Below are 72,089 nucleotides of genomic sequence, written 5' to 3' on the forward strand. Positions count from 1 at the left end.
AATTCTAGTATGAAATTTAGAGACTAAGTAACAGTTATATCTTGCTTTGTATGAGCTGATTCTTGATCATTTTTACTTGTGCATGGGTTATCTCTGTTATCCTCCCTCAAATTGCATTTTCAAATGTAGCAAGTAGAAATTTATCTAACTCATTTAGTTGGAATAACCTTTTTTTTTTCTACTATCTTTGTATCAAGGTTTAGGAGTTTGGTTACCCAATAGGCCTTGTGTTCCAGTTTCACTGGCTGGTGGCATGCCTTCCCATACACCAATTGATATGGTGATGTTCCTATAAGGGTTTTGAAAGCTGTTCTGTATGCCCAGAGAGCATCATCAAGCTTTCTTGCCAATCCTTTCTAGAGATATTTACCGTTCTTTCTAGGATTCTCTTTAGTTCTCTATTTGAGACTTCAACTTGCCCATTTATCTGTAAATGATATGGGGTGGCCACTTTATGGCGAACTCCATATCGTCTCAGCACATAGTCAAGCTGTTTGTTGCAGAAATGAGTTCCTCCATCACTGATCAGTGTCCGAGGAACACCAAAACTGCTGAAGATGTTCCTCTAGAGGAACTTCATTAATACTCTAGTGACATTTGTAGGTGATGCAACCGCCTCAACCCATTTAGACACATAATCTACTGCCACAAGAATATAGGTGTTTGAGTATAAAGGTGGGAAAGGACCCATGAAGTCTATACCCCAGACATCAAACAACTCAATCTATAGGATCCCTTGCTGAGGCATGTTGTGGCCATGAGGGAGATTCCCAATCCTTTGGCAACTGTCACGGCGACGGACGAACTCTCAAGAATCCTTAAAGAGTGTGGGCCAATAGAAACCACTTTGGAGAACCTTCGTGGCTGTCCGCTCTCTTCCAAAGTGCCCTCCATAATCGGAGCAATGGCAATGCCATAGGATTTTCTGTGCCTCCTCTTTAGACATACAGCGGCGGATTATCCCATCCGAGCATCTCTTAAAGAGATACGGTTCATCCCACAAGTGGTGTCTAGCATCATAAATGAGCTTTCGAGCTTGCTTCCTATTGTACTCCTTGGGGATGAATCTTATAGCCTTGTAATTTGTAATGTCTGCAAACCAAGGTGTCGTCCGGAAGGCAAAGAGTTGATCATCCGGAAAGGTTTCAGACACCTCAGTAGAGGGAGGAGATGTCCTTTCTACTGGTTCAATCCAAGATAAGTGGTCAGCCACTTGATTTTCTGACCCCTTTTCTGTCTCTAATTTCTACATCAAACTCTTACAGGAGTAATACCCATCTTATCAGCCTGGGTTTAGAATCCTGCTTGGTGAGTAGATATTTAAGAGCAGCATGGTCAGTATAAATAATGACCTTAGATCCTATTAGATAGGATCTGAACTTGTCAATGGCATAAACCACTGCAAGTAATTCCTTCTCTATTGTAGTGTAGTTATTCTGCTTGTCATTTAGAATGTGACTGGCATAATAAATGACATGCAGAAGCTTGTTATGCCTCTGCCCTATAATCGCGCCAATGGCATAGTCACTAGTGTAACAGCCCAGACCACCTGCTAGCACGATATTTTCTGCTTTGGCACACAAGGCCTCACGGTTTTGCCTATGACGATAAGGATGATAGCCGAAGCCCCCCACACTCACTCGTCAAAATGCGTCATGCTAGGGAGAGGTATGCACACCCTTATAAGGCATGATTCATTCCCCTCCCCAACCAATGTGGGACCTTACAATCCACCCCTCTAAGGGAGTCCAGCACCCTCGCTGGCACATCGATCTGGGCTCTGGCTCTGATACCATCTGTAACAGCCCAGACCACCCGCTAGCACGATATTGTCCGCTTTGGCACACAAGGCCTCACGGTTTTGCCTTTGACGATAGGGATGATAGCCGAAGTCCCCCCACACTCACTCGTCAAAATGCATCATGCTAGGGAGAGGTATCCACACCCTTATAAGGCATGCTTCGTTCCCCTCCCCAACCAATGTGGGACCTTACAACTAGTGTCACACATCAGTTCGAATGGTAAGTCCCAGTTGGGTGCAGAGATGACAGGCGCAGTGATAAGCTTAGCTTTCAGAGTCTCAAAGGCCTGCAAACACTCTTGGTTAAAGACAAATCGAGTGTCAGTAGCTAGTAGGTTGCACAGAGATTTTGCGATTTTAGAAAAATCCTTTATAAACCTCCTATAGAATCCTACATGTCCCAGGAAAATTCTGATTCCCTTGACATTATTGGGTGGTGATAATCGCTCAATTACCTCCACCTTAGCTTGATCCACCTCTATTCCTTTGTTCAAAATCCGATGCCCAAGAATAATTCATTCAGTCACCATAAAGTGACATTTTTTCCAGTTTAAAACCAGGTTTGTCTCTTGGCATCGTTTGAGAACTAAGGCCAGATGGTTAAGGCAGGAGTCAAATGAGTCTCCAAAGATGGAGAAGTCATCCTTGAACACTTTAAGAAACTTCTCCACCATATCATAGAAGATGGAAAGCATACACCTCTGAAAGGTGGCAGGTGCATTGCACAGGCTAAATGGCATCCGCCTATAAGCAAACACACCATATGAGCATGTAAATGCTGTCTTTTCTTGATCCTGTGGATCTACAGCAATTTGATTATAACCGAAATAACCATCCAGGAAATAATAAAATGCATGTCCTGCTAGTCTCTCTAGCATTTAATCTATGGCATCTTGGCCCTATACTCATCAACCTTAGTTGATGTAGGTTGAATTCCTACAGAATTGGAAGGGGGGTCAGTAGCTTGCTTAGGAAGGGTCTTATCAGAACTTGTATATGTCTGATCATTCCTAGTTGGGTGTTCAATATCCTTGCTGCCCCCTTCCTGGCGTTCAACGCCAAGGGTGGGTATCCCTTCTTGGCGTTGAACACCAAGAATGTTTCTCCCTTTTGGGCGTTCAACGCCAGGAGTGAGTACCCCTTCTTGGCATTGAACGCCAATGACATTCCTCTTTGGGCGTGCAACGTCCTCAGAGGTGTCTTGGACTGCAGTCTGGTTATCCTCTATCAGCTATTCTTTCCCTAGTTTCCCATTGTTCTGAAGTTGGGTGTTCAATATTTTTCCACTCCTCAGTTGGATTTTCTGACACTCATCTTTCATCTGCTTAGATAATTGCTGCCTTGTTTGACTCAGTTGGGCTTCTACATTCCTGTTGGAAGCCTGAGTTTCTCGCAAAGCCTCTTGCAGCTCCAGCAACTGCTATGTAAAGGCGTGCAGCTACTAAGTCAATGGGTCATCTTGTTCTAGAGGGTTAGACTCAGCAGATATTGCCTTAACCTCTCCTTTTATGGAAGTCTCATCAATCGAGTATAGATGTTGGTTCATGGCAACTATCTCAATAAGTTTGTGAGCCTCTTCAATTATCTTCCTCATATGTATAGAACCACCAGCAGAGTGGTCTAGAGACATCCTAGCCATGTCCATGAGGCCATAATAAAAGATGTCTAATTGCACCCATTCTGAAAATATTTCAGTGGGGCATTCCATAGCATTCTTCTATACCTCCCCCAGGCATCATGGAAAGATTCATTATTCTCTTGTTTGAAGCCTTGGATGTCTAGCCTTAACTGGGTCAATTTCCTTGGGAGAAAGTATTGATTCAGAAACTTTTCTACTAGCTGCTTCCATGTTTTCAAGCTAGATTTGGGTTGGTTATCTAACCACCTCTTTGCGTGATCTCTTACAGCAAAGAGAAACAGTAGCAGTCTGTAGACATCCTGGTTTACTACCTCAGTGCATATTGTATCAGCAATTTGTAAAAAGTTTGCCAGAAACTCAGTAGATTCTTCCTGTGGAAGTCTAGAGTACTGGCAGTTTTGCTGCACCAGAATAATGAGCTGAGAATTTAGCTCAAAATTACTTGCTCCAATGGGGATATATTGATACTTCTCCCATAGAAGTCAGAAGTGGGGGCCATGTAGGAACCCAAAGTTCTTCTGAACTGTTTATTCCCATTCGGGTTCATGGTGAAGAAAGGTAGGAGAGATTGGATATTACGAAGTAAAAAGGGAAACTAGAATTAAAATATTTTTGTTTTTATTTTATTTATTTATTTAACTTCGAAAATAGGAAAGAAATTAAAAGCTAATTAACTAAAAGGATTTGAAATTTGAAGGATGATTTTCGAAAAAGAAGAGAGAGAAATTAGTTAGAAAATTTTGAAAAAGAAGAAAGAGAAAACAAGTAACTAATTAAGAAATATTTGAAATTAAGTTAAGATAGAATATTAGAAAAAGATTTGAATTTAAAATTTAAAATTAGAAAAGATAAGATGAAAAATAAAAAGATTTGAAAAAGATTTGATTTTGAATTTTGAAATTGAAACAAGATGAGATAAAGATTTGAAAATAAGTTTGAAAAGATAAGATATGGTGAAGACTTGAAAAAGATTTGAAAAAATAAGATTTGAAATTAGATTTTTGAAACAGATTTAAATTTGAAATTCGAATTTTGAATTTTTAAATTTTAAATTTTGAAATTGAGTTTTAAAATTTGAATTTGAAATAAGATAAGATAAGATTTTTTGAAATTAAAGGAAAGATAAAAAGATAAAATGCAGATTTGAAAAAGATACGAAAAGATAAGAATTAAAATTTAAAATTTGACTTTAAGATAAGATAAGATAGTGATTTGAAATTAAAATTTGAAAATCTTTTTGGAATTTTCAAAAATTTGATTAAAGATAGAAAATATATTTTTTATTTTTTGAATTAATAAAGAGAGAGAAAAACAACCAAAAGACACCAAACTTAAAATTTTTAGATCAAGAGACACTAATTTTCGAAAATTGAAAGAACAAACACTAAAAGACACTAAACTTAAATACCAAGAAAGAACACGAAGAACAATTCAAAAATTTAGAGAAAACAAAGAACACACAAAGGACACCAAACTTAAGAATTGACACTAGACTCAAACAAAAGACTCTATTTTTGAAAATTTTTGTAAAAAGAAACAAGAAAGTTTGAAACTTTAACAAGAACAAGAACAAAAGAGTCAAACAAAAGATAAAGATTAATCAAGAAAAGCAAAATTTTTGAAAATTTTTTTGATTTTTTCAAAAAAGAAAATAAAAGACTCAAACAAAATGATAAAAAGTACCTAATCTAAGCAATAAGATAATCCGATAGTTTGTCAAATCCAAACAATCCAGGGCAACAGCGCCAAAAACTTGGTGTACGAAATTGGCTCCGCACGTTTCGCATAGATAGACCGGCAAGTATACTGGGTCGTTGACGATTAGGTTTTCTGCCGGTAAAGAATTTTTATAAGAATATAATCGCGTTGTAAGTATAGTTTCTAAACCAACAGAGAATCCTTTCGTACAAAAGTTTGGTTGTCACAAGTAACAAAACCCAATAAAATTTATAACCGAAGTATTTAAACCTCGGGTCATCTTCTCAAGGAATTGCAGGGAAGTATGATTTATTATTGGTTAGGGAAATTGTTTATTTTTGGGTTTTTGAAATAAGGAATAAGTAATTTAAATGGCAAGAAAAATAACTTAATAATTATAAAGAAAACTCTTGGTAAGGTATGAGAACTGGAAATCCTATCCTAGTTATCCTTATCAGGTGTGATGAGAATTGGATTTTGCTCCCACTTAGTGAACCCTTACTAAATAAAGGAAAGTCAAGTGGACCAATCAATTTGATCCTCAAGTCCTAGTCAACTCCTGTGGAAAGACTAGCTTTAGAGCGATTGAAATCAATCAGCAATTCCCAATTTTCAATCAACTGCTGAGTCTGATAACTCAAGTGTTACCAATTACTTAACCCAAGCAAAAAGGGAATAAATCTAAATTAAATTGAAAGCATCAATAACTGAATAAAACAATTATAAATCTAAAATACCTCAAATTATATTAAATAGAATATTCAAATCTAACATGGAAAAATTCATAAGCCAACTTGGCAACGTAAGTAATTAACAAGTAAAAGCATTAGAGTATCTAAAAGTAAAAGAGAAACATAAATTAAAGGAATATTGAACCTGGAATGGAGTAATAACCATAAAGTAAAAGAAATCCTAATTTTAAAACCTAAGAGAGAGGAGAGAACCTCTCTTTCTCTCTAAAAACTACATCTAAAACCTAAAATTATGTATATTATGAATGTTGTATGAGTTGTTGAATGAATGGATGGATTACCCCATTTTATAGCCTCTAATCTGTGTTTTCTGGGCCGAAAACTGGGTAAAAAATAGCCCAGAAATCGCCGGGCCCCCAGTGATTTCTGTAGATTCCTGTACGTGGCGTCTGTCACGCGAGCGCGTGGGTCACGCGTTCGCGTGATCTGGAGTTTTTCCTTGTCATGCGTACGCATCAGTCACGCGTACGCGTCATTTGCATTTTGCTCAAGGCACGCATCCGTGTCGTCCACGCGTACGCGTCGCTGCCATTTCGCGCTAGGCACGCGCTCACGTCGTCCATGCGTTTGTGTCGCTACCCTTTTCTTCAAAACTCCATTTTTGTGTTTTCCTTCCATTTTTGTATGTTTCCTTTCTGTCCTCTAAGCCATTCTTGCCCTATGAAGCCTGAAAATACTTAACAAACAAATCACGGTATCGACTGGTAATGAAGGATAATTAAATTTAATATTTTTAAAGCATAGGAAACGTATTTTTCACACTTATCACATAATAAGGAAGGAAAAGTAAAACCATGCAATTCATATGAATAAGTGGGTGAAGAATTGATAAAAACATTCAATTTGAGCACAAGATGAATCATAAAATATGGGTTTATCAACCTCCCCACACTTAAACAATAGCATGTCCTCATGCTAAATCCAAGAGAAAGAGTAAAGGTAAAATGGTGGAATTTTATGCAATGCAATCTATTCTAAATGCAACTAAATGTGAAATGCTTCTACCTACTTGGTTAAAAGTAAAAAAATTCTCCAAGACAAACATAAGTTAGATTCCACTAATTTAAATCATACAATAAAAGACATGTAAACTTGTAAGAAGATAGCTCATGAAAGCAGAGAACATAGAATCAAGCGTTGAACCCTTACTGGTAGTGTATATGCACTCTAATCTCTCAAGTGTCTAGGGTTAATTCACTCTACTCTTCTCTAGTCATGCTTTCTAAACTTTGTTCTTCATCTAACCAATCAACGAATATTTAATGTACCAATGCAAACATCATGAGGTCTTTTCAAGGTTGTAATGGGGCTAAGGTAAGGGTGAGGATATATGTATGGCCAAGTTAGCTATAATATGAATCTTTAATTAACCTAAGCTCTTCACCTATACACACACTCTATGTACTTCTAAAATCATGCTTAGCTACCCAAGGTTCCCATTTTTGCATATCATACTCATGTATTAATTTTTCTTTTAATTTTTATCACATATGCATTGATCTTTTCCTTAACTTAACTTAGCATTGGGGTAATTTTGTCCCCTTATTTATTTACTTATTTATTGAATATTTTTTTAGATTTTTTTTAAATAGAAAAATAAACATAACTTATCAATGCACATGGATTTTTAATTTTTCTGGTCTCACATGAGTAAGTACCCAAATTCCCAATATTTTATCAAAGTAAAAACATAACACATTCCCTTATTAACCCATGTTCCCACAGTTCCCCACACTTGATTGACACACAATCTCTATCTTAAGCTAACCAAAGATTCAATTGGGGTAATTAATTATTTTTCCGTTTAAGGCTAGTGATGTGATAAAATATAGAATAAATGGGGATTAAAAGGCTCAAAGTGGCTGACAAAGGTAAATGGAAGGGTAGGCTATTTGGGATAAGTGAGCAAAAATAAATGATGACCTCAATCATATGCAAGCATGTAAATACACTAAATAATGAACATATAGAATGGAACAAAGTAAAGTCTGTAATTATAGAGAAGGAAACACACAAGAAAAAATATTATGGTTAAATAATGTAACCATGTAATTAAGCTCAAATCTCACAGGTTGTGTGTTCTAGCTTTAAAAACCATGTTTCAAATACAACTTCAAACAAATTTAACACAATTTTTTCAATTTAAATTAGTAATATACTATAAAAAGGGTCTTGAAAAGAAACTCATTACTTTAACCAAGCGGTGGTAAAATATGCACAAAATCAAGAAAATATGCAATCAAACATGTAAATGCAATAATAAACTAATAAAGAAAATAAGACATTGGTGTTGGGAAGAAAATAACTAACCCATGGAGATCGGTATCGACCTCCCCACACTTAAAGATTGCACCGTCCTCAGTGCATGCTAAGATGTGCGAGTGGACGGGTTATTCCAACTGATGCTTTTTCTTTAGAGTTTGTGCAGATGGACTTGTCTGTCGCCCCATGTAAACGTTTTCTGTTTCCCTTCCTCGGTGGCCATCCTGAAAGAAGAGGAAAAAGAAGAAAAGTAACCCAAAAATAAAGATAGGAGACAATTTAAAATATGGTTGGGTTAATGCCAAATAATGAGGGTCTCAATTACATGGTAGCTACAACATGCAAGTGAGAAAATAATAGAAGAACATGGCATACCAGTAGTGTAAAATTTGCAACAAAGGGGAGGAGTGTGGGTAATTTAAGACACTATAAGTTCATATCAATGCAAAAGGAGTACAAGTATCATAAAAGATTAGCATTGATTTAAATAATATTATCCAACAGTGGAAAACAAGTCACTAAGCACCAAAATAATACCAGAAAAGATACAACAATTGAATAAGAAAATTTAACACCATTAGAAAAATAATAGACTTAGAAAAGAAAATAAAAATATGCACAAAATTAAAATGCAATGAATGAAAGTATGCAAATAAATTAAGTAAAAATAGAATGAAAGTGAAGAAAGATGAGAAGTTAAAGAGATGAAGAAGAAGAAAGTAAGAAAGGATGAAGAAAGAAGTATAAAGGAGAGAAAAAAAAATAGGATTGGGGAAGAAAAGATAAGATATCTGGCGCTGACATAGTAAAACTGTGCGTTACATGTGACGCGGACGCGTGGGTCACGCGATCGCGTGGTGTGTGATAATTTTCAGGTGACGCGGACGCGGGGTCACGCGATCGCGTGGCTTGATTTGTGCGGTTGGCGCGAGTGCAGCCTCGCGTACGCGCAACTCTCTGTTTAAAATGCGTTTTGCCAAAAATCTGGGTGATGCGTTTGCGTGGTTGACTCAATCGCGTGAATGGCCATATTTTGAAAAATGACGCGGATGCGTGGGGAACGTGTTCGCGTGATAGGGCTTGTGCTTCTAGCATTATTCCAGCCCAGCTCCATCATAACTCTTTGCCATACACCTCTTTACGTTGATTTTACAGGGCCACGCGTTCGCGTGGGTGACGCGGACGCGTGAGGAGGCTATTTCGCAAACGACACGAACGCGTCAATGATGCGGTCGCGTGGGCATATTTGTGCCTAAGGCACACCTCCAGCCACGCTTTCGCGTGACTTTCTGTTCAATTATCTTTTCTTTCGAATGCACCTTATGACGCGGACGCGTCAGTGATGCTTGCGCGTCGCGTGCTATTTTTTTTTATTATGCAGAATGCAGATGACTTTGCAGAAATTATGAATGAACATGAATAAAATAAAATAAAATAAAACTAAGAACAAAAAGGAAAGAATATACCATAGTGGGTTGTCTCCCACCTAGCACTTTTAGTTAAAGTCCTTAAGTTAGACATTTGGTGAGTCCCTTGTTATGGTGGCTTGTGCTTGAACTCATCCAGGAATCTCCACCAATGTTTGTGATTCCAATGGCCTCCGGGATCCCAAACTAGGCGTATAAAGCCTTCAAGCAAGTCAAAGCAAGTGACAAGGCCCCAAGAGTGTTGATTGCCAGAATGAATTCCAGGGTCCCAAACCTTGCTTTTGCACCCGTCTTCTTGTTGATCATTATTGTTCCAACCGGGTGGCAGGCAATCTGAATTCTCACTAAAGCGGCCAAAAAACTTCCTAGACCCATTCAATTGAGCTTTACACCAACCTTTGCATTTAAACTTTGAGCTTTCCACCATATTGAATCTTGCATGACGACTCCTACCACTAACCATCTCCCTCTTACTCTTAAAGCCACAAAGAACTCTAAGTTGCCCATCCGTCTCAAGCAAAGCATATTCAAGTGAGCTAATTAAGCTTAGAGATGAGAGATTTACCCACTTGAATGAAGAGATGGATGGTGATGGCTTTGGGAGAGAGGTCTCCAACAGCATTGGCAAGGTGATTTCCAGCTCCATTCCCTTGGGCTCTTTTTTGACAACTTCCACCTCTTTACGAGCTTCTTCAATATCAACCTCTTCCTCTTGGTAGCTTTCTTCCAATTCGATCTCTGCTTCATTGTTCACCAAGGGCATGGGAGGCTGTGCTTCTTCTTCTTTAATCTCTATGTCAAATCCGATGGGAGAGGATTCAATTGTAGATAGGAATTCATCAATAATTGAATCCATCTCTTGATCAACCTCTTCAAAGTCTTCAACCATGATATGCCTTGGAGGTTGTACACCTTCCTCAACATCAAATTCAAACTCCTTAGAAGGGGGTTCTGTGACTTGAGGTTCCCATGGACGTTCTACATCTTCTAAGTCTTCGACCACTTCTTCCTCTTCAACGATTATGGCTTCCTCTAATTGTTCCAGTACAAAGTCATGCTGCTTACTGTCCACCGGAGCTTCTCGCTTCTCCTTCATGCTGTGTTCTTCAGTAGATTCTCCACATGAAGCCATGGGGGTTCCTTGAGTGTCTGAACGTCGGGAGGGTAATCGATTTATTTCTTGCTCCAGTTGGTGAAGGGTTGCATGAAATTGATCTACTATTTCCTTGAGGCGAGCCTGTGATTCTTGGGTCGATGGATATGGACATGGTGCATATGGAAGTGGTGGTTCTTGGGGGTAATTGGATTGGAATTGGGGTGGATAAGGGTTAGGGTCATATGGAGGTGAATGGTTGTAAGTGGCTTGTGAGTATGGTGGTTCAAAGCTATGTTGAGGAGGTGGTTCATAGGCATATGATGTGGCTTGTTGGTAACTACAAGGGGGTCCACCATATCTATCATCTTGGTATGCACCTCGGAATGGCTTTTGACCATAGTAATTTGGTGGAGGTTGGTTGTAGCGCATTGGAGGGGGTTGTTGCCAAGAGAGTTGATCAAATCCTTGTGGCTCCTCCCATCTTTGATTCTTCCAACCTTGATGCCTATTTTCATTATAGTTTCCATTCCTTACAAAAACATTAGAACCAAACTCAAAGCGACGTGGGTGAGAACTCATAGTAGCTAATAAAAATTAAAAACAAAAATAAAAAGAAATAAACAAGCAAAATAAAATATTTACAATAACCAATAATAAGTCACACGTTTGCAATTCCCCGGCAACGGCGCCATTTTGATGATTAGGTTTTCTGCTGGTAAAGAATTTTTATAAGAATATAATCGCATTGTAAGTATAGTTTCTAAACCAACAGAGAATCCTTTCGTACAAAAGTTTAGTTGTCACAAGTAACAAAACCCAATAAAATTTATAACCGAAGTATTTAAACCTCGGGTCGTCTTCTCAAGGAATTGAAAGGAAGTATGATTTATTATTGGTTATGAAAATTGTATATTTTTGGGTTTTTGAAATAAGGAACAAGTAATTTAAATGGCAAGAAAAATAAATTAATAATTATAAAGAAAACTCTTGGTAAGGTATGAGAACTAAAAATCCTATCCTAGTTATCCTTATCGGGTGTGATGAGAATTAGATTTTGCTCCCACTTAGTTAACCCTTACTAAATAAAGGAAAGTCAAGTGGACCAATCAATTTGATCCTTAAGTCCTATTCAACTCCTGTGGAAGACTAGCTTTAGAGCGATCGAAATCAATCAACAATTCCCAATTTTCAGTCAACTGCTGAGTCTGATAACTCAAGTATTGCCAATTACTTAACCCAAGCAAAAAGGGAATAAATCTAAATTAAATTGGAAGCATCAATAACTGAATAAAAAAATTATAAATCCGAAATACCTCAAATTATATTAAATAGAATATTCAAATCTAACATGGAAAAATTCATAAGCCAACTTGGCAACATAAGCAATTAACAAGTAAAAGCATTAGAGTATCTAAAAGTAAAAGAGAAACATAAATTAAAGGAATATTGAACCTGGAATGGAGTAATAACCATAAAGTAAAAGAAATCCTAATTCTAAAACCTAAGAGAGAGGAGAGAACCTCTCTCTCTCTCTCTAAAAACTACATCTAAAACCTAAAATTATGTATATTATGAATGTTGTATGAGTTGTTGAATGAATGGATAGATTTCCCCACTTTATAGCCTCTAATCTATGTTTTCTGGGCTAAAAATTGGGTCAAAAATAGCCTAAAAATCGCCCCCAGCGATTTCTGCAGATTCCTGTACGTGGCGTCTGTCACGCGAGTGCATGGGTCATGCGTTCACGTGATCTGGAGTTTTTCCTTGTCACGCGTACGCGTCAGTCACACGTACGCGTCATTTCCGTTCTGCTCAAGGCACGCGTCCGCGTCGTCCACGCGTACACGTCGCTGCCATTTCGCGCTAGGCACGCGCTCGTGTCGTCCATGCGTTCACGTCGCTGCCCTTTTCTTCAAAACTCCATTTTTGTGTTTTCCTTCCATTTTTGTATGTTTCCTTTCTGTCCTCTAAGCCATTCCTGCCCTATGAAGCCTGAAAATACTTAACACACAAATCACGGCATCGAATGGTAATGAAGGATAATTAAATTTAATATTTTTAAAGTATAGGAAACATGTTTTTCACACTTATCACATAATAAGGAAGGAAAAGTAAAACCATGCAATTCATATGAATAAGTGGGTGAAGAATTGATAAAAACATTCAATTTGAGCACAAGATGAATCATAAAATATGGGTTTATCAATCTTCCAAGTAATACCTCAGGTGAGTGAGGGTCGATCCCACAGAGATTGTTGGTTTGAGCAAGTAGTGGTTACCTTGCAGATCTTAGTTAGGTAGATAGAAATTATAGTTTGTCACGGAAACGCATAAAACAAAATAAATAAATGAAACGTTCCTAGATAGATGAGAAATTAACGGTATGAGAACGATTGAGGCTTTGGAGATGCTTTGTCTTTTCGGATTAACTTTTCTTACTGTCTACTTCAATAACTTTCTGATTCCTTTAATGGCATCCGAAGTGATTAACCCATGTCTTCTCATCAAGTTAACCTCCTCCACTGCAGCAATCCACCATGTTGAGATGACTCATGTCCTCTCATCAAGCCACCTTTAGGTTTCTCACTGTTGTAGAAGATGAAGCTCCATTCCCCTTCACGATCCTACTCAAGGTGCCATAGACAAGGCAGATCTTCCGGATCAGAAAGTGCTGCATCTCTGACTCTAGCCTTAACGCCACAGAGACCTCACCTACCCACGGTCAACGAGATTTTATGTCACGTATCCAAAGTTGCCCAGGTACTCTATTGGAATCCGTAATACAATCTCTAGCTCTGGTTCAATGCTATCCTGGTCAGGACTCGCACAGAACCCATGTAGAACAAGGGTGATTGTCATGGGTCACCCTCAATTCATAAGATGAAGAACGAGAATGCATAAGAGAATAGAATCAGACATATTGAACTAAAACAGTAATATTATTGATCTATAAAACTCAGTAGAGCTCATAACCTTAACCTTAGGAGGTTAGTGACTCATACTGTATAAAAGTAGTAAAGTATTCGAATGGGGGGGGGAAGAAGAGAAGTTAGGGTGATCTCTTCCTATATATACTAATCTGCTTACTAAAGATTACAGAAATAAGATAAACTAGTCTTATAGTGCAAAAATCCACTTCTGGGGCCCACTTAGTGAGTGTTTGGGCTGAGCTTGAATACCTCCCACGAGCTAGTACTGCTTAGGGGCGTTGAACGCCACCCTGGGACTCCCTTTTGGGCGTTGGGACGCCAGCTACTCCCCTATAGGCGTTGAACGCCAGGAATGGAACTGGTGGCTGGCGTTGAACGCCAGTTTTGGGCCTTTATTTCCAAAGAAAAGTATGGACTATTATATATTTCTGGAAAGTCCTAGATGTTAGCTTTCCATAGCTGTTAAGAACTTGCCATTTGGACTTTTGTAGCTCCAGAAAAGCTCCTTCGAGTGCACGGAGGTCAGATCCTGACAGCATCTGCAGTCCTTTCTCTGTCTCTGAATTAGACTTCTGCTCAAACTCCTCAATTTCAGCCAGAAAATACCTGAAATCACCATAAAACACACAAACTCAAAGTAGAATCCAAAAATATGAATTTTTCACTAAAACCTATGAAAATATAATAAAACTTAAACAAAACATAATGAAAACTATATAAAAATGACACCAAAAAGCGTATAAAATATCCACTCATTAATCAATCAAACTACTTTTCTATTCGCCTGACTAAGATCTGCAGGATAACCACATCTTGCTCAATCCAGCAATCCTCATGAGATTCGACCCTCACTCACCTAAGGTATTACTTGGACGACCCGGTGTACTTGCCGGTTCAGTTGTGCAAGTTTAAATTTCGCGCACCAGCCAGCTAAAGTTACAATTGAAAAATAGTTTGATATACATACCTTATCTCTCCAAATATACATCAAAAGCCTCTAAAGGCAAGTCTTTAAAATAAATACATCATATAATTTTATCCAACAGAAGGAGACAATCTAAAAACCAAACAGAAGCAAAAATTCTTCTTTGCCATCTTTCAGATAAGCTCTCATTCACTGAGCAGCGTTGGGACCTGCATCTGAAAAACAAAAATAATATATGTGTGAGAACCCAAACCATCGGATTCCTAGTAGGGTAAAAGTGCTGAATTGATACAATATAAGGTAACTGGAACTCTCTAAGCAATCTTGATCTCCAAAGTTTCATCGATCCAAGCCTAAGGTTTTCACTAAACCCGAAAATGGCAAATTGCCTAAGGATTTCTAATCTATCTGTTTATTCTTAGTTTTTTGCAAACCTCCAATCAACACATCAGGAACAACTCTCAACGTCACCACCGCTAGCATAAGGGATGTTTCAGTTGTTCAAACACATACAAACAGTACAAAGAATATACAAGTAGTGAGAACAGATAAAGAAATTAGATCAAATAACATATAGGTACAGTTATTCAGAAAGGCAAGCGAAATACAAGACGCACACTGTAACAATAAACACAAATACAAATGATGCATGCCTGCTCTACAGCCAATAAGCTCATATGTCGGTTATAAGCCAAAATCTGACATGTCCAGTAGCAAACCCTAGACAGTCCCTCGGTGCGTGCATCCCCAAGAGGTATTCATATTCATATTCATTCATTCATCATCTCTTGGGAGAATCATCTGAAAAGGTCTAAGTGTCCAGCCACATCTTGTGACGGAGAGTCAACAAAGTCTCAAATCTTAATCCAGAGCAAATGGGACAAACCATAACCCTTGCATCTACTCAGGGAGTTCCAATCTCAACCCAGAGCAAGTGGGGCAAACCATAACCCTTGCATCTACCCGGCGAGTTCCAATATCAACCCATAGCAAGTAGGGCAAACCACAACCCTTGTATTAACCCAGGAAGTTCCCATATCAAATATCCAGGAGGAATAAAGAAGGGGATCCTAACCTTCCACCATCTCACTGGAGGCAAAATTACATTCCCAGGAGGAACAAAGAAGGGGATCCTCACATTCCACCATCTCACTGGGGTCGTACTTTATTGAAAAGAGTTCCCAAGCACAAACAATCATGCTTAATTCATAATCATAATCACAGCATATGTCTTCAAACTCATTTCCATCCTCCAATCATATCAACACATCCCTTTAATCACTTCTAACTCATTTTGACTCAATAATTTTCTTCCCAATGCTTTTTACCCTCTATATACCCATTATAGGGGTTACGAAGTTTACAAGCTTACCGAGAAAGCCAAACAGTCAAAAACAAAGATTTTTGTGACAAAACAGGACTTGTGCGTATGCATCACCCTTGTGCGGACGCACAAATCAAAAGTGCGTCCCAGCTTGTGCATACGCATGACCAGTTGTGCATACGCATAACTTGTAAAAATTTCTCTCATGTGTACGCATCCCTTGCACATATGCATGACCTAACTCCTGAATGAAAACACCGTACAGGCGACCATTTCTCGTGCATGTGACTCCCCAAAATTATGTTTTTTTGCATAAGTATTAATTTTTAGTTTTTAATACCAGTTTTCAATTATTCATAATTTTCTCTACAAAATTTTATTTTTCTTCATCCTTAAACTTATTTAATGTTCTAATCCGAGCGCCAAGTTATGGTCCATCAAAGTTGGTTAAAAACTCATTTTTACCAATTCCACACAAACCTTCAATTTCATCAATTCTCAATTAAATTCAATCCAAAACCATTTCAAAACCATTTCTACACATTCCAAATACTTATCTATCAATTATCAACCATTCCAAGCCTAATCAACCCACTTCCAACTTATTTAACACATTCTATCCATTATATCCATTCTTAATAACAATACACAATATTCATGTATCCAAATTCTCAATCAAAACTATAACAAACATACTTAATCTCATACAACAATTCAAATAACTTACCTCAACTTACCACATAGGAGATTCCTTATCCTATCATAGCCTCCGTCCCAATTTCCATATCGACGGCTCAATAAGCAATCAAATCAGAAAATTTATTCAATCACAATTTTATTCAAACTCAATCAAAATCATGCTCATTTTCCAAACCCACACTTTATCTCAACAATACTCAATCATCAACCAACATATATCACAATTTCCACTAAACCAAATAATCAACCACAATAATTCAATAATAATTTTAAGGCCATTAGCCTAGAACTTCATGTCACGTTACATGGTATTTACCCGAAACCTAAACCCATACCTTAATGTCGAAAATCTCATGGTTCCAAGATTTTCTTTTCAAACTTTCCAAGCCTCAAATGGGTTTACACCAATGTTCAAGCTCAAATTCCACAATTTCACCAAACCAAGCTTCCAATTACTCAATCTAACACCATATCATACAATTTGGCACAACGTCATAATAGGGCTCATATAAATTGATGAACCAAGAGGAAAAAAAGGGGTTCTTACCTTTACCTACTGAAATTGGTATTGACAACCACCAAGAACACAGGCTAGAAAACTCCCATAACATCAAAATTACCAAAAATCTTCAATACCCAAGCTCAAAATACAAAATCAGATTTGAATGAAAAATTGGAGATAGGATTTTGAGTTAATGGCTAACCTAATCATATATAATTGGAGAGGAGGATATAAGCTTTTAATGGTCACAAACGGTGCGGCAATCGGAGCTTTGTAGTAAAAGTTATCGTGATTTGAAGGTGATGAAAGCTAGGGTTTTCTTCTTCCCCTTTCTCTCTTCTATTCGCCCCTCTCTCTCTCTTGGAAGTTACAAATGTGGCTGAAATGAGTGTTGAGGGAGGGGTGTTAGTGTGTGGGTTTGGGCCTTGCACCCAAGTGAGGCCCAATCTGAATCTTAGCCCATTTGGCCTAACCTTGGGCCAAATCTTTTAAGATAAGTGTCCGAGTTTATGTTCTTAATATTATTCCTTGTTGTTTTCAGAGTTTTAGTTTCCTAACATGCAGTACCAGACAGATTTAAGTGAGTACAGATAATTTTAACGCTAGTATACGTTTTTTCCAAAATAATTATATTTTCGCGCTCAATTTAATTTTTTTAATTCAAATTTTGATGTTAAATTTTTAAATTATAAATTCTAATATTTTTACATATTCTGGGAGTCATAATTGCAATTAATGTAGTTTAATTAATCAATTTTCTTAATTTAATTTTCTTGAATTTTACAAGGATGAGAGAAACACTTTAATCGGTTTAGAATTTTAGTGAGAATTTTGGTAGTGAAGTTAAGCGAACATCAAGTTAGGATCCATGGAAGTTTTTGGCGTAGATATTCTATTCTTTTTCTTTTCTTAACTATCGTAAAGATGGTGAGTTTCTTTAAGGAGGAGGTGGCTTTTACTATGAAGTCGTGGCACTTAAATGGGAGTTATAAGGATGGTTTTATTAAAATATTATTTGGTAGATAATTACTAAAGCTAGATATATTAGATCACATGTATTTATTTTATTAGAGTAAATATTAGTTACTAATATATTTGATACTAGAAATATAATTATCTCGACCATGAAGGATTTATTAGAGTGCCTTAGTATATCTAAGTTCATTGGAAAGTGCCGGCCTAATCCGTACCAGTAGATTTTGGACTCGATTATTATATTAACGAACTTATCTCAGCTTGTACTAAATCAAGTAAAATAATAACATAATAATAATAATATTATATTATTTTTAGTTGAGATGCCTATTCCACTGTACTTTCAATAAAAAGTTGCTTCATCGCAAAATTTGGCTGTTAGAATTATGATTATTATAATAAGAAGATGAAAGAAGAATATCTGAATTGCTTGTAATGTTATGGCTTGCTCCTGCATCAAGTAGCTACGAAGCGTATGAAAGAATTGAGGGAGTAGCTAGATAGGCATGTGGATTGTGCTATGTAGAAGGTGGTGGTACAGTCTAAAGGAAGTTGAAAATGATGGTCTTGAGGATGTATTACTTTGAAAACTTTCATCAAATCTATGAAAGAAATTAAGAGCAGTATGGCCATATCTACTACAAACCTGATATTAAAGTCGAGATTCATTTGAAGAGAAGCATCCTCCTCTAAAACCACGTCCTCTATAGCCTCTTCAGCTGCCATAGTTAAAATTGAATTGAGAGCGACCAAAGTGAGATGAGGATGCAGGAGTAAAATTGGGTTGAATTGTGCCCAATTCAATTTTCTTGAATCTTTCTATCATATCCACATGAACTAACAAGAGTGATTTAACCTCAACTAGAGTGATACTATCAAATTAGATATATATATATATATATATATATATATATATATATATATATATTATACTCTTCAGTGCTGCCTTCGGTTAATATGATCTTCCATTGTGAGTGAATGGCCAATTGCAGTGAAAGCATCAACAATGGATCTTATGTTTTTTGAGATATTAAGTGGTCGTAATTCCTTGTTTCTTCACTATCTTGAACTGAATTTTGAGTTGCTAAATCTTGATCTTCAAAATCTTGGTAAAATACTCATTAATTGTGGTCAATACTTGATACGGATATTGACACTCGAGCATTCTATTCTTGTCAGTACCATCCATGCACTACAAAATTCTTATTTGTTTATGGAAGTTTTTTAGTGAGAGTTATTAAAACCTCCACAATATATTTTATTTGTAACAATTTTAAAGAGTTAACAAAAACTCTCACTGTTTGTTTTCACTTTTCAACCCAATTAATTATAAAAAACCCAACCCAAACAAATATTTACCAAGCCCATACCAAAAATAAAAAAAAAATGGAAAGAGTTATTCGAGAGAGAGAACAAGGGAGAGTCACCCTAGAATCACAATTCCATCGCCACCACCATTTATCTCCTTGCCACCGTTACCGCCAAGTTTTCTCTGTCAACCATCGCCTGCTGGAGTTATGAATGGAGGCCAGGTTCACACATTCATCCACTACTCTCTCTCTCTCTCTCTCTGACTTTTCGAATTCTTTTTCTAATTATCACTTTTCGTTGTTTGCATTGAGGCCAGTTCACTGAGGAAGAAGCTCAGGCTCTTTCAAAGAGGTAAATAAAAATGCTCTTTCTCTCAAATCAAATCTGTTTTCAGGTTTTTTTTGTTCTCTATTTTTTATTTCTTTGTTCTCTGATTTGATTCACCTACAAGAAAATGTGTTATCTTTGATTCCATTCGAATTGATCTTTTGTTTCTTCTTTTTTTCTTTCAAACTTTAGTGATTTTCTATTCTTCAATCTTTGTGTTTTCTATTTTTCATTCAGTTGTTTTAATAAGTGTCATTATTGATTAGATTATTCTCTATGATATGATGGCATGCCTGTTAATTGATTCCAGAAATGCCTCAAATGATAAATAGAATTTGTGTGTTTGTGTTTTGTGGCTGATCTCTGTCTCTCCTCTGCCGTCGTCATGCCTCTGTCTTCTATGTTAGCAGGTTATGCCTCTTATGAAAGTTGGTTGCTATTATGGAGATAGTTGAGATTTCATTGTACTTGTGAATATTCTTATGCGGTGGCAAGGTTCATTCAACAAATCTTCCCAAAATACCTTATTTTTGAGCAGGGAAATTGTCCCAGCAACGGATGGGCAGAATGCCACAACTTCATTTTCTCTCTTTAATGAAAATGTATGGCTTTCTTCCAACTTAAAATAATATGTATTTATCATTTTAAGACCTATTGATGGGTGGAAATCAGATTCCACACAAAACTCACCGGCAAGTATACCGGGTCGCATCAAGTAGTAATAACTCACAAGAGTGAGGTCGATCTCACAGGGATTAATGGATTGAGCAATTTTAGTTAGGTGATGAATTTAGTTAAGCGAATATTTGATGAATTGAGTGATTTTGATTGACAGAAGCTAAATTGCAAGTAAATAAAGGTGCAGAAAATAAATTGAGCAGAAGAATAAAGTGCAGAAGAGTTAAATTGCAAGTAACTTAAAGAATAAGAAAGTAAAAGAGCTGTAACTTAAATTGCAAGAAAAGTAAATTGCAGAAACTTAAAGTGCAAGAAATATAAATTTGCTGAATCTAAATTACTGAGAAATGTAAATTGCTTGAAGAGTAAAAGGATTTTGGTGCTGGGACTTGGAATTGAACAAGAAATTGCAAATTAAAGTAAATCAAAAAGCTCTGAGATGCAAGACTTCAGATCTGGATCTCAGTAGCAAGAACAGAAATGTAAAATTTCTTGAAGAAACAAATTAGCAAGAAACTTAAATCAATTGTGGAATTCTAAAAGAGAAATTGAAGATCGAAGAAGAGCAATGAGATTAGCAATCAGATCTAGATCTCAATTACTCCCTTGATCAAACAGAAATAAAATTGCAGAAGAAAACGAAGATGAGAACAGAAGAGAAGATTAAGATCTAATCCTTAGATCAATTGAGAAGAAGAGTAAGAGATGATTCTCAGAATTAGAATCAATAGAACCATTCAATCCCAATTCAAGATCCAAAACAGAAAAGTAGAAGTTGCAGAAGAAATAAAATGCAGAAAGAAAACCAAATCCGATTCCCAAATCCCAAATTTAAAACAATTGAAAATTAAAAGTGAAAACTAAAAATGAGCTAAACCCTCTACAAATCAAACTTAATCCTATTTATACACTTTCTATTCTGATCTTCAAAGCTTGGAGTGGGCTTTTCAAAGTTGGTCTTGAATGAAAAATGGATTTGAAGAAGGATGGGTCTGATTTGGTTTTGGTTCAAATTGGGTCAAGGTGTGTGGGAACCTCCCAGGGGAGCGCTCCGTTTGGTATAGTGAGCATTACTTTCACTCTTGGTTTGGTGAGCCTTGGTGCCAATTCTCCTTGCCTAGCTCCTTGTCCATAGCGTTCACTAAGTGAGCGTTCTACTCACTCTTTGAGCGCTACATGAGGCTGAGCCTTGGTTTGTGCATGCTTGGCTTTCTTGGTTCCAAAAGAGCTCGACAAAGTGAGCAAAAGAGAGCGCTATGCTTGAATCTTTGAGTGCTACTCCTGGCCTTTGCTTGGTTCCCCTCTTCGAGCCTTGGTGTGAGCATTGCGTCTCCTTGTGTTGCTTGGCCTTGTGTGCCTTGCTTCCTTGCCAAGCTCCACGAAAAAGTGAACAAAAGGGAGCGCTACACTCGAGTTTTTGAGCGCTACTCCTGGCCTTTGTTGCTTGGCCTTGTGTGCCTTGCTTCCTTGACAAAAGGGCACGAAAAAGGTAAGGAATGTGAGCGTAGCGCTCACAATTTCAAACGCTACCCTTTGCTTGTGCTGCACCATTTGGTGCTTCCTCTTGGGCGCTCAATTTGCAACTTTGAGCGCTCTGATAAACCACTATTTTATGGTTTATCTTGTGCTCAATTGAGTGGTTTTTATCAACTCTTTACCCACTTATTCATACTATTTGTATGGTTTTACATTTGCCTTCCTAATTATGTGCTTTGATTGAAAACATGCTTCTTTGGCCTTAAGTTCCCTATGTTTAAATCCTCTCTTACTACCATTAGATGCCTTGATATGTGTGTTAAGTGATTTCAGAGATTACAGGACAGGAATAGCTCAGAGGATGGAAAGGAAGCATGCAAAAGTGGAAGAAATACAAGAAGTTGGAGAAATTGCTAAGCTGTCCAGCCTGACCTATTCGCACTCAAACGGCTATAACTTTATCTACAGAGGTCCAAACGACGCGGTTTTAGTTGCGTTGGAAAGCCAACGTCCGGGGCTTTGATTTAATATATAATATAATATAGTTGCCCTGATGCTAGGTGACGCGAACGCGTGCTCCACGCGGACGCATCGCAGTTCCGAAAATCAGCGTGGCAGTTTTCTTCTCCAGTGATTTCTGGGCTGTTTTTGACCCAGTTTTCGGCCCAAAAAACACAAATTAGAGGCTATAAAGTGGGGGAATCCATTCATTCATAAACACAAGCTCATAATTCATATTTTTAGTTTTAGATGTAGTTTTTAGAGAGAGAGATTCTCTCCTCTCTCTTAGGATTAGGATTAGGATTTCATCTTCTGCAATCACATGTTCAATGTTTCTTTTATTTATTTTTCCAATTTAATTTATGAACTTTTCCTTGTTAAGATTTGAATATTTTATTTAATATAATTGAGGTATTTCAGATTTATCACTTCTTCTATTGTTTGTTATTAATTGATATTCTAAGTTAGATCCTAACTTGATTTTGGAGTTGATTGATATTTGGAGACCCTTGGGTTGAATTACTCAAGAGTTAAATTGTAATTGGGTTTATTGTTGGCTAGCTCTCTAGTCACTAACGCTAATCCTTCCCAAGGGAGAGATTAGAACTTGTGAATAGAAGTAGACTTCCAACTTACTTGACTTTCTTTTACTTTACTTGGTAAAGGATAACTAAGTAGAAGCAACCTTCAATTATCAATTAATCTTGAGAAAAAATCCAACAAGGATAGAACTTCCGATTAATCTTCTCCGGGTCAAGGTTTTTAATTTAATTACAATAAAATTTCTTATTTATTTTTATTGATTTAATTTATAAATATACCTGTGCCCATTGCCCAAACTCCAAAACCCCAATTTAGAAACTCATAACCAATAATAAGAACATACTTCCCTGTAATTCCTTGAGAAGACGACCCGAGGTTTAAATACTCGGTTATCAATTTTAAAGGGGTTTGTTAGTTGTGACAACCAAAACGTTTGTAAGAAAGGTTGATTGCTTGGTTTAGTAACTATACTTGCAACGAGAGTTTACTATAACTTCTAAACCATCAATCTTCAGTTCTTCAAAATGGCGCCATTGCCGGGGAATTGCAAACGTGTGCCTTATTATTGGTTATTGTAAATATTTGCTTTCTGCTTGTTTATTTGTTTCTATTTTTTTTTTATTTTTGCTTTGTCGTAAATTAAGAGGTTATTGGTTTTTATTTAATTATTAAAAAATTTTTTTTTTCTTGGTGTTCATCTTGACCTTCAAGTTGTTCTTCGTGTTCATCTTGACCTTCAAGTTGTTCTTAATTGTTTTCTTCATTTTGATCTAAAAATTTTAAGTTTGGTGTTATTTTATTGTTTTTCTCTTTCCTTATTAAATTCAAAAATTCAAAATTTAAAACTCAAATTTCAAATTTCAAATTTCAATTTCCAAAATTCAAATTAAAAAAATTTTAAATTCAATTTTAAAAAAATTTTTCAAATTTCAAATCTCAAATTTCAAAATTCAAATTTAAAAATTTAAAATTCAAATTTCAGATTTCAAATTTCAAATTTCAAATTTCAAAATTCAAATTTCAAAAATTTAAAATTCAAAACTTCAAATTTCAGATTTCAAAATTTAATTTTCAAATTTAAAAATATAATTTTCAATAACCTTTTAATTTCAATTTGTTTTTATTTTTCATTTTTAAATTTTTATTTGTTATCATGAGTTCTCACCCCCATCGCTATGAGTCTGGTTACAATTATGTTGCAGGAAGAAGAAATTACAATGAGAATAGGCATCAAGGTTGGAACAATCAAAGATGGGAGGAGCCACAAGGATTTGATCAACCCTCATGGCGACAACCACCTCCAATGGACTATCAACAACCACCACCATATGCCTATGAACCCTTTTCTCAACATGACTTTGGACCACCATACTCACAAGCCCTTTTTCCGTCAATCACCTCTATATGACCCTAACCCGTATCCACCATACCAACCACCTTATGAGCCAAATGAACCATACACAGAACCACCACCATTCCAACACAACTACTCTCATGAACCACCACCTCAATATTCACCATCTCCATATCATTATCAAGATGAACCACCTTCCTATTATGAACCCTCTCTCCCAACCAATGAGCCCTCATATCCACCCCAACCTCCAATGGATGACAGACTTCGTGTTATTCTTCAAAAGCAAGAAAGGATGAATAAGAGTGTGCTAAATTTTGCGGCCGCCTTAGGCGAGTTAGTAAATATAATAGCTTCCCAATATCTGAGCACTCAAAGAACTCCCATGGCTACATGTGGAGAATCAAAAGAAGAGCAAAGCATGAAGGAGACACTAGAAACTTCGGTGGACAATGAGGAATATGGCTTTGTATTGGAACAAGTAGAGGAAGCCATAATAGTTGCAGAGGAAGAAGTGGTTGAAGACTTAGGAGATGCTGAACCTCCATGGGAAAGTCAAGACATAGAACCTCCTTCCAAGACGGTTGCATTTGATGTTAAGGAGGGTGTACAACCTCCAGGGCATATCATAGTTGAATACTTGGAAGAGGTTGGTCAAGAGATGGAGATTAAAGAAGAAAAAGCACTACCTCCCATGCCCTTGGTAAGTAATGAAGAAGAGATTGAATTGGAAGAAAGCTACCAAGAGGAAGAGGTTGAAATTAAAGAAGTTTGCAAAGAGGTGGAAGTTGTCAAAGAGCACAAGGGAGTGGAGCTTGTAATCACCTTGCCAAAGTTATTGGAGACCCCTCCCCCTAAGTTGCCATCATCCTTCACAACAATTAAGTGGATAAAATTCATATCCCTTAGCTTTCTAATTCCACTTGAATATGGGCTACTGGAGACGGATGGTCAACTTAGAGCTCTTTGTGACATTAAGAGTAAGAGGAAGATGGTCAGTGGTAAGAATTGCCCTGCAAGGTTCATTATGGTTGGAAGTTTTAAGTTTAAATGCAAGGGTTGGTGTAAAGCTCAACTGAATGGGTCTAGGAAGTTGTTTGGCCGCTTTAGTGAGAATTCAGATTGCTTACCACCCAGATGGAATCATGATGATCAACAAGAAGACGGGTGCAATAGCAAGGTTTGGGATCCTGGAATCTGTTCTGACATCCAACACCCCAGGAGCCTAAGAATCTGTTTGAAGCTGCTCAAAGGCTTTACGTGCCTAGTTTGGGATCCCGGAGGCTATTGGAATTCCAAACATTGGTGGAGATTCCTGGATGAGTTCAAGTACAAGCCACCATAACAGGAAGCTCACCAAATGTCCAACTTAAGGACTTTAACTAAAAGTGCTAGGTGGGAGACAACCCACCATGGTATGATCATTCCTTTCTCACTTTTATTTAGTTTTATTTATTTTCAAGTTTTATTTTATTTTATTATATTGAACCTGGAGTTTTGCATCACATTCATATTAACACTGCATTCTGCACTTTTTCAGATTTATAAAAAAAAAAGCACGCACGCGACGCGGCAACGTCGCTGACGCGTCCGCGTCACCAGTGCATTAGGAGGAAAAGAAATTGAATAGAGAGTCACGCGACAGCGTGGCTAGAGGCGTGCCTTTAGCATAATTTGACCCCACGCGACCGCGTCATTCGCGAAATAGCCTCCCCACGCGTCCGCATCACCCACGCGTCCGCGTGGCCCTGTAAATCGACGTAAAAAGGTGTATGGCCGAAAGTTGAGCTGGAATTGGGCTGGATTCGTGCTGGAAGCCCAAGCCCTCCCATGCGACCGCGTGTCCCATGCGGCCGTGTCATTTTAAGAAAATGGCCATTGACGCGTTCGCGTCACCCTGAAAATTGGCAAAAAGAGTTTCAAACAGAGAGTTGCGCGAACGCAAGGCTGCACTCGCACCAATCGCACGAATCAGGCCACGCGATCACGTGACCCACGCGTCCGCGTCACCTGACCTTATCGCGCACCACGCGACCGCGTCACTCACGCGTCCGCGTCGCCTTCGTCGCACAACTTACCCAGATTAGTGCCAATTATCTTATCTTTTCTTCTCTACTCCTAATTTCTTCTATCTTCTCTTCTTTCTCTCTCCTTCTTACTTACTCACTTCTTTCCCTTCTCATTCTTCTTATCTTTCATTTTATTTTACTTAATTTATTTGCATATTTCATTCATTGCATTTTAATTTTGTGCATATTTTTCTTTTCTTTTCTAAAATTATTTTTTTCCATTGGTGTCACTTGTTCATATTCAACTATTGTGTCTTTTCTGATATTATTTTGGTGTTCAGTGACTTGTTTTACACTATTGGGTAATATTATTTAAGTCAATACTAATTTTTTATGATATTTGTATTAATTTTGCATTGACGTGAATTTATATTGTCTTGCACTCTCTTCCCCATTGTTGCAAATTTTTTCACTCTTGATTTGCCATGTACTTCTATTATTTACTCACATACATGTTGAAGCTTCCATGTATATGAGACCCTTATCGTTTGGCATTAACCCACCCATACTTCATTTATTTTCTTATCTTTATTTCTGGGTTATTTTTCTTCCCTTTTTCTTTCAGGATGGCCACCCGGAAGGGAATCGGAAGACGTTTACTTGGGGAGACAAACAAGTCCATCTGCACAATCCTTGGAGAAAAGCATCAGTTGGAGAAACCCGTCCACCTGCACAACTAAGCATGCACCGAGGACGGTGCAATCTTTAAGTGTAGGGAGGTCGATACCGATCTCCATGGATTAGTTACTCTTCTATCTCAACACCAATGGTTTATTTTCCTTGTTAGTTGTTGCATTTGCATGTTTTGCATGATTATTTGATTTTGTGCATATTTTATCACTTGGTTGAAGTAATATTTTCTTTTTCAAGAAACCTTTTAAGAGCATTTCACTAATTTGAATAAAATTTAATGTTACACTTGTTTGAAGAAATATTATACTGGAACATGGTTTAGAGCTCGAACACACAAAACCTGTGAGATTTTTTAGCCTATTTGAATTGCTTGCATTTTACCAACCAATATTTTATTTTTGGTGTGTGTTGTTCTCTCTAAAATTATGATCTTTGTCTTGCTTGATTCTATATTTCCATTGTTTGATGTATGCATGCACTTACATGATTGAGGCCTTTGTTTCACTGAGCTTACATACCCATATGGCCTAACCTTTCATTATCCCTTGCAAACCAATGTTGAGCCTATTATACCCATTTGTTCTTTACTTTAGCACATCATTAACTCTAAGCGGAAAACAATAAATGTCCTTAATTTGAATCCTTGGTTAGCTTAGACTAGTGAGAGTACTCATGAATTAAATATGGGGAAAGTTGAATTTGGAAACATTTGGTTTGAGAATTGAGTATGTTAGAATTTTCTGAAAATGTGAAAAAAATGATTAGGACATGATTCTTGCATCCAATAATTTAATCATATGCATTGAGAAAAATAAAAGAAAAGAAAAAAAAGGATATATATATATATATATAAAGAAGTGAGAAAAAGAAAAGAAAAAAAGAGCAATTAAGCAAAAAGGGGACAAAATGCCCCAAAGTAAGTGGTGAAAGCAATGCATATGTACTGTACTTGAAATTAGAATGCATGAATATGTGGAAAACATGATTAATGGATAGTTAGATGTGGTATTGTGATTACATGGATTGTCTAAAGTTAGGTGGAAAGTTTAAGTTAATTAAGGATTCAGATTTTAGTCCACCTGGCCAAATACAATCCTACCTTGACCCTAACCCCATTACAACCCTTAAAAGACCTCTTGATATGTGTATCTGTGCATTAAATTTATGTTGATTGTTAGATGAAGAGCAAGCCTTAGAAAGCAAGGTTAGTAGAGAATTGAGAGAATCGAACCTAAAACACTTGAGTGATTAGAGTGCATACACATCCAGTAAGGGTTCGATGCTCGATTCTTTGTTCCCGGCTTTCATGAGCTATTTTCTTCTACAAGCCTATTTGTACTTCATTTTTTATGATTTGAATTAGTGAAATCCAGTTCATATTTATTCTTGGAGAATTTATTTACTTTTAAACCAAGTAGGTAAAAGCATTTAGCATGTAGTTGCATTCATATAGATAGGTTGCATTTCATACATTCCACCATTCTTCTTCACTCCCTTACAGCTTCTCTTGAGCTTAGCATGAGGACATGCTATTATTTAAGTGTGGGGAGGTTGATAAACCACTATTTTATGGTTTATCTTGTGCTCAATTGAGTGGTTTTTATCAACTCTTTACCCACTTATTCATACTATTTGCATGGTTTAATATTTGCCTTCCTAATTATGTGCTTTTATTGAAAACATGCTTCTTTGGCCTTAAGTTCCCTATGTTTAAATCCTCTCTTACTACCATTAGATGCCTTGATATGTGTGTTAAGTGATCTCAGAGATTATAGGGCAGGAATGGCTTAGAGGATGGAAAGGAAGCATGCAAAAGTGGAAGGAATACAAGAAGTTGGAGAAATTGCTAAGCTGTCTAGCCTGACCTTTTCGCACTCAAACGGCTATAACTTTAGCTACAAAGGTCTAAACGACGCGATTTTAGTTGCGTTGGAAAGATAACGTCTGGGGCTTTGATTTGATATATAATATGATATAGTTGCTCTGACTCTAGGCGACGCGAAGGCGTGCTCCACGCGGACGCGTCGCAGTTCCGAAAATCAGCGTGGCAGTTTTCTTCTCCAGCGATTTCTGGGCTGTTTTCGACCCAGTTTTCGGCCCAGAAAACACAGATTAGAGGCTATAAAGTGGGGGAATCCATTCATTCATAAACACAAGCTCATAATTCATAATTTTTAGTTTTAGATGTAGTTTTTAGAGAGAGAGGTTCTCTCCTCTCTCTTAGGATTAGGATTAGGATTTCATCTTCTGCAATCACGTGTTCAATGTTTCTTTTATTTATTTTTCCAATTTAATTTATGAACTTTTCCTTGTTAAGATTTGAATATTTTATTTAATATAATTGAGGTATTTCAGATTTATCACTTCTTCCATTGTTTGTTATTAATTGATGTTCTACGTTAGATCCTAACTTGATTTTGGAGTTGATTGATATTTGGAGACCGTTGAGTTGAATTACTCAAGAGTTAAATTATAATTAGATTTATTGTTGGCTGGCTCTCTAGTCACTAACGCTAATCCTTCCCAAGGGAGAGGATTAGAACTTGTGAATAGAAGTAGACTTCCAACTTACTTGACTTTCTTTTACTTTACTTGGTAAAGGATAACTAAGTAGAAGCAACCTTCAATTATCAATTGATCTTGAGAAAAAAATCCAACAAGGATAGAACTTCCAATTAATCTTCTCTGGGTCAAGGTTTTTAATTTAATTACAATAAAATTTCTTATTTATTTTTATTGATTTAATTTATAAATATACCTGTGCCCATTGCCCAAACTCCAAAACCCCAAATTACAAACTCATAATCAATAATAAGAACATACTTCCCTGAAATTCCTTGAGAAGACGACCCGAGGTTTAAATACTCAGTTATCAATTTTAAAGGGGTTTGTTACTTGTGAGAACCAAAACGTTTGTAAGAAAGGTTGATTGCTTGGTTTAGTAACTATACTTGCAACGAGAGTTTACTATAACTTCTAAACCATCAATCTTCAGTTCTTCAAGCTCCTTGAGAGCTTGGATGCGCCACGCTTTATTTTCATGGGCCACGCTTTTTAAAGCGTGGCCTAAGGTCCAAAGTGTGCTCAAACTTCAAAAGTGTGCCAAAAATCCCTCTTTCCACCATTTCTTCTCCTACAAGCAACCAAACAACTAATCAAAGCTCCACCAAAATCACTAGATCTTTGCATCATTTATAAAATCAATTAATTCTAGCAAAAAATCTATGATTTTGTGCAAAATGCATGATGTTTGATTGATTCAAGATAACCATGAAAATCCACTCCAATTACTTACTTATGGTGCAAGAAAGTGCATAAAACCTAATAAAACTAATGAAAAATGCTTGTAAAATTAGTATAAGATGACTTGTCATCACCTATGATTCCAAATAGAGTAACAAGGTTTGTGTGTGGTTCTTTCTTACAGGTAGAAATTCCAAACTTAGAAATCTTGAAGTTGTTTTCAATCAAGATTCACAAGATATGGAGCAATCCACCTTCAAATGGTTGGTTTCAGAACTTAATAAAGTTAACTCTGGAAGATTGTCGGAACTTGACATATTTATGTTCATTGTCTGTGGCTTGCAATCTCAATAAATTGAAAAGCATCTCTATATATAATAGTTCTTTGATAGAAAAGTTATTCATCACCGAAGGAAATAAGAATGAGTAGTCACAAGTATGTAGGATGATGATAAAGTTTGTAATAGATTTTTATTATAATTTTATTTACTCACTGATCTAGTTAGCCATATATCAATGCATTTTATTTGCTAATGTTCATCATTATTAACTGACTCTTATTGAATGACTTTTTATTACATCAAAACAGGTTTGTATCTTTCCTCAGTTAGAGGAGATCCAATTAAGGAGAATGGAGAAGTTAAAAGACATATGGCCACATGAAGACGAAGTCAGTGCAAATTCATTTCCAAGTCTCATTTCTATTGAATTGCTAGTTATATAGTTCAGTTTTGATCTCACTGTAAAAGCAAATCAATTTCATTTGGTGGCTCCTTGATGATGATCATGATTCCAAGATTTTTAATATTGCCTAATACCCTCTGTTTTGTTGAGGTATAGATGATTGGAGTGTTCTGATTGTGAATTATAAATATGTTAACTGCCAAGTTCTTAACTATGAATTGTAAATTTGACTAATTAAAATAAGGTATCATATTTAGGTACAATTGTATTATTTTTTGACTCAAATTGCAATAGAGGAAGAGATGAGATCTAATACAACAGTAATGTTATTGGAAAGACTAGTAGAGTGTGCAGCAGATGGTTGGAAAAAATAGCTTGCGTTTCATCAAAAGAGTCACCCCAATGCTGCCCAAGAACGCAAGCCCAAACCCCCACACCTTAAGCACTACCAACTCCAGGTTCGTACCCTACAGCACCTTCATTTCTTTCTGTTTCTAAACTCTGATTTGTAAGCTGAGGACACATATGTCCTTTCTCTTATTTACAATGGTTAGAGGAATTTATTTGTTTCGTAATAAAGAAATTAGGAATTTTCATTTATTTGTCTTTTTCTTTTAAAATTTAGATAAAAATATAGGAATGGTTTATATCTAATATATCGGCTTAGGAATTTAATTTTTTGAAAGAAAACTCTAATGAGTGGGTGTTATGTTCCACATGTATTATGTAAAGTTCATTGCTCTTTCTTTCCCTGGAAATGGCGCCAAAACCATGATGCCAAGACCATGGTTCACAACTCCGTGTAACTGACCAGCAAGTGTACTGGGTCGTCCAAGTAATACCTTACGTGAGTAAGGGTCGAATCCCACGGAGATTGTCGGTATGAAGCAAGCTATGGTCACCTTGTAAATCTCAGTCAGGCGGATATCAAACAGTAATGGGTTTTCGAAAATAAATAATAGAATAGGGATAGAGATACTTATGTAAATCATTGGTAGGAATTTCAGATAAACGAATGGAGATGCTTTCGTTCCTCTGAACCTCTGCTTTCCTGCTATCTTCATCTAATCAATCTTACTCCTTTCCATGGCTGGCTTTATGTGATACATCACCACTATCAATGGCTACTTTCGGTCATCTCTCGGGAAAATGATCCAATGCCCTGTCACGGCACGGCTAATCGTCTGGAGGCATCACCCTTGTCAATGGCTTCATCTTATCCTCTCAGTGAAAATGGTCAACGCACCCTGTCACGGCACGGCTATTCATCTGTCGGTTCTCGATCATGCTGGAATAGGATTTACTATCCTTTTGCGTCTGTCACTAACGCCCTGCAATCGCGAGTTTGGAGCTCGTCACAGTCATTCATTCATTGAATCCTACTCGGAATACCACAGACAAGGTTTAGACTTTCCGGATTCTCTTGAATGCCGCCATCATTCTAGCTTACACCACGAAGATTCTGATTAAGAGGTCTAAGAGATACTCATTCAGTCGAAGGTAGAACGGAAGTGGTTGTCAGGCACGCGTTCATAGGGAATGATGATGATTGTCACCTTCATCACATCCCGATTGAAGTACGAATGAATATCTTAGAAGTGAAATAAGATGAATTGAATAGAAAACAGTAGTACTTTGCATTAATCTTTGAGGAACAGCAGAGCTCCACACCTTAATCTATGGAGTGTAGAAACTCTACCGTTGAAAATACATAAGTGAAAGGTCCAGGCGTGGCCGAGATGGCCAGCCCCCTAAAACGTGATCAATAGTCTCCTAAGATGAATAAAAGACTAAAACTGAGACCAAAGATGTCTAATAAAATAGTAAGAGGTCCTATTTATAATAAACTAGCTACTAGGGTTTACAGAAGTAAACAATTGATGCATAAATCCACTTCCGGGGCCCACTTGGTGTGTTCTTGGGCTGAGCTTTGAGTGTTGCATGTGCAGAGGTCCTTCTTGGAGTTGAACGCCAGCTTTTGTGCCAGGTTGGGCGTTCAACTCTGGTTTTGGCTCCTTTTCAGGCGCTGGACGCCAGATTTGGGCAGAAAGCTAGCGTTGAACGCCAGTTTACGTCATCTATTCTTAGCTAAAGTATAGACTATTATATATTGATGGAAAGCTCTGGATGTCTACTTTCCAACGCAATTGGAAGCGCGCCATTTCGAGTTCTGTAGCTTCAGAAAATCCACTTTGAGTGTAGGGAGGTCAAAATCCAACAGCATCAGCAGTCCTTATTCAACCTCTAAATCTGATTTCTGCTCAAGTCCCTCAATTTCAGCCAGAAAATACCTGAAATCACAGAAAAATACACAAACTCATAGTAAAGTCCAGAAATGTGAATTTAACATAAAAACTAATGAAAACATCCCTAAAAGTAACTAGATCCTACTAAAAACATACTAAAAATAATGTCAAAAAGCGTATAAATTATCCGCTCATCACAACACCAAACTTAAATTGTTGCTTGTCCCCAAGCAACTGAAAATCAAATAGGATAAAAAGAAGAGAATATACTATAAATTCCAAACTATCAATGAAACATAGCTTCAATCATATGAGCGGGACTTATAGCTTTTTGCCTCTTGAATAGTTTTGGCATCTCACTTTATCTATTGAGGTTCAGAATGATTGGCATCTATAGGAACTCAGAGTTCAGATAGTGTTATTGATTCTCCTAGTTCAGTATGATGATTCTTGAACACAGCTTCTTTATGAGTCTTGGCCGTGGCCCTAAGCACTTTATTTTTCAGTATTACCACCAGATACATAAATGCCACAGACACATAATTGGGTGAACCTTTTCAGATTGTGACTCAGCTTTGCTAAAGTCCCCAATTAGAGGTGTCCAGGGTTCTTAAGCACACTCTTTTTTTGCTTTGGACCTTGACTTTAACCGCTCAGTCTCAAGTTTTCACTTGACACCTACACGCCACAAGCACATGGTTAGGGACAGCTTGGTTTAGCCGCTTAGACCAGGATTTTATTCCTTTAGGCCCTCCTATCCACTGATGCTCAAAGCCTTGGGATCCTTTTTATTTGCCCTTGCCTTTTGGTTTTAAGAGTTATTGGCTTTTTGCTCTTGCCTCTTGGTTTTAAGAGCTTTTGGATTTTTCTGCTTGCTTTTTCTTTCTATTTTTTTCTATATTTTTTTTTCTGCAAGCTTTGTTCTTTGCTGCTTTTTCTTGCTTCAAGAATCATTTTTATGATTTTTCAGATTATCAAATAACATGTCTCCTAGTCATCATTCTTTCAAGAGCCAACATATTTAACATTCTTAAACAACAACTTCAAAAGATATATGCACTGTTCAAGCATACATTCAGAAAATAAGAAGCATTGTCACCACATCAATATAATTAAGCTAAGTTCAAGGATGAATTCGAAACTCATGTACTTCTTGTTCTTTTGAATTAAAACATTTTTCATTCAAGAGAGGTGATGGATTCATAGGACATTCATAACTTTAAGACATAAGTACTAACTACTAATGATCATGTAATGAAGACACAAACATAGATAAGCTCATAACATAGAAAACGAAAAACAGAGAAAGTAAGAGCAAGGAATGAATCCACCTTAGTGATGGTGGCGTTTCCTTCTTGAGGAACCAATGATGTCCTTGAGCTCTTCTATGTCTCTTCCTTGTCTTTGTTTCTCCTCCTTCATTGCTTTTAGATCTTCTCTGATTTCATGAAGGATGATGAAGTGCTCTTGATGTTCCACCCTTAGTTGCTTCCAATAATTGTGTGGAAGAAATTGTAACCCCTGAGGTATCTCAGGGATCTCTTGATTTGCAGTCAAATGTTCTACCACTGAGCTATAGACCCTTGATGGAAGATTTTGTCTTCCCTTTCCTCTTTCTAGAGGTTTCTCTGGCCTTAGGTGCCATCAATGGTTATGGAAAAAAAACAAAAAAAGCTATGCTTTTACCACACCAAACTTAGAATGTTGCTCGCCCTCGAGCAAAAGAAGAAAGAATATAAGAAGAAGAAGAAGATATGGGGGAGATGGATGGAGGTGTGTATTCGGCCATATGGGTGGGATTGGATGGGAGAGAGTTGTTGAATTTTGAAGGTAGTGGGTGTATGGATGTGAGTGGTAGATGGAAAACAGAAGGGATGATCATGAATGGAAAGAGAGATGATGAGGTAGGTGGGGATCCTGTGGGGTCCACAGATCCTGAGATGATCCTGTGGGGTCCACAGATCCTGAGATGATCATGTGGGGTCCACAGATCCTGAGGTGTCAAGGCATTTACATCCCTGCACCAATTTAGGCATGTAAAATGCCCTTGCACACAACTCTGGGCGTTCAGCGCCAGGTTGGTTCCCATTTTGGGCGTTCAATGCCCATTTGTTGCCATTTCTGGCGTTGAACGCCAGAACCATGCTTGTTCTGGGCGTTCAGCGCCAGGCTGCTGCCCATTTTGGGCGTTCAGCGCCAGAACCATGCTCTGTTCTGGCGTTGAACGCCAGGCAGATGCTTCTCCAGGGTGTGATTTTTCTTCTGCTGTTTTTGATTCCGTTTTCAATTTTCATATTTATTTTGTGACTCCACATGATCATGAACCTACAAAGACATATAACTAAGAAAAAATAGAGTTAGATAAATAAAAATTGGGTTGCCTCCCAACAAGCGCTTCTTTAATGTCAATAGCTTGACAGTGGGCTCTCATGGAGCCTCACAGATGTTCAGAGCATTGTTGAGACTCTCCAACACCAAACTTAGAGTTTGGATATGGGAGTTCAACACCAAACTTAGAGTTTGGTTGTGGCCTCCCAACACCAAACTTAGAGTTTGACTGTGGGGGCTTTGTTTGACTCTGCTTTGAGAGAAGCTTTTTATGCTTCCTCTCCATGGATGCAGAGAGAGATCCTTGAGTTGTAAACACAAGGTTGTCCTCACTCAATTGAAGGATTAATTCTCCTCTGTCCAGATCAATCACAGCTCTTGCTGTGGCTAGGAAAGGTCTTCCTAGGATGATGGATTCATCCTCTTCCTTTCCAGTATCCAGGACTATGAAATCAGCAGGGATGTAAAGGCCTTCAACCTTTACTAACACGTCCTCTACTTGTCAATAAGCCTGTTTTCTTGAATTGTCTGCCATCTCTAATGAGATTTTAGCAGCTTGCACCCCATAGATTCCGAGTTTCTCTATTACAGAGAGGGGCATGAGGTTTATCCCTGAACCTAGGTCACACAGAGCCTTAAAGATCATGGTGCCTATGGTACAAGGTATTATGAACTTTCCAGGATCTTGTCTCTTCTGAGGCAATGTCAGTTGATCCAGATCACTTAGTTCATTGATGAATGGTGCACGAAATTGTGATCTCCAGGCTCGAACAAATCCTGGTAATGGCTCCAAAGCTTGGTGCTCTGATCTTAATTCATAATTGTCACAACTTCGATACAACTAACCAGCAAGTGCACTGGGTCGTCCAAGTAATACCTTACGTGAGTAAGGGTCGAATCCCACGGAGATTGTTGGTATGAAGCAAGCTATGGTCACCTTGTAAATCTCAGTCAGGCAGATATAAAGTGATAATGGTGTTTTCGAATATTATATAATAGAATAGGGATAGAGGTACTTATGTAAATCATTGGTAGGAATTTCAGATAAGCGAATGGAGATGCTTTTCGTTCCTCTGAACCTCTGCTTTCCTGCTATCTTCATCCAATCAGACTTACTCCTTTCCATGGCTGGCTTTATGTGATACATCACCACTGTCAATGGCTACTTTCGGTCATCTCTCGGGAAAATGATCCAATGCCCTGTCACGGCACGGCTAATCGTTTGGAGGCATCACCCTTGTCAATGGCTTCATCTTATCCTCTCAGTGAATAATATGCTCACGCACCCTGTCACGGCATGGCTATTCATCTGTCGGTTCTCGATCATGCTGGAATAGGATTTACTATCCTTTTGCGTCTGTCACTAACGCCCTGCAATCGCGAGTTCGGAGCTCGTCACAGTCATTCAATCATTGAATCCTACTCGGAATACCACAGACAAGGTTTAGACTTTCCGGATTCTCTTGAATGCCACCATCATTCTAGCTTACGCCACGAAGATTCTGGTTAGGAGATCTAAGAGATATTCATTCTAGCTTAATTCATGTAGAACAGAAGTGTTTGTCAGGCACGCGTTCATAAGGGAGAAGGATGATGAGCGTCACACATAATCATCACCTTCATCACGTTCTTGGGTGCGAATGGATATCTTAGAAGTGAAATAAGATGAATTGAATAGAAAACAGTAGTACTTTGCATTAATCTTTGAGGAACAGCAGAGCTCCACACCTTAATCTATGGAGTGTAGAAACTCTACCGTTGAAAATACATAAGTGAAAGGTCCAGGGATGGCCGAGATGGCCAGCCCCCTAAACGTGATCTAAGATAGCATACAACTGATCAAAGATACCTAATACAATAGTAAAAGGTCCTATTTATAATAAACTAGCTACTAGGGTTTACAAGAGTAAGTAATTGATGCATAAATCCACTTCCGGGGCCCACTTGGTGTGTGCTTGGGCTGGGCTTTGATTGTTGCACGTGTAGAGGTCCTTCTTGGAGTTTAACGCCAGTTTTTGTGCCTGTTTGGGCGTTCAACTCTGGTTTTGGCTCCTTTTCTGGCGCTGGACGCCAGGTTTGGGTAGAAGGCTGGCGTTGAACGCCAGTTTACGTCATCTATTCTTGGCCAAAGTATGGACTATTATATATTGCTGGAAAGCTCTGGATGTCTACTTTCCAACGCAATTGGAAGCGCGCCATTACGAGTTCTGTAGCTGCAGAAAATCCACTTTGAGTGCAGGGAGGTCAGAATCCAACAGCATCAGCAGTCCTTCTTCAACCTTTGAATCTGATTTTTGCTCAAGTCCCTCAATTTCAGCCAGAAAATACCTGAAATCACAGAAAAACACACAAACTCATAGTAAAGTCCAGAAATGTGAATTTAACATAAAAACTAATGAAAACATCCCTAAAAGTAACTAGATCCTACTAAAAACATACTAAAAACAATGTCAAAAAGCGTATAAATTATCCGCTCATCACAACACCAAACTTAAATTGTTGCTTGTCCCCAAGCAACTGAAAATCAAATAGGATAAAAAGAAGAGAATATACTATAAATTCCAAACTATCAATGAAACAGAGCTTCAATCATATGAGCGGGACTTATAGCTTTTTGCCTCTTGAATAGTTTTGGCATCTCACTTTATCCATTGAGATTCAGAATGATTGGCATCTATAGAAACTTCAGATTTCGAATAGTGTTATTGACTCTCCTAGTTCAGTATGATGATTCTTGAACACAGCTTCTTTATGAGTCTTGGCCGTGGCCCTAAGCACTCTGTTTTCCAGTATTACCACCGGATACATAAATGCCACAGACACACAATTGGGTGAACCTTTTCAGATTGTGACTCAGCTTTGCTAAAGTCCCCAATTGGAGGTGTCCAGGGTTCTTAAGCACACTCTTTTTTTTTTGCTCTGGACCTTGACTTTAACCGCTCAGTCTCAAGTTTTCACTTGACACCTACACGCCACAAGCACATGGTTAGGGACAGCTTGGTTTAGCCGCTTAGACCAGGATTTTATTCCTTTAGGCCCTCCTATCCACTGATGCTCAAAGCCTTGGGATCCTTTTTATTTGCCCTTGCCTTTTGGTTTTAAGGGTTATTGGCTTTTTGCTCTTGCCTCTTGGTTTTAAGAGCTTTTGGCTTTTTCTGCTTGCTTTTTCTTTTTCTTTCTATTTTTTTTTTCTTTCTATTTTTTTTCTTTTTTTTTTCTGCAAGCTTTGTTCTTTGCTGCTTTTTCTTGCTTCAAGAATCATTTTTATGATTTTTCAGATTATCAAATAACATGTTTCATAGTCATCATTCTTTCAAGAGCCAACATATTTAACATTCTTAAACAACAACTTCAAAAGACATATGCACTGTTCAAGCATTCATTCAGAAAACAAGAAGCATTGTCACCACATCAATATAATTAAACTAAGTTCAAGGATAAATTCGAAACTCATGTACTTCTTGTTCTTTTGAATTAAAACCGTTTTTATTTAAGAGAGGTGATGGATTCATAGGACATTTATAACTTTAAGACACAGTTACTAACTACTAATGATCATGTAATGAAGACACAAACATAGATAAGCACATAACATAGAAAACGAAAAACAGAAGAAGTAAGAACAAGGAATGAATCCACCTTAGTGATGGTGGTGTTTCCTTCTTGAGGAACCAATGATGTCCTTGAGCTCTTCTATGTCTCTTCCTTGTCTTTGTTGCTCCTCCCTCATTGCTTTTTGATCTTCTCTTATTTCATGAAGCATGGTGGAGTGCTCTTGATGTTCCACCCTTTGTTGTCCCATATTGGAACTCAATTCTTCTAGGGAGGTGTTGATTTGCTCCCAATAATTTTGTGGAGGAAAGTGCATTTGAGGCATCTCCGGGATCTCATGGTAATGAGCTTCCTGCGCCTCTTGAGCTCCATAAATGGGCTCTCTTGCTTGCTCCATCTTTTTCTTAGTGATGGGCTTCTCTTCCTTAATAGGAATGTCTCCTTCTATGAAAGCTCCAGCTGAGTAACATAGATGGCAAATGAGGTGAGGGAAGGCTAACCTTGCCCTAGTGGGGGACTTGTCAGCCACCTTGTAGAGTTCTTGAGGTATAATCTCATGAACTTCCACCTCTTCTCCAATCATGATGCTATGGATCATGATGGTCCGGTCTATAGTAACTTCAGACCGGTTGCTAGTGGGAATGATTGAGCATTGAATGAACTCCAACCATCCTCTAGCTATAGGCTTGAGGTCCAATCTTCTTAGTTGAACCGGCTTGCCTTTGGAGTCAACCTTCCATTGAGCTCCTTCTACACATATGTCCATAAGGACTTGGTCCAATCTTTGATCAAAGTTGACTCTCCTTGTGTAGGGGCGTGCGTTCTCTTCCATGTTTGGCAAGTTGAACGCCAACGTCACATTTTCCGGACTAAAATCTAAGTATTTTCCCCGAACCATTGTAACATAGTTCTTTGGATTCGGGTTCCTACTTTGATCATGGTTCTTGGTGATCCATGCATTGGCATAGAACTCTTGAACCATTAGGATGCCGACTTGTTGGATGGGATTTGTTAGAACTTCCCAACCTCTTCTTTGAATTTCATATCGGATCTCCGGATACTCATTTCTTTTGAGTTTGAAAGGGACCTCGGCGATCACCTTCTTCTTGGCCACAACATCATAGAAGTGGTCTTGATGGGCTTTGGAGATGAACCTTTCCATCTCCCATGACTCGGATGTGGAAGCTTTTGTCTTCCCTTTCCCTCTTCTAGAGGATTCTCCGGTCTTAGATGCCATCAATGGTAATGGAAAAACAAAAAAGCTATCCTTTTACCACACCAAACTTAGAATATTGCTCGCCCTCGAGCAATAAACAAAAGAATAGAAGAAGAAGAAGAAATATGGAGAGGGAGGGGGAGATGTGGTTTCGGCCAAGAGGAGTGTAGAGGGGTGTGTTGTGTGAAGTTGATGAAGAATGGAGGGCTTTATATAGGGTAGGGAGGTTGGTTTTGAATTTTGAAGGTAGGTGGAGTTTATGAGGTAGGTTTATTGGGAAGAGTGGGTGGATGTGAGTGGTGAAGGTTTAGTGGGGAAGAGAGATTGAGGTGATTGTGAGGGGTTTTTAGGGAAGAGTGTTTATGGGGTTGTGTGAAAGAGAGTGGTGAGAAGAAGTGAGTGGAGGTAGGTGGGGATCCTGTGGGGTCCACAGATCCTGAGGTGTTCAAGGATTTACATCCCTGCACCCATTAGGCATGTAAAAATGCTTTTGTACCCAACTCTGGGCGTTCAGCGCCAGGTTGGTGGCCATTTTGGGCGTTCAACGCCCATTTGTGTGCCATTTCTGGCGTTGAATGCCAGAACCATGCCTGTTTTGGCGTTCAGCGCCCAGAAGCTGCCCATTTTGGGCGTTCAGCGCCAGCACCATGCTCTGTTCTGGCGCTGAACGCCAGACAGATGCTCCTCCAGGGTGTGATTTTTCTTCTGCTGTTTTTTATTCCATTTTCAATTTTTATATTTATTTTGTGACTCCACATGATCATGAACCTACAAAGACATGAAAAACAATAAAAATAAGAATTAGATAAACATTGGGTTGCCTCCCAACAAGCACTTCTTTAATGTCAATAGCTTGACAGTGGGCTCTCATGGAGCCTCACAGATGTGCAGAGCTTTGTTGAAACTCTCCAATACCAAACTTAGAGTTTGACTGTGGGGGCTCTGGTTGACTCTGCTTGGAGAGAAGCTTTTTCTGCTTCCTCTCCATGGTTGCAGAGGGAGATCCTTGAGTTTTAAACACAAGGGAGTCCTCATTCCATTGAAGGACTATTTCACCTCTGTCAACATCAATCACAGCTCTTGCTATGGCCAGGAAAGGTCTTCCTAAGATGATGGATTCATCCTCTTCCTTTCCAGTATCCAGGATTATGAAATCAGTAGGTATGTAAAGGCCCTCAACCTTTACTAATACATCTTCTACTTGTCCATAAGCCTGTTTTCTTGAGCTGTCTTCCATCTCTAGTGAGATTTTAGCAGCTTGCACCCCATAGATTCCCAGTTTCTCTATTACAGAGAGGGGCATGAGGTTTATTCCTGAACCAAGGTCACACAGAGCTTTAAAGATCATAGTGCCTATGGTACAGGGTATTATGAACTTTCCAGGATCCTGTCTCTTCTGAGGTAATGTCAGTTGATCCAGATCACTCAGTTCATTGATGAACAAGGGAAGTTCAACTTCCCAAGTATCAATGCCAAATAATTTGGCATTCAGCTTCATGATTGCACCAAGAAACTTGGCAGTTTGCTCTTCAGTAACATCCTCATTCTCTTCAGAAGAGGAATACTCATCAGAGCTCATGAAGGGCATAAGGAGGTTCAATGGAATCTCTATGGTCTCTAGATGAGTCTCAGATTCCTTTGGTTCCTCAGAGGGAAGCCCCTTATTGGTCACTGGACGTCCCAGGAGGTCTTCCTCCTTGGGATTCACGTCCTCCTCTCCCTCATTGGGTTCGGCTATTTCACTTATGTCAATGGCCTTGCACTCTCCTTTTGGATTCTCTTCTGTATTGCTTGGGAGAGTACTGGGAGGGATTTCAGTGATCCTTTTACTCAGCTGGCCCACTTGTGCTTCCAAATTTCTAATGGAAGACCTTGTTTCATTCATGAAACTTACAGTGGCCTTGGATAGATCAGAGACTAAGTTTGCCAAATTAGAAGTATTTTGTTCAGAGTTCTCTGTCTGTTGCTGAGTGGATGATGGAAAAGGTTTGTTATTGTTAAACCTGTTTCTTCCACCATTATTAAAGCCTTGTTGAGGCTTTTGATCCTTCCATGAGAAATTTGGATGATTTCTCCATGATGAGTTATAGGTGTTTCCATAAGGTTCACCTAAGTAATTCACCTCTGCTATTGCAGGGTTCTCAGGATCATAGGCCTCTTCTTCATAAGAAGCCTCTTGAGTACTGTTGGATGCAGCTTGCATTCCATTCAGACTCTGAGAGATCATATTGACTTGCTGAGTCAATATTTTGTTCTGAGCCAATATGGCATTCAGAGTATCAACTTCAAGAACTCCCTTCTTCATAGGCGTCCCATTATTCACAGGATTCCTTTCAGAAGTGTACATGAACTGGTTATTAGCAACCATGTCAATGAGTTCTTGAGCTTCTGCAGGTGTTTTCTTTAGGTGAATGGATCCACCTGCAGAAGTGTCCAGTGACATTTTTGATAGCTCAGATAAACCATCATAGAATATATCCAGGATGGTCCATTCTGAAAGCATGTCAGAAGGACACTTTTTGGTCAACTGTTTGTATCTTTCCCAAGCTTCATAGAGGGATTCACCTTCTTTCTGTCTGAAGGTTTGAACATCAGCTCTAAGCTTGCTCAGCTTTTGAGGAGGAAAGTACTTGGCTAAGAAAGCCGTGACCAGCTTATCCCAAGAGTTCAGGCTGTCTTTGGGTTGAGAATCCAACCATAATCTAGCTTTGTCTCTTACTGCAAAAGGGAAAAGCATGAGCCTGTAGACTTCAGGATCTACTCCATTAGTCTTAACAGTATCACATATCTGCAAGAATTCAGTTAAGAACTGAAAAGGATCTTCAGATGGAAGTCCATGAAACTTGCAGTTCTGCTGCATCAGAGAAACTAATTGAGGTTTCAGCTCAAAGTTGTTTGCTCCAATGGCAGGAATGGAGATGCTTCTTCCATGTAAATTGGAATTAGGTGCAGTAAAGTCACCAAGCATCTTCCTTACATTATTATTATTTTCGGCTGCCATCTCCTCTTCCTGTTTGAAAATTTCTAAAAGGTTATCTCTGGATTGTTGTATTTTAGCTTCTCTTAATTTTCTCTTCAGAGTCCTTTCAGGTTCTGGATCTGCTTCCACAAGAATGTTCTTATCGTTGCTCCTGCTCATATGACAAAGAAGAAGGCACAGAATAATAATAATAATAATAATAGAGATCCTTTATACCACAGTATAGGGATCCCTGTATGAGTTGAAGAAAAGAGGGGGAGACAAAGAATGTAATATAATGAAAAAAACACAACTGTGAGGATGGCAGAGATGTGAGATGAGATGTTAGGATATGAATGAATAAATAGAATAAGATGGGGGAGAGATAATTTTCGAAAATTATTTTGAAAAAGAGTTAGTGATTTTCGAAAATGGTTTTTGAAAATTGTTAGTATTTTTTCGAAAAATTTTTAAAATTAAAAAAATAAAAATAGGAATAATTAGTTAATTAAAAAGAAATTTTTGAAAAAGAGGGAAGATATTTTCGAAAATTAGAGAGAGAGAGTTAGTTAGGTAGTTTTGAAAAAGTTAAGAAACAAACAAAAAAGTTAGTTAGTTAGTTGAAACAAATTTTGAAAAGATAAGAAGTTAGGAAGTTAGAAAAGATATTTTGAAATCAAATTTTGAAAAAGATAAGATAAGAAGATATTTTTTTGAAAAGATATGATAGAAATTAGTTTTTGAAAAAGATTTGATTTTTAAAATCACAATTAATGACTTGATTCACAAGAAATCACAAGATATGATTCTAGAACTCAAAGTTTGAATCTTTCTTAACAAGTAAGTAACAAACTTCAAATTTTTGAATCAAAACATTAATTGATTATGTTATTTTCGAAAATTATGATATAAAATAAGAAAAATATTTTTGAAAAATATTTTTAAAATTTTCGAAAATAACCAAGAGTTTTGAAAAAGATTTGATTTTTGAAAAAGATTTTGAAAAAGATAAGATTTTCAAATTGAAAATTTGATTTGACTCATAAGAAACAACTTGATTTTAAAAATTTTTGAAAAAGTCAACTCAAATTTTCGAATTTGATGAGAGAAAAAGGGAAAGATATTTTTTTGATTTTTGAAATTTTTATGAAAAACATGCAAATTATGCAATGCATGAAATTTTTAGATCAAAACAATGAATGCATGCAAGAATGCTATGAATGTCAAGATGAACACCTAGAACACTATGAATGTTAAGATGAACATCATAGACACAATTTTGAAAAATTTTTAATGCAAATAAAACATGCAAGACACCAAACTTAGAATTCTTTAATGCTTACGCACTAAGAATTCAAGAATGCATATGATAAACATGAAAAGACACAAAACAAAAAAATCATCAAGATCAAACAAGAAGACTTACCAAGAACAACTTGAAGATCATGAAGAACACTATGAATGCATGAAATTTTCGAAAAATGCAAGATGCATATGCAAGTGACACCAAACTTATGATATGACTCAAGACTCAAACAAGAAACACAAAAATATTTTTGATTTTTATGATTTTCTAATTTTTTTTGAATTTTCGAAAATTAATTGAAAAAGAAAAATAAGGATTCCAAAATTTTTAATATGAATTCCAGGAATCTTGCATTCTTAGTCTAAAGCTTCAGTCCAGGAATTAGACATGGCTCACTAGCCAGCCAAGCTTTCAAAGAAAGCTCCAGTCCAAAACACTAGACATGGCCAATGGCCAGCCAAGCTTCAGCATGTAACACCAGAGTATATTGCTCTTGATAACAAATTGCTGCTCATCATTTATCAAGTATGTAACTTGCCTCTGATGGTTTGGAAGCCTCAGTCCAAAAGAATTTAGACATGGCTTTACAGCCAGCCAGGCTTCACATGCTTCATGAAACACTAGAATTCATTCTTAAAAATTTTGAATAGATTTTTGAAAACATTTTTAATTTTTTTCGAAAACAGATGAGAAAATTTTGAAAATATTTTTGAAAAATTTTTGAAAAGAAAACGAAAAGAAAATTACCTAATCTGAGCAACAAGATGAACCGTCAGTTGTCCAAACTCAAACAATCCCTGGCAACGGCGCCAAAAACTTGGTGTTGTTGCCGGGATTGGGATCTCAGACGATTCTTGGCGCCAAACAGGAACAATTAAGTCCCCGGCAACGGCGCCAAAAACTTGGTGCACGAAATTGTGATCTCCAGGCTCGAACAAATCCTGGTAATGGCTCCAAAGCTTGGTGCTCTGATCTTAATTCATAATTGTCACAACTTCGATACAACTAACCAGCAAGTGCACTAGGTCGTCCAAGTAATACCTTACGTGAGTAAGGGTCGAATCCCACGGAGATTGTTGGTATGAAGCAAGCTATGGTCACCTTGTAAATCTCAGTCAGGCAGATATAAAGTGATAATGGTGTTTTCGAATATTATATAATAGAATAGGGATAGAGGTACTTATGTAAATCATAGGTAGGAATTTCAGATAAGCGAATGGAGATGCTTTTCGTTCCTCTGAACCTCTGCTTTCCTGCTATCTTCATCCAATCAGTCTTACTCCTTTCCATGGCTGACTTTATGTGATACATCACCACTGTCAATGGCTACTTTCGGTCATCTCTCGGGAAAATGATCCAATGCCCTGTCACGGCACGGCTAATCGTCTGGAGGAATCACCCTTTTCAATGGCTTCATCTTATCCTCTCAGTGAATAATATGCTCACGCACCCTGTCACGGCACGGCTATTCATCTGTCGGTTCTCGATCATGCTGGAATAGGATTTACTATCCTTTTGCGTCTGTCACTATCGCCCTGCAATCGCGAGTTCGGAGCTCGTCACAGTCATTCAATCATTGAATCCTACTCAGAATACCACAGACAAGGTTTAGACTTTTCGGATTCTCTTGAATGCCGCCATCATTCTAGCTTACGCCACGAAGATTCTGGTTAGGAGATCTAAGAGATATTCATTCTAGCTTAATTCATGTAGAACAGAAGTGTTTGTCAGGCACGCGTTCATAAGGGAGAAGGATGATGAGCGTCACACATAATCATCACCTTCATCACGTTCTTGGGTGTGAATGGATATCTTAGAAGTGAAATAAGATGAATTGAATAGAAAACAGTAGTACTTTGCATTAATCTTTGAGGAACAGCAGAGCTCCACACCTTAATCTATGGAGTGTAGAAACTCTACCGTGAAAATACATAAGTGAAAGGTCCAGGCATGGCCGAGATGGCCAGCCCCCTAAACGTGATCTAAGATAGCATACAACTGATCAAAGATACCTAATACAATAGTAAAAGGTCCTATTTATAATAAACTAGCTACTAGGGTTTACATGAGTAAGTAATTGATGCATAAATCCACTTCCGGGGCCCACTTGGTGTGTGCTTGGGCTGGGCTTTGATTGTTGCACGTGTAGAGGTCCTTCTTGGAGTTGAACGCCAGTTTTTGTGCCAGTTTGGGCGTTCAACTCTGGTTTTGGCTCCTTTTCTGGCGCTGGACGCCAGGTTTGGGTAGAAGGCTGGCGTTGAACGCCAGTTTACATCGTCTATTCTTGGCCAAAGTATGGACTATTATATATTGCTAGAAAGCCCTGGATGTCTACTTTCCAACGCAATTGGAAGCGCGCCATTGCGAGTTCTGTAGCTCCAGAAAATCCACTTTAAGTGCAGGGAGGTCAGAATCCAACAGCATCAGCAGTCCTTCTTCAACCTCTGAATCTGATTTTTGTTCAAGTCCCTCAATTTCAGCCAGAAAATACCTGAAATCACAGAAAAACACACAAACTCATAGTAAAGTCCAGAAATGTGAATTTAACATAAAAACTAATGAAAACATCCCTATAAGTAACTAGATCCTACTAAAAACATACTAAAAATAATGTCAAAAAGCGTATAAATTATCCGTTCATCAATGAACAAGGGAGGTTCAACTTCCCAAGCATCAATGCCAAATAATTTGGCATTCAGCTTCATGATTGCACCAAGAAACTTGGCAGTTTGCTCTTCAGTAACATCCTCATTCTCTTCAGAAGAGGAATACTCATCAGAGCTCATGAAGGGCATAAGGAGGTTCAATGGAATCTCTATGGTCTCTAGATGAGCCTCAGAGTCCTTTGGTTCCTCAAAGGGAAGCTCCTTATTGATCACTGGACGTCCCAGGAGGTCTTCCTCCTTGGGATTCACGTCCTCTCCTATCCTCACAGGTTCGGCCATTTTGCTTATGTCAATGGCCTTGCACTCTCCTTTTGGATTCTCTTCTGTATTGCTTGGGAGAGTACTGGGAGGGATTTCAGTGATCTTTTTACTCAGCTGGCCCACTTGTGCTTCCAAATTTCTAATGGAAGACCTTGTTTCATTCATGAAGCTCACAGTGGCCTTGGATAGATCAGAGACTAGATTTGCTAAATTAGAAGCATTTTGTTCAGAGTTCTCTGTCTGTTGCTGAGTGGATGATGGAAAAGGTTTATTATTGTTAAACCTGTTTCTTCCACCATTATTAAAGTCTTGTTGAGGCTTTTGATCCTTCCATGAGAAATTTGGATGATTTCTCCATGATGAGTTATAGGTGTTTCCATAAGGTTCACCTAAGTAATTCACCTCTGCTATTGCAGGGTTCTCAGGATCATAAGCTTCTTCTTCAGAAGATGCCTCTTGAGTACTGTTGGATACAGCTTGCATTCCATGCAGACTTTGAGAGATCATATTGACTTGCTGAGTCAATATTTTGTTCTGAGCCAATATGGAATTTAGAGTATCAACTTCAAGAACTCCCTTCTTCATAGGCGTCCCATTATTCACAGGATTCCTTTCAGAAGTGTACATGAACTGGTTATTAGCAACCATGTCAATGAGTTCTTGAGCTTCTGCAGGCGTTTTCTTTAGGTGAATGGATCCACCTGTAGAAGTGTCCAGTGACATTTTTGATAGCTCAGATAAACCATCATAGAATATATCCAGGATGGTCTATTCTGAAAGCATGTCAGAAGGACACTTTTTGGTCAACTGTTTGTATCTTTCCCAAGCTTCATAGAGGGATTCACCTTCTTTCTGTCTGAAGGTTTGAACATCAGCTCTAAGCTTGCTCAGCTTTTAAGGAGGAAAGTACTTGGCTAAGAAAGCCGTGACCAGCTTATCCCAAGAGTTCAGGCTGTCCTTGGGTTGAGAATCCAACCATAATCTAGCTATGTCTCTTACAGCAAAGGGAAAAGCATGAGCTTGTAGACTTCAGGATTTACTCCATTAGTCTTAACAACAGTATCACATATCTTCAAGAATTCAGTTAAGAACTGAAAAGGATCTTCAGATGGAAGTCCATGAAACTTGCAGTTTTGCTGCATCAGAGAAACTAATTGAGGTTTCAGCTCAAAGTTGTTTGCTCCAATGGTAGGAATGGAGATGCTTCTTCCATGTAAATTGGAATTAGGTGCAGTAAAGTCACCAAGCATCCTCCTTGCATTATTATTATTTTCGGCTGCCATCTCCTCTTCCTGTTCGAAAATTTCTGAAAGGTTATCTCTGGATTGTTGTAATTTTGCTTATCTTAATTTTCTCTTCAGAGTCCTTTCAGGTTCTTGATCTGCATCAACAAGAATGTTCTTGTCCTTGCTCCTGCTCATATGACAAAGAAGAGGGCACAGAAAAAATAATAATAATAATATGGATCCTTTATACCACAGTATAGGGATCCCTTTGTGAGTGGAAGAAAAGAGGGGGAGACAAAGAATGTAATGTAATGGAAAAAACACAACTGTGAGGAGGGTTGAGATGTGAGATGAGATGTTAGTAAATGAATAAATAAATAGAATAAGATGGGAGAGGGAGAATTTTCGAAAAATACTTTTGAAAAAGAGTTAGTGATTTTCGAAAATGGTTTTTGAAAAATGTTAGTATTTTTCGAAAATTTTTGAAATCAAAAATAAAAATAATTAGTTAATTAAAAAGAAATTTTTGAAAAAGGGGGGAGATATTTTCGAAAATTAGAGAGAAAGAGTTAGTTAGGTAGTTTTGAAAAAGTTAAGAAACAAACAAAAAGTTAGTTAGTTAGTTGAAACAAATTTTGAAAAGATAAGAAGTTAGGAGGTTAGAAAAGATATTTTGAAATCATATTTTGAAAAAGATAAGATAAGAATATATTTTTGAAAAGATATGATAGAAATTAGTTTTTGAAAAAAAGATTTGATTTTTTTAAAATCACAATTAATGACTTGATTCATAAGAAATCACAAGATATGATTCTAGAACTCAAAGTTTGAATCTTTCTTAACAAGCAAGTAATAAACTTGAAATTTTTGAATCAAAACATTAATTGTTATTGTTATTTTCGAAAATTTGGTATAAAAATAAGAAAAAGATTTTTGAAAAATATTTTTGGAATTTTCGAAAATAACTAAGAATTTTGAAAAAGATTTGATTTTTGAAAAAGATTTTGAAAAAGATAAGATTTTCAAATTGAAAATTTGATTTGACTCATAAGAAACAACTTGATTTTAAAAATTTTTGAAAAAGTCAATCCAAATTTTCGAATTTGATGAGAGAAAAATAGAAAAATATTTTTTTGATTTTTTTGAATTTTTAATGATGAGAGAGAAAAACAAGAAAAATGATGCAATGCATGAGAATTTTAGATCAAAACATGTGATGCATGCAAGAATGTTATGAATGTCAAGATGAACACCAAGAACACTATGAAGATCATGATGAATATCAAGAACACAATTTTGAAAAATTTTTAATGCAAAGAAAACATGCAAGACACCAAACTTAGAATTCTTTAATGCTTAGGCACTAAGAATTCAAGAATACATATGAAAAATAAGAAAAGACACAAAACATGCAAATGCAAAGATCAAACAAGAAGACTTACCAAGAACAACTTGAAGATCATGAAGAACACTATGAATGCATGAGAATTTTCGAAAAATGCAAGATGCATATGCAATTGACACCAAACTTATAACATGACTCAAGACTCAAACAAGAAACACAAAATATTTTTTTTTATTTTTATGATTTTCTATTTTTTTTGGATTTTTATTTTATATTTTTCGAAAATTATTTAGAAAAGGGAAAAATAAGGATTCCAAAATTTTTAATATGAATTCCAGGAATCTTATGCTCTAAAGCTCCAATCAAAGGGTCAGGCATGGCTTAATAGCCAGCCAAGCTTTAGTATGTAACTCAGACATGACACGTCTAACATGCCCTACAGTCGTATTAGACATGGCTTTACAGCCAGCCATGCTTCATGAAACACTAGAATTCATTCTTAAAAATTCTGAAGAAAAATATATTTTTTTGAAAACATTTTTATTTTTTTAAAAAAATTTTTTTTTTCGAAAACAAAGGAGAAAATTTTGAAAGATTTTTTTGAAAAATTTTTTTGAAAACAAGATGAGCCGTCAGTTGTCCAAACTCGAACAATCCCCGGCAACGGCGCCAAAAACATGGTACGCGGAATCGTGATTACACTTTAATTATGTAAAGTTCATTGCTCTTTCTTTCCCTGGAAATGGCACCAAAAACATGATGCCAAGACCATGGTTCACAACTCCGTGTAACTGACCAGCAAGTGCACTGGGTCGTCCAAGTAATACCTTACGTGAGTAAAGGTCGAATCCCACGGAGATTGTCGGTATGAAGCAAGCAATGGTCACCTTGTAAATCTCAGTCAGGCGGATATCAAACAGTAATGGGTTTTCGAAAATAAATAATAGAATAGGGATAGAGATACTTATGTAAATCATTGGTAGGAATTTCAGATAAGCAAATGGAGATACTTTCATTCCTCTGAACCTCTGCTTTCTTGCTATCTTCATCTAATCAATCTTACTCCTTTCCATGGCTGGCTTTATGTGATACATCACCACTGTCAATGGCTACTTTCGGTCATCTCTCGGGAAAATGATCCAATGTCCTGTCACGGCACGGCTAATCGTCTGGAGGCATCACCCTTGTCAATGGCTTCATCTTATCCTCTCAGTGAAAATGGTCAACGCACCCTGTCACGGCACGGCTATTCATCTGTCGGTTCTCGATCATGCTGGAATAGGATTTACTATCCTTTTGCGTCTGTCACTAACGCCCTGCAATCGCGAGTTTGGAGCTCGTCACAGTCATTCATTCATTGAATCCTACTCGGAATACCACAGACAAGGTTTAGACTTTCCGGATTCTCTTGAATGCCGCCATCATTCTAGCTTACACCACGAAGATTCTGATTAAGAGGTCTAAGAGATACTCATTCAGTCGAAGGTAGAACGGAAGTGGTTGTCAGGCACGCGTTCATAGGGAATGATGATGATTGTCACGTTCATCACATCCCAATTGAAGTACGAATGAATATCTTAGAAGCGAAATAAGATGAATTGAATAGAAAACAGTAGTACTTTGCATTAATCTTTGAGGAACAGCAGAGCTCCACACCTTAATCTATGGAGTGTAGAAACTCTACCGTTGAAAATACATAAGTGAAAGGTCCAGGCATGGCCGAGATGGCCAGCCCCCTAAAACGTGATCAATAGTCTCCTAAGATGAACAAAAGATTAAAACTGAGACCAAAGATGTCTAATAAAATAGTAAGAGGTCCTATTTATAATAAACTAGCTACTAGGGTTTACAGAAGTAAGCAATTGATGCATAAATCCACTTCCGGGGCCCACTTGGTGTGTGCTTGGGCTGAGCTTTGAGTGTTGCACGTGCAGAGGTCCTTCTTGAAGTTGAACGCCAGCTTTTGTGCCAGTTTGGGCGTTCAACTCTGGTTTTGGCTCCTTTTCTGGCGCTGGACGCCAGATTTGGGCAGAAAGCTGGCGTTGAACGCCAGTTTACGTCATCTATTCTTGGCCAAAGTATAGACTATTATATATTGCTGGAAAGCCCTGGATGTCTACTTTCCAACGCAATTGGAAGCGCGCTATTTCGAGTTCTGTAGCTCTAGAAAATCTACTTTGAGTGCAGGGAGGTCAGAATCCAACAGCATCAGCAGTCCTTATTCAATCTCTGAATCTGATTTCTGCTCAAGTCCCCCAATTTCAGCCAGAAAATACCTGAAATCACAGAAAAACACACAAACTCATAGTAAAGTCCAGAAATGTGAATTTAACATAAAAACTAATGAAAACATCCCTAAAAGTAACTAGATCCTACTAAAAACATACTAAAAACAATGTCAAAAAGCGTATAAATTATCCGCTCATCACTTACTTGTCTATTCATGGTTGGTTTTGAAATATTCAATATATATTTATGGTTTCTGCATAGGGTGTCATCATATTTTCAAGTGACAGCTAGAATGCTTTAATTAGCCAAATTGATTTTAGTGCTTTATATAGTTGAAATAAAATCTTTATTTCATCCAATTGGGATGCAAAGGGGTTCTTATATTAGTTTACTACCCAGTTTGGTCGAGGTCATATTGACAGACCTTGTTTTATATTTCAAATTATTCATGTTAAATTTTGTTCAAATATGTAATATTTTAATTTTCTTCTAAATTTTTAATGTGTCTTATTTAAAGATCTCTTTTAAATGATAATTGATTAGTAGTATAATAATATAATTCTAGTATCTATATTAATTGTTTCAGACTAATATTGACATGTTTGTGGAGGTTGAAACCCACATGAATGTGTTTTTTTTTTAAATTGAAAATTCTTTTTATGAGGGTTCTAAACCACCACAATGATTAATCAAGAATTGCCACAAAACGCAAGCACAGAACCCCCACAAAAGGTATAGAAAACCGCCACTGAATGGAATTGTGGGGGTTATGAAAAACTGTCACAAAGAAGCTCGTGGCATCTCAAATTTTGGGGATTTTTGAAACTGCCACGATCCTTTTTGTGGTGGTTTCTTGGGGGTTTGAAACCACCATAAACACGAAAAAAAACTGCCACAAATGAGCAAAATCCTTGTAGTGATGGAAGAAAAAAGTCGTGTCATGAAACAATAGTCCTTTCTCTTCCACTCCTTGTAAGCCTTCGATTCTGTCCCAACTACCTAATTTATTCCCATTACATACAATGCTAGTTTTTGCTATGTTCTATGGGTGTTTTCAGTAAGCTTATTAAGTACTGGTACCAAAAAATAATTAATTTGGAAGAAAAGGAAGAAAGAAAACTAAAAAGGGATCACTGCAGTCATTGCAGCATGTACTTAAGCTCTTGATATCATGATAAAAACAAAAACAATTAATTCTATTATAAAACTTAGAAACCAGGTATCAGTTGTAGTTTACTTTGTATGAGCTAATTTTTTTATCACTTTTATTTATGTATGGATTAACTCTGTTATTCATATACAAAATTAGAGATTTATAATTAGTACATAAGTTAGGATTTTGTAAATTTATATTTGTTGGAGAGTTTTTATAATTAGAGTTTCATATATATATATATATATATATATATATATATATATATATATATATATATATATATATATATATATATATATATATATATATATATATATATATATATATATATATATATACAAAAGTTGTAATTAAAATTTACTATATAAATTATACTTTTAAGATGGATACTTAAAAATATGTTACATTACTTTTCAATTTCCACCTCAATGTCAATTTCTGTAGATAGATGCCAAAACAATTATATTAGATGTATAATAAAATTAGTTGTTAAAATTAGTCATTAATACAAAATACATGTTGAAATACAAAATGTATATTAGAAATAACTTAACAATGCATATATTTATACCCAAATACATGATAGTTAATTTTACGGTTAAATACTTTTTTCATCCTTAAGGTTGTGTTTGGTTGTTGTCTCAACATAATAGAGATATAGACATAAATACACAAGAGTATATAGACACAAGAAGACACTTAATTTTACATATTGTTTGGTACCTTAGACAAAACAAAACACACTTTTCATACCTATACTAAAATGTTAATTTTACGCTCACTATTTCAGTAGCACCACCACCACCACCTCTACCTTTCCTACTCTTCTTTTAGAGTTATCAAAAACCACCACCATCTTCAAATCAAATCTAGAATTAACAAAACCCCAAATCCAAACTAAATTCAATATTATAAAATCAACAAAGAAAAAAATTCAAACTCATCCCATCTGGAAAAACAATACGCAAATTCAAATTAAATTCAATATGTATAAAATCAATAAAAAATTTTCAATTTCATCTCAAATAAAAAAATAAAGATTTAAGTTTTTTAACATAAAATAAAAATAAAAAATTCAAATAGATGTAAAGTGAACCAGGAGGCAGAAAAAGGTGGAAAAGACCACATTGGAGCACAAGGACGAGACACGAAACTACAGGTTGAGGGAAGGAGAAGACAAAAAAGATGCATAGAAGGGAGGAGAGACAGACGTGATGTGGAAGAAAGACAAAGCAGATGCATACAGTATAGATCTACCTCTGGTGGCATCGAGTCCTCTTTGTCGCCATTGATCTGTGGTGGTTCCTCGGCGCTAAATCGGTGGTTGCTCCCCATCGTCGCGAAGATCTTGAAGAGGAACAAGAACAACAGAGACACATGAGGGAGGGTGAAGTAAAGGGGACGTTCTCCTTGGAGAAGACAAACAAATAAAGAGAGGTTAGAGGGTGGCGTCGTCGATGCCCGAAGCCAACGGCGGTAGAAGGCAGAGAAACCTACCTGATGCGTGAGCATCTTGTATCCATTTTTCCTTTGTTTTCTAGTCATTTTTAGTTAGAATTTATTAAGTTTTATATTATTTCAATTCAAAAATCCTCTTTGGATTCTACTTTGAGCATTTTGGTGTTTTTATTTATTTCAGGTAAAATTCGGAGCAATATGGCAGAGTTTTGTGCTAAAAAGAGAAGATTTAAGGCGCCAGCAAGCCTTGCAAAATAGGAAGCTTTCTGCCTCTTTGGGTGTTAAACACCCAAGCAATGAAGCCTCATCAATGAAGCATCTTCAAGTGGATTTAGCGTTTATTAGTTATCTTTTATTTTATTTTTATAATTTTTATTTACAAACAATATCTTTTAGTTTTAGGATTTATTATTTTATTTTAGTTTCAAATCAAATTAGGTTAGATATAAAAGGGAAAAGATTCACCTTTCAGGGGGATATTCTCACTTCTTTACTTTAACAGTTTTTTAGAACTCTTGTTTTCTCTGTGAGTCATGAGCCACTAAACCTCCTTGGTTAAGGTTAGGAGCTCTATTTATTTCTATGGATTAAGACTATTGCTTTTCTATTTTAATTAATGTATTGATTCAGTTTCAAGGATTACTTTCCTCCTTCATTTTATGAATCTGGGTGGAACGAAAGTATAACCCTTATTCTATATGCGTTCTTGTGATCCTTGGAAGAGGTCTCTCACCTGAACAACAGCTTGAAAGTAAATTCCTCATGAACTGCTAATTACTTGAACTAATCGGGATACGTAACATATAATCCTCTTAGCTTTGGGTAATTAGAGTTTTGTGGCCATAAACTAGATTTGAACTTAACCCTCTTATTGGACTCAAGTGACCAAGACATTGGTGGTTGATGAAGGTTAGAAGAGACTAAATTACTAAGACATTAGGGTTTTGTCAATTACAGTTTGGCATGAAATAAATCTTGTATGATCAAAAATAGTTGGTAAGAAAACTTAATCCAGAAAAGTAAACATCTTCGATACCTTAACTGTTTTCTCTCATTGATTTATCACCAATTCTCTTAATTGCATTCTTTACTGTTTAATGCTATTTCAAATTACCAAACCAACTTTTCTGCCTGTCTAACTAAACCAATTAGTCTACCATTGTTGCTCAATCTATCAATCCTCGTGGGATCGACCAACACTCACCTGAGGTATTACTTGGATGACCCGGTGTACTTGCCGATTAGCGTGTGGGTATTCGAAATCCTACACTACTACCTACCAGAGAGAAGATGATGAATAAAGGCTAGAGAAGAAGTTAGATGGAAGATGAGAAAGGCTTGGTTGGAATTATTGAAATATTAAGGGATAAAAGATGTAAAAAGAGTTAGTGCCTTAAGCTGAAAATTTGTGCCTCAACATTTTTTAGTAACACAAAATACATACTTTTTATGGGTAAATGTGTGTAACCGTGTCCTTCATAATTTTGTGTCTCAGAAAACAAACGTTAGACATGTACAGCAAAACAAATGCACTCTAACATTTTGGGTAACAAAATTTTTCCCAACCTTTTTTTCTTATTAATATCATCCTCAACGTTAAAAATCGTTTTAAAATCATCATTTTTACATAAAATGTTAATTACACGACGACTTTTTCCCTAATAAAACACCATCTTCCACCTACTAACCACCCCATTATCATCATCTGCTCATCATTATCACCATTACCACCATCACTACCCTCTCCCTCTCTCTCTCTCTCTCTCTCTCTCTCTCTCTCTCTCTCTCTCATTACAACGCAATTCAAGCCAAGCACTCAAGAAAGGGAACAAATATATGAAGGAAGTGATTTGGATGAGCACTCCCATGGAAGCGACAATTGCGCTGGGGTTCATGAGGAACCTGTAGATAGGAGTTGTAGGAGCACCCGAACCCACGAGTACCTGACCCACCCCTACCTGATCGTGGCAGGTTTCGAATAGGGTGGGTGTTCGAGCAGGGCACGGTGGGGTCGGGGTCAGGTGAACCCACCATGGAGTACATATATATAGATATATATGTTTTTATGGATTAGAATTTTTCATTTGTACCTCCATTCGAAGATTCACTCACCTAGAGTCAGAGAAACCAAAGTCTTCTTCTTCTACTGAGCCCAGCCCCTCGCCATCGCTGACTCGCTATAGTGAGCCCCTTTCCTCTAACTGCGTCGGCGTCTTCCTCTGTGGCTAAGCCCCTCACTATCGCTGCTCAGTCCCTCTCTGTCGCTGCTCATTCCCTTGCCCTAGTCATAAGTTCCTCTCTCTCTCTCTCTTTCTCTCTCTCTCTCTCTCTCTCTCTCTCTCTCTCTCCCATCACAGTTTGAGTCTGTACTGGATCGATGTAAGTTCTTCCCTTCTTCTTCTATAGTTGCATCACTTGGTCCTCGTCGCTATGAGCCTGGCCATCACCGTTGCATGTGAGCCCGTCACCAGATCCCATTTTCTCTGTCTCTCTGACCACCGGTAAATTCTGTAATTTTTTATAAAATTTTGTTAATATATGTACTATGCAGTATATTTATATGTGTCTAATAGAGAATTTTGTTACAATTTTGTTGATTGAGAATCAGAGACTTTTTTTATTGTAATTTTGTTAATATATGTGTTGTGCAGTGGGTTTATGTGTTTGATTGAGAATTTTGTTGCAATTTTTTTTATTGAGAATTTTGTTGCAATTTTGTTGAATGAGAATTTTAATTTGTTGCAATTTTGTTGATTGAGAATCAAAGACTTTGTTGATTGCAATTTTGTTTATATGTGTCTGACTGTAGTTTTTCATTTTTATTTTGATTGAGAATCAGAGACTTTCTATAGTTCTTGTGATTGTAGTTTTACTATGGTTTATACTAGTATTTGCAATTTTGTGATTGTAGATTTTCTATAGTTTATACTAGTATTTACAATCTGATACTTACCTATGCTATCATGCTTCTCTGTAAAGTTTCTAAAGTGTTTCCAACCTTTAACAAAACTAGTTTACTTCAAGTTTTATTTTTCTAATATATGCAACATACGTATTCATGAATTTAATTACCTTGGTGAAAACATTTTTTTTCTGGTGATGTTTTTCTTATGTCCGAGGACTCATAAAAAAGCACGGTTCTTACAATAATACAAAATAATTTCTTATGAAATTTAAATTTGTGAATTTTGATGGATAAAAGCTAGTAATACATATGAATAATGTTGATAACTTATTTTGATATGGATGTATAAAGTCTAACTTTTTATTAAAGATTCTATATGGTTTGCTTAGTTTTTTTAAATTTTTTTAATATATGTCCTTTAAGGCTATTTCATGGCTAGTAATGATAGAGATGACTGATACGTGAGCATCCTTCCTATCTTTTCCTAGTGAATTTGTATTTGAATTGGTTAAGTTTAATCAAGATTTAAATATTTTTTAGCCATTATGAATGCTGCTTTGAGTTGTGTGCAATTTGGTATATTTCAGGTAGCATTCGGATGGATTTCACAAGGTTTGTGTAGAAGAAAATGAAGAAAGTGGAAGATGTTGTCAACTCTGATCTTCTTACACTCCAATGGACATATCTTGTACTACAGAGATCTAATTGACATGGTTGTAATGGAATTCAAAAGCTAACTTTCAGAGCTTTCTAGCGATATATAATAGTCTATACTTTTCTTCTGGAATCACTGCCTTGGTGGTACCAAACTTGGGATTTTCCAAGTTTGGCGCCATACTCACCCACCTCCAGGAATTGCATGGCATTAAAGTGAAGCCAAACTTTAGAGGTTTCAAGTTTGGTGCCATTGATGAAGAACCTTGAAGATTGCATAAGGGCATGGTGGCGCCAAACTTGGCCCAACCCAAGTTTGGCGCCACCGTTAGTGAATTTGGTGGTCCTAATTCGTCCAAGGAGCAGCATGAGACGAATTTATTTATTTTGATTAAAACTTTTATTTTATTTACAAATAGAAAAAGATATTATTTAGTTTTAGAAAATATGTTTTACATTAATTAGGATTAGATATAAAAGGGAAAAGATTCAGCCCTTTGAGCTCTCTTCTCTTTTACAGACCTCATTTCACACTTTCTCTCTGCTAGGGTTATTTTCTCCATGAGCAACTAAATATCCACTGTTAAGGTTAGGAGCTCTATTTATTCTATGGATTAATACTATTACTCTTTTATTTTAATTTATGTATTGATTTCAATTTCAAGAATTTGTTTTCGTTCTTCATCTTACGGATTTGGGTAGATTGGAAGGAAGATTAATTCTATTTGAGTTCTTGTGAACCTTGGAAAAGAAATTTAGTGAATTTACTTGAACAACAGCTTGAAAATAATTTCTCCTAAATCACTAATTATCTGGACTTAACGGGATACGTGACATCTAATCCTCTTATATTTGGATAATTAGGATTTTTGTGGCTCATAAACTAGAATTGGACCTAAACCTCTAATTGAAATTAAGTGACCAAGGAATTGGCAGTTAACTAGGTTAGAGGAGACTAAATTGCTAAGGAATTAGGGTTTAGTCACATATAGTTTGCCATGAATTAAATCTTGCATGATTAAAATAGTTGGTAAGAAGTAGAAATCCGGAAAATAAACAACTCTAAAACCTTAACTGTTTTCTCATACATTCTTCACATCAATTTACTGTTTGCTTTTAATTCTTTGAATTTACTGTTTAATGCAATTAAAACCACAAAACACTCTTTTCTGCTTATCTAACTAAGTAAATCACTCAATTATTGTTGCTTAGTCCATCAATCCTTGTGGAATCAACCCTCACTCACCTGAGGTATTACTTGGTACGACCCGGTGCACTTGCCGGTTACTTTGTGGACTTTAAATTCCGCACACCAAATTTTTGGCGCATTTGCCAGAGATTGAATGTGATTGACAACTACCAATTGTTTGATTGCCTAGATTAGATAATTTTTATTTTTTTATTTTTCAATTTATTTTCTTTTATCAATAAATCCTATTTTCCTTTTCTTTTTTTTTTGTTTTCTTTTCCTATTTATTACTTAGTTTCGTTCCCTCCCCCCCTCCCGTGTTTCGTTTTTTTACTTATTTTCAATTTTAATTCTTCTTTAAAAAACGAAACTTTCATTCTTTTTCTTTTATTTATTTTTCTTTTAATATTTCACTTTTTCTAATAGGCATTTTTTGCTTGAGTTTTAGTTATATTTGTCCCTAATTTTCAAAAATTACAGTATTTATTTTTACTTAATTTCTGAAAGTAAGTTTGGTGTCTCCTAGTTATTTTATTTAATTTTTTTATCTTTTTTTTTTTTTAAAAATTTGTCCCAATTTTTGTTTAGTGATTTTTGCATTTTTCTGCTTTAGTTCAGTTTATTTCATCTTCTTTCTTTTACTCAGGTTATCTCACCGGGAATTCTCTTCACTCTGACATAGAGATTTCCACTTTTTCTTGTCTTATGTTTGTTTATGAGCAAGAACAAGAACAAGGAACCTCTGCTAGATTTTGATCCTGAACCTGAGAGGACTTTGAGAAGTCATTTACAACAAGCCAGAGCTTACAAAGCCAGTAAAAATCTCAGAGATAATTTTGAGAGGGAAACTGAGGAGCTCACAATGGATCCTAACCACAATAATACTGTCAATGCTAATATGGTAAGTTAGAATGAGAATGAACAACCTAGAAGGATGCTTGGCTCATACACTACTCCCAGTCCAAATTTCTATGGGAACAGTATTGTGGTGCCTCCTATAGGTGCAAAAAACTTTGAGTTGAAGCCTCAGTTAGTCACTCTGGTGCAGCAAAACTGTCAGTATCATGGACTCCTGCAGGAAGATCCAAATCAATTCATCTCTAACTTCTTGCAGATCTGTGACACTGTCAAGTCAAATGGAGTTAATCCTGAGGTTTACAAGCTCATGCTCTTTCCATTTGCTGTGAGAGATAGAGCAAAGCAGTAGCTTGATTCTCAGCCCAAGGAGAGCCTAGACACTTGGGACAAGGTGGTTAATGGATTTTTATCCAAATTCTTCCCACCACAGAAGTTGACTAAGCTAAAAGTGGATGTTCAGACATTCAGGCAGAGAGATGGTGAGTCCCTCTATGAAGCCTGGGAAAGGTACAAGCTGATAATCAGGAAATGCCCTCCTAACATGTTTTCTAAATGGACCAAGCTGGAGATCTTTTATGATGGCCTCTTTGAAATGGCCAAAATGTGTCTAGACAACTCTACAGGTGGTTCATTGCACATGAAAAAGATGCCTGAGGAGGCTGCTAAGCTTATTGAGATGGTTGCTAACAACCAATACCTTTACTCCTCTGATAGGAATCTTGTGAACTCTAGGGCTCCTCAGAAGAAAGGATTCTTGGAAGTAGATACCTTGGATGCTATTCTTGCTCAGAACAAGGTCATGTCTTCTCTTCTTTTCATTTCTTTCCTTCTTCTTTCTTCTCTTCTTTTCTGTCCCTCCTTCAACCATCATCCAATACCACCAATCACCATCTATCACAAACTCATTTAGTTAGTTAGTTAGTAGTTATTTAGTTAGTTTAATTTCTGTTTAATATTCTATTTTTCATTATAAGTGTTGGATTATTAATCTTGTATCCTGTTTATTGCTGCTGATTACTAATAAGATGTTTTAACATCATTGTTGTTAATTGTCATTGTTGGATTCCCTTATTGAGGTTATATTTTGTCACTTGGTTTTGAGTTCTTGATGCTTAACCTCTTTGAATACCAAGTACATGTGACATTGCCTTCAAGCTTTTTAAATCTTTTGAATTGCATGTTTTGGCCAGCATGTGATTTAATATCATTATCTCTTACTAGGCAATAGTTTATTATCAATGCATTTTTTGTTAGGTGATGCTTGTTTATGATTGACCCTTATTTACATCACCTATTTTATGTATTGAGATTTTGATAACTGTGAAATTCGATAGTAAGCTTACCTAATTGCATATTTTTAAGCTTTTCAAGCTTTGTGGACCATTCGTGCTATGTGATTGATTTTAATTTCTACCTCTTCTCCTAAGTTCTATAGCACCAATGTCTCCCACTTCTATGTCAATTAGGGATTGCAAATAAAATTCAAAGTGTGTCAGTGATTGATGTGTAAGTTTCATATTCCATTTTGTTCATTAAAGTTACCTTGCACATCAATTAATGTCTATTCATTATCCAATTCACAATTGCTTGATTAATTACTTGAATGCTCTCATGCCTCTTCACTACTTGTTTGTATCTTAACCTACAAATCTTTTAAAGTATTTCAGGCACACTAGAATGAGTGAAGTGCATGCTTCTTTTGTGCAATTGTGACATAGCTTTTTATGCTAGTGTGTATGTTCTAAACCGCGCACAAACATAGAACCTACACTATCTTTCTTAATGTCACACACCTTTTCACTCACTTCATTCTAGTGGTCATTACCTCATTCCAACAATCTATGCTTCCTTGCTTGTGCATTTACTTGTCTTATTATATCCTATTTCATATTGTCAGGATGAACCATCATGAGCAAAAATGGAAGTAGAAGAAAGAACACGCAATAACCGGTTGATCCACCAGTTGAAGGTGGCAATCCGGAAAGTCGCCGTACCCCCTTGATTGAACTATATATTGTGAAACATGATTTTTGAGCTAAGAACACATAAGCATGTGAGTTTTGAGCCTCACTGTGTGGTTACATCATATAGCCACTATTTTCATTCTTGTGTGTATTATTCTCTTTCTATGATTGTAATCTTTGATTTGTTTGATTCTTTGTGTCCATTATTTTGTGTACAAATGCACTTATATGATTGACCAAGTAGTTACATTCATATAGATAGTTGCCTTTAGATAGGGTGCATTTAGTTATTTTACATTTTAATAAATGATGATACCCTTTGTCTTTCTCCTGGTTTAAGCATGAGGACATGCTTGGTTTAAGTGTGGGGAGATTTGATGCACCATTATTTGGTGGTGCATCCTATGCTGAATTTAGGAGATTTTATCACCCTTTACCCACATTTATTCAACGAAATGGCATGGTTTCATGATGTCTTCCTAAATTGTGCTTAAGTATGAAAACATGCTTTTTAGGCCTTTAATTAGTTGATTTTGATTCACCTTTGATTCCACTAGACGCCTTGATATGTGTGTTAGTGATTTCAGGTTGAAAAGGCTAGGAATGGATCAAAGGAATTGAGAGAAAAGCATGCAAAGTGGAGAAATCATGGAAAATCAAGGATTGGGAGAAATTTACACCACGCGCACGCGCAGCACACGCGCACATGTGAAACGATGAGGTCGCATGACGATGCGTATGCGTGACGCACGCGCATGCGTCGGTGCTCACACGTGACCCACTTAAAGTGAATCCGCTGGGGGCGATTTCTAGGCTTCGCAGGCCCAAATCCAACTCATCTCTAATGCTATTTAACCCAAGGATTGAAGGGAAATCAACATACATTACACATTACATCACATTAGTTTAGTTTAGTTTAGTTTTGGAGGGAAAGTTAGTTTCTAGAGAGAGAAGCTCTCTCTTCTCTCTAGAATTAGGATTAAGTTTAGGTGAATTTCTTAGATCTAGATCTACTTCTTCTCTTGCTTCAATTTTCCTTTTGTTTTATGAATTCTTATGTTGATTTCCATTTACCTTTCAATGCAATTTATGAATTCCATGTCTTTTCATGTTTGATTTGGTTTTCTATTATTGATCTCTTGCCATTGTATGTAGATCTCTCTTCAATTCTTACAATTCATGTTGTTTACCTTTATTGCCTTCTATGTGTTTGTTGAAATGCCTCTTTTAGTTATGAGTTAGATTTTGTTCCTCTTGGCCTAGGTAGAGTAATTGGTAGCTCTTGAGTTATCAAACTCCTTTGTTGATTGATAATTAGAAGTTGCTAATTAACTTGAATGCCACTAAAGCTAGTCTTTCATCATGATTAGGCTAAGACTTGTGGAATCAAGTTAATTCATCCACTTGACTTTCCTTCATAGTTAGAGGTTAACTAAGTGGGAGCAATGGACAATTCTCATCACAATTAATAAGGATAACTAGGATAGGACTTCTAGTTCTCATACCTTGCCAAAAGCTTTTCTAGTTGTTAGTTTATTTCCTTCCCCATTTTCTTTTCTTGTTTCTATTCCAAAACCCCAAAAGATACTCCATAACCAATAACAAGAACACTTTATTACAATTCCTAGGGAGAACGACCCGAGGTTTAAATACTTTGGTTATTAGTTTTATTAGAGGTTTGTACTTGTGACAAACAAATTTTTGCATGAAAGGATTCTTTGTTGGTTTAGAAACTATACTTCGACGAGAATTTATTGTGAAATTCTTTACCGAAAATTTTCCGTTCATCATCACTGCCGGAGAAGGGAGCTGCGTCTCTGTGATTCTGGCCGCCGGGAGTGGTTCTGTGACTTTCGGGACCACCGCCGAAGCTTCTGGCTGTTTTTGCCATCGCCGGAAAACACTGCCGATAAGGGTTTTAATTGAGGTTTCTGTCTTTTTGGATTTCAAGAAGGTTTTGATGCTGCGTTGTTACTATAGTTGATCCACCGGAGCTTCTGGCCACTACCGGAGCTGTTGTCGGGTCAGTTTGGAATCGCAGCTGCCTCATTTTGTGATTTCGGTAAGTAAGTATGTTTCGAAAAGTCTCGCATTAGTATTCCGTTGTGTTTAATTAATGAATCTGAGCTTTGGTGATGTGGGATTGAGTTCTGATTATTACATGTTGCGAGTAGAGTTGTTGTGGATGCTGAGAGAACGGTTTGGAGCCGAAGTTGCGGCTGCCGCTGTTGCGGGCCAAGAGGAAACAAGTTGTAATTAGAGTTTTCGGGTTTCGACAAATGAGGTAGGGGCTTTTTCTGAAAAACTATGTTTTATATATTGGAATTATTACATATGGCTACTGATGTGAGACATGGTATATTTGGTAAATGTGTCAGTCTTATGTATTATTTGGTTGACTTGAATGATTATGAATGTTTGTTTGACTAGATTGTTGTGCGACTTTATGAAACAGAATATTTTTTAAGTCGATTATTTTAAAGATTTGGGATCGAGTTTAATCCGTTGGGAATTGATTTGAGTTGAGTTGATTTTCTTAATAAGGTGAAAAATAGAATACTCTTTTGGATTCAGTCTGGTCTGCTTTAATTGATTTGGTTTGATAAATGAATTATTGTTGAACTGTTTCTTTAAAGCTTTGGAAATGAGTTTAATCGGCTGATATTAATTTGATTTTGAAATGGTTTCCTTGAAATATGAAAATGAGGTGACTGTTGCATTTAGCTTGCTCTTGAACTGATTTTGGATTTGGACCCTTGAAAAGGATTGTGGAACGGTTTTGTTGGGACCCGAACTGGGTGGTAAAGTCCAAGTTTTAGGGGAGGTGCTGCCGAAATTCTGGTAGGATCCGAGACTTTATTGAAATGTTGTTTGGGAAAAATTATAAGTTAAAGACTTCGACTATTTTATTTGAATTATCAAGAAAAGGATGATTCATACTTTTGAAGTAAATTATTAAAGAGGAAATTGTGATCTAGTATTGTTTCTTAAGAAAAGCATTGTATCTCTTTTGGGAGAAAGTTATTTAGATGAAACTTATGTTTTAAATCTGTTTTAAATGTGAAAAGGGTTATGTCCTTGAATTTGACTTGAGGGTATCAATCACAAGAGTTTCTGTGACTTTGGAAGAACCTGAACATATATTGACAAGTTTCATTTTAAAATGTTTTGGAAAAAGTTTTAAGTACCTTTTGAATTCTGAATTTTTACAAGACTAAAACAATTTTGAGCATTTTGAAACACTTTAGAATTTATCATGGGGTTGAAGCTGGTTTTGCTTAAGTAAAGGAGACGACTTTGAAAGGAGTAAATGATTACGTGACTCGGTCTGACTTAGATCCTATTTTATTTCTCAAATTAGGAAAGCCAAGGTTTTAATGATTTTAAGTGAATTTGAGGAAATGAGTTACGTTATTCTCCCCTAAAGACTTGAGACTCTGCCGAGGAAATTTTGTTATAAAATCTCGTTGTTGGATGGATGATTTTGAATATTTCAAAATAAATCCTTAACTTGCCATGGTTTTGGAAGTTTTGGAAAGAGGATGCCGAGGGTGGTTTGTTTTTAAAAAAGGGAATTTACTTTGAGTAAAAGTAGCTTATGAGCCTGAAATAATTTGAGAAATGAGATCTTTATAGCCAAGGCTGAAAAGTGCTGAAATTTGATTTCAGAGTAAAGTGAATTGAGAAAATTGATTTATGGCTTTGAATAATGATTTTATGAATTTGATGATGTGGGATGGTGGAAGTGCTATTTTGTTATGAGCCGGAATGGCTGTGTATGATTATGAATATTGGCTGGTTCTGGATTGAACTATGAGCCGGATGACTGACTATGAGTCATGAATTTAAGCCGGATGGCTGAAATAAATGTTGATTTATGGCTGAGAATAAATGCATATATGCTGAGATATTGATATTGTGATTTTGCACTTCCAACTATCTGAGATACGAGTTTCCCTGGGTAGTAGCAGTGACTAGCCACCACGTGCTCCAGGTTTAGACTTGATACTCTGCTGACCCTATGTTGTAAGTGTGGCTGGGCACTGTGAAAGTCCCAGATGAGCTCGCCCCCGTAAATATACACCAGTGAGGGTGTTGGATATATATGAGATTATGATTTATGTTGAGTATAACTCGAGTTGGGGATGCACGACAGAGGGACAGTCCAATGGTTAGCTACCAGGACTTGTCGGGTTGGCTATATAACCGACAGATGATATCATCAGCCACTAGGACAGGCATGCATCATATACATCTATGTGACATTGTTTGGGTGTGCATATTGTACTTGGTTTGCCTTTGTGATTACTTGTGATTAACTGCTAATTGCTCTACTTGCAGTAACTGTTTGTTTATGCTTGAACCTTCCTATTTGTGTTTGCGACTGAGACTTTGTTGGACTGTGGTGATTGGTTGTTTGTTGGGTTGTTTGGGGCCTAGATCCATGGTTGATCATGAGGTGGACCGAAGGCCATGTCTAATTGATATTTCTGGTTTGGAAAAGTATGAAGGGCTAATTTGGTTCAGCATAGATAAACCTTTTGAAAGGCTTTTGAATTGTTATTTTTTTCTAATGAACAGTTCCTCCTTCAGAAAAGATTTCAGATTTCTCTTTTATAATAAATTGTTGGTTTTGAAAAGATACATAAGGCGGTTATCAATCACTGTAACGATTTTTATCTCTCGTATCCTGTTATAGTAATTTTGCAACCCTACGGTGAGAACCCTTTAGAGGATGATGTTCTCACCCCCTACAAATTTCCCATTTCAGGATATGGACGCAGAAGTCACGAAGAGCTTATCTTGTTGTTGTCGTGATGTTTTTTATTGCTTTAGTTATTGTTTATTGTTCCCTCGCCTTTACCTTTATACTTTCTATAAGAGGGATAGGAATTGTATCGGTTAATTCTTGTAATATTATTTAATATATATATATATATATATATATATATACATATGTATGTACTCTTTGTGAGTTTTTGTAAGTTGTATTGTATGTATGGATGTACGTTACATAATAAAAGTATTTTTGGAGCGGTATTACGGTTTAAAGTTTAAAACAGGCTAATATTTTAGTATTAAATAGTATAAGAGTCATTGTAATGTCCGAGCTATCAAAGTAGTGCAGCCGGAAGCGTGAGCTTTGATAGTTAGGGTGTTACATTATGGTATCAGAGTGGTCTTTCCTGTAGAGCCTGAGGAATGGACCGACTATGCTTCAATTGCATACTCTGGTGTTGTCATGTAGTAGGTCTTGTTTGGATAACAAGAATTAGAGCTTTATGCACATGATGGTCTATTGATTACCGCTGTTAGTCTTGCATTGCATACTTCTTGGTATTAAGTTTGGCCGGCTTAATACTAGTAAATTATATATATGAAAGCACTGATGGGTTATCATAGATGATATACGAGTTTTGAGTAAGGGGAATCGCGGGTTTTGGAAACGTTAGAAACTATTTCTCGAGGCTATTCAGTGGTGTGTCTTGAATTCTGTTCGAGTCGACCTGTTCTTTCATATCCTAACTTGAAGTTCTTGTTTGCTAATCCTTTTGAAAAGTAGTTTGATTTTTCAACTCTATTCCTCTATTCATATGTATTCTTGTTTGATCTTAATTGCATATGCTTGTTTACAGTCCTCGTTACATCTGTCCTTCTCTGTTTGAGTTCTCTTTGATTCACGTATTATTTGATATAGCTTTGAACTTGTCTTAATGCGCTGTGCCTTTTAACTCTGGATTCTGAGTCCATTCTTAGAGAAATTTTTGATTCAGTTTTTCTCTTATTTGACAGTGATTACAGTCAATTTTGAGACTTTTATAAAAGATTGTTGTTGATTAGATATATACTCATCCATATATGAAACTTTGAAGATTACTTATGCAGTTTAACAACTATTTATTCCTAATACCTCGCCTGTACTTTTACTGGTTTACGGAACCGCACTTACTTTAATTGTAAATTGCCTTTCTAGTAATTCTACTATAGCTCCAATGCACATCTTCATTTGATTATGTATTTGGGTATTTTTCAAAATTCCAGAAAGAAAGAATTTTTCGCTTTTACTCTGGTTGAGTTTCGTTTGGTAAACTTCACTTAATTTATTTTTTATTTGAGTTTGGTTTAGCCTACTACATTGTTTATGTCATTGTTGTTCTTTTGAAAATGTTAGACTCATAGCTTTCTTCTTATGAATGGACTCATTCCTTCTTAAGCTTTTTATCTCTATGAATGTCATACTTGATTCTGTTCTTAATCATTCTCCTACCTCTTGTGGGCACTACAATCAATCTTAGCTTCCCTTCTCTTGCGAATCTCATTCTTATATGAGTCAGCTTGATTTGTTTCAATTTTGTGCATCGTTTATTCTCTCATTATTTCTACTAAAGATTTTTAGTCAAAGATTTATCCTTGAGAAATTACTAATGATTGAGTTGTCTTTTCCTATGACTTTTGTATTCTTTCGGATCAATTGAGAGCTTGTTTGATGTTTCATGCCTAGTGGACCTTGTTTGAACTACCTTGATTTAAGATCCTTTCTTGTATGGCTTGACTCCTTTTTAAGTACGTCCTAATATTCTTGAATATCCTTTTGAGATGGGGATTTCAAGTATACTCTAGGAGTTTCGTTTCAAACTTTTTAAAGACATTTTGAATCCTCTTTAAAGATATTGTAAAGAAAAATTTTTCTGTTGCTTGATTGTAATTAAAATCATTCCTCAATTCCTGAAAAAGTTGTTTTAAAGTTGGCATGCGCTATTTTAAATGAAGTTTTGAAAAGCTTCCTTATTTAGTGGAAACTGGTCCGTTTGTAATGCACCACTTGTTTCCTTTACCAATTTATAAGCAAACTTTTACCTCAGATTTTCTTTTCCAAATAGAGTTTAACTTTCTCTTTCGTCCTTGCTAAAATTTTTATACACGCTTGTTTGAATATGGACTTTGAAAATTTTTGAACAAGCATTTGGTTTTTATTTCGAGTTTTATGATTCCTTTTGGTTAGGTTGTGCACCTAAATATCTTTCTAAAATACTTGAGGAAATATCTTAGCTCTTAGCCGAACTTGTGTACATTTTGTTTTTAAAACTCTACATAATCTACTTCATCATGAAACTGTATTAAAGCAAAGACACGTTTGTGCTTTTGTTACTCTCTTGAATAATGTTTGTTGCTTAACTTTTCCCTTAGACTGCGAAGTGATTTTCCTACAAGTTCTCAATTCTTTTAAGAACAATGTATCAGAAGTATTTTAATCGTGCTCTTGAGTTCTGTAAGCTTTGTCTTGGGTTTGAGATATTCTTTTTTGTAAACCTCATACTTCTTTGACTCAGCTTGAATTTATTTCAAACTAATGCGCTGATTTTTCTTCTTATTGATCCTATTGAATTTCTTTGATCTAAGGGTTATCTTTGAAGTTGTCAATTGAATTGCTTCTAGCAAACTTCATAGCTTGAGCATCCTTGTTTACCTGGGATTGCATACACGCTTTCAAATTTATGAGTATTATCCTTGACATGTGTCTCTCCTTTCTAAAATCTTTTATCCTTCTGAGTAGACTCGAGAATTATTTTGATGTCACGTGCGATCTGTAGACATAGTAACGTGATGCGTTAGTTCTTTAAGACGTGATATGTGTATGGAAGGTGAAGTGGTAGGTGTACCACGTTATGAGTTGTGGGTGTTTTGTTCCTTGAGAAGAGTCTGCGGGTGTTAGACTTGTGACCGGTTATAGAGTTGTAAAGTGATTGATGGAGTTGAAAAGTCGAAGCTTTGAGGTTGATACGAGATTAGTGTGCGGATGTTAAGCACATCATTTTAACCCCATCCTATTTTATAGCCTTCGATGCCTTGCTTTACTATTACATGTTTGAACCATGTCATCTTTTGCATTGGGCCTATCTAATATCTTCTGCCTTACACCATACTTTATCCCTATATTTAAACCTGACGGTTATTCGATATCTGAACATTTATGCATATATGCTAAGATTTTTTACTTTCCTAAAAGTATTTAAAAGTACTAAGACTATGTATAGTCTTATGTATTACTTTAATTTTCGAGGACGAAAATTTTTATAAGCCGGATAGAATGTAAGACCCAGAACTTTTGAAAAATGACTATCATGAGCTAATTTCAAATTCAGTATTTTTGTAGCTTTAATTTCAGAAATTCTTTATTAAAGATAATTAAAGCAAGTTTCGATTAATTGAATTTGAAATAAATTGAGATTATTATCCGATTTTACAATTATTGAATTATTTTCTATATTTAAATTATAAAGTTGATAGTTATGAAATAATAATAATTTTATATGATTTGGACTGAATAATTAATATTTTAAGATATTAATACTGCTGCTTTGGAAAATAAAGAAATTAATTATAGTATTTCTAATTTTTGGATTTGAACATTCTATGGAAAATAATTTGTAAAAGTGATGAACAAATAGTATTTCTATACATCATTATTGTTGGATTAAAATTTATTTCTAATTACTATACTATCCCTACCTTTATTTGAAATTACTAAACTAACCCTAACCCTAATTTTTCACACAACACCCTTACCCTTTTTCCCCTAACTTTCAGCCACCGAAACACTATTCCAGTTGCCCTCTTCTTAGACTAAACAGCAGTGACACAAACCCTTCCCCTTTCTCAAATCATTCACAGCAATACTGGGGAAAAGGAACAAAGAAAGAAAAGGTCAAAGAGAGAAGGGGCGGAGCTGCGATCAGAAGAGGAGATGAACCGCGCTGCTGCCGCCGTTCAGCTCGCCGCCACCGCACTGTGCAGAGCCGCCGCCACCATGCCACGCCTCGCTGCGAGTTGCGCCTCACCACCGCCCAGCTTGCCGTCGCGCCAGTCACCCCAAACCAGAGGAGCAGAGAGAGAGATCGGGCACAGAGAGAGACGTGAAGAGGGAGAGTAGTCGTGCATCCAGCTGCGTCCTCACCGCCGCGGGAGGAAATCGTCGCCGTCAGCTTGGCACCGAGCTCCCATGGCCGGCGCCGTTGCAATACAGTCGACGTTCCTTCAGAGCCACCACAGCTGGGTCGCTATGAAGAGGAGTCCACTACTGCGATGCCACTACTACCGTGACTATCGCGGTGTTCAACACGTCCCTGGTCACCGCCAGCTGTTCTGATGCTGTCATTGGAAGCTGCCACTCCGTCACTATCATTGCCAGAGAAGGGAGCTGCGTCTCTGTGATTCTGGCTACCGGAAGTGGTTCTGTGACTTTCGAGACCACCGCCGAAGCTTCTGGTTGTTTCTGCCGTCGCCAAAAAACTCTGTCGGTAAGGGTTTTAATTGAGGTTTTTGTCTTTTTGGATTTCGAGAAGGTTTTGATGCTGTGTGGTTATTATAGTTGATCCACTGGTGCACGAAATTGTGATGTCCAGGCTCGAACAATCCCTGGTAATGGCTCCAAAGCTTGGTGCTTTGATCTTAATTCATAATTGTCACAACTTCGATACAACTAACCAGCAAGTGCACTGGGTCGTCCAAGTAATACCTTACGTGAGTAAGGGTCGAATCCCACGGAGATTGTTGGTATGAAGCAAGCTATGGTCACCTTGTAAATCTCAGTCAGGCGGATATAAAATAATCATGGAGTTTTCGAATAATAAATAATAGAATAGGGATAGAGATACTTATGTAATTCATTGGTGAGAATTTCAGATAAGTGAATGGAGATGCTTTTCGTTCCTCTGAACCTC

General features: G+C 36.9%; 2 non-coding genes across 2 annotated transcripts; both read left to right on the forward strand.

The window, feature by feature from the left end:
* Window positions 1–42,688: 42,688 nt before the first annotated feature.
* LOC148555346 (small nucleolar RNA R71) lies at window positions 42,689–42,796 on the forward strand. The gene has a single exon (XR_015887298.1). It is a non-coding gene; the product is annotated as a small nucleolar RNA R71 (small nucleolar RNA).
* Window positions 42,797–48,160: 5,364 nt separating this feature from the next.
* Window positions 48,161–48,268, forward strand: LOC148555347 (small nucleolar RNA R71). Its single transcript, XR_015887299.1, has one exon. It is a non-coding gene; the product is annotated as a small nucleolar RNA R71 (small nucleolar RNA).
* Window positions 48,269–72,089: the final 23,821 nt, after the last annotated feature.

This window comes from Arachis ipaensis, chromosome B6 (assembly GCF_059453495.1).
Source record: "Arachis ipaensis isolate K30076 ecotype BB chromosome B6, ASM5945349v1, whole genome shotgun sequence".
NCBI lineage: Eukaryota > Viridiplantae > Streptophyta > Magnoliopsida > Fabales > Fabaceae > Arachis > Arachis ipaensis.